Below are 72,089 nucleotides of genomic sequence, written 5' to 3' on the forward strand. Positions count from 1 at the left end.
ATTGACGTTGAAACACAGAAATCACATCGGAATTAAATACAAAAGGCACAATGCCGCCCTAAGTACAAAAATATAGTCTCTTCTCACAGTCGGTGCTACGAGTATTCCCTGTGAGACCAGTATTAGTTTCCGATTCACCACTGGAGGTTCTATGTATTCCTTGGACATTCACATTGGCGATGAAACACTGAAATTACATCGGAATTAAATACAAAAGGCACAATGCCACCATAAGTGCAAGAAGAGTGAGACATCTTAGAGACTGTGTTTTGATATTTTCCTGTGCGACCCGTACTAGTTTCCGATACGCCACTGCAGGATCAATGTATTCCTTTGTCCTTCACATTGACGATTAAACACAGAAATCGCATCGGAATTAAATACAAAAGGCACAATGCCGCCCTAAGTACAAGAATATAGTTTCTTCTCACAGTCGGTGCTTCGAGTATTCCCTGTGAGACCAGTATTAGTTTCCGATACACCACTGCAGGATCAATGTATTCCGTGGACATTCACATTGACTATGAAACACTAAAATTACATCGGAATTAAATACAAAGGGCACAATGCCGCCATAAGTGCAAGAAGAGTGAGATTTCTTACAGTCTGTGATTTGACCCTTTCCTGTGCGACCCGTATTAGTTTCCGATACGCCACTGCAGGTTCTATGTATTCCTTGGACCATCACATTGACGATTAAACACAGAAATCGCATCGGAATTAAATACAAAAGGCACAATGCCTCCTTAAGTACAAGAATAGAGACTCTTCTTACTGTCGGTGCTTTGAGCATTCCCTGTGAGACCAGTATTAGTTTCCGATACACCACTGCAGGTTCAATGTATTCCTTGGGCATACACATTGACGATGAAACACTGGACCTACATCGGAATTAAATACAAAAGGCAAATTGCCGCCATAAGTGCAAGAAGAGTGAGACTTCTTAGAGTCTGTGTTTTGATCCTTTCCTGTGCGACCCGTATTAGTTTTCGATACGCCACTGCAGGTTCAATTTATTCCTTGGACCTTCAAATTGACGATGATACACAGAATTCGCAACGGAATTAAATACAAAAGGCACAATGCCACCTTAAGTACAAGAATAGAGACTCTTCTTATAGTCGGTGCTTTGAGGTTTCCCTGTGAGACCAGTATTAGTTTCCGATACACCTCTGCAGGATCAATGTATTCCTTGGACCTTCACATTGACGATTAAACACAGAAATCGCATCGGAATTAAATACAAAAGGAACAATGTCGCCTTAAGTAGAAGAATAGAGACTCTTCTTACTGTCGGTGCTTTTGAGCATTCCCTGTGGGACCAGTATTAGTTTCCGGAACATCACTGCAGGTTCAGTGTATTCCTTGGACATTCACATTGACGATGAAACACAGAAATGGCATCGGAATTAAATACAAAGTTCACAATGCCGTTTTAAGTACAAGAATAAACACTCGGTGCTTTGAGCAATCCCTGTGTGACCAGTATTAGTTTTCGATACACCACTGCAGGTTCAATGCATTCCTAGGACCTTCAAATTGACGATGAAACACAGAAATCGCATCGGAATTAAATACAAAAGGCACAATACCTCCTTAAATTCAAGAATAGAGACTCTTCTTACAGTCGGTGCTTTGAGCATTCCCTGTGAGAGCTGTATTAGTTTTCGATACGCCACTGCAGGTTCAATGTATTCCTTGAACATTCAAATTGACGATGATACACAGAATTCGTAACGGAATTAAATACAAAAGGCACAATGCCGCCTTAAGTACAAGAATACAGACTCTACTTACAGTCGGTGCTTTGAGCATTCCCTGTGAGACAAGTATTAGTTTCCGATACACCACTGCAGGTTCAATGTATTCCTTGGACCTTCACATTGACGATGAAACACAGAAATCGCATCGGAATCAAATATAAAAGGCACAATGCCGCCTTAAGTACAAGAATAGAGACTCTTCTTACAGTCGGTGCTTTGAGTATTCCCTGTGAGACCAGTAATAGTATCCGATACACCATTGCAGGTTCAATCTATTCCTTGGACATACACATTGACGACGAAACACTGAAATTACATCGGAATTAAATACAAAAGGAACAATGCCGCCTTAAGTACAAGAAAAGAGACTCTTCTTACAGTCAGTGCTTTGAGCATTCCCTGTGAGACCAGTATTAGTTTCCGATACACCACTGCAGGTTCAATGTATCCCTTGGACCTTCACATTGACGATGAAACACAGAAATCGCATCGGAATTAAATACAAAAGGCAAAATGCCGCCTTAAGTACAAGAATAGAGACTATTCTTACAGTCGGTGCTTTGAGCATTCCCTGTGAGACCAGTAATAGTATCCGATACACCACTGCAGGTTCAATCTATTCCTTGGACATACACATTGACGATGAAACACTGAAATACATCGGAATTAAATACAAATGAAACAATGCCGCCTTAAGTACAAGAATACAGACTCTTCTTACAGTCGGTGCTTTAAGCATTCCATGTGAGACCAGTATTAGTTTTCGATACACCACTACAGGTTCAATGTATTCCTTGGACCTTGACATTGACGATGTAACACAGAAATCGCATCGGAATTAAATCCAAAACGCACAATGCCACCTTAAGTACAAGAATACAGACTATACTTACAGTCGGTGCATTGAGCATTCCCTGTGAGACCAGTATTAGATTCCTATACACCACTACAGGTTCAATGTATTCCTTGGACCTTCACATTGACAATTAAACACAGAAATCGCAACGGAATTAAATCCAAAACGCACAATGCCGCCTTAACTACAAGATTACAGACTCTACTTACAGTCGGTGCTTTGAGCATTCCCTGTGAGACCAGTATTAGTTTCCGATACACAACTGCAGGTTCAATGTATTCCTTGGACCTTCACATTGACGATGAAACACAGAAATCACATCGGAATGAAATACTAAAGGCACAATGCCGCCTTATGTACAAGAATAGAGGCTCTTCTTACAGTCGGTGCTTTGAGCATTCCCTGTGAGACCAGTATTAGATTCCGATACACCACTGCCGGTTCAATGTATTCCTTGTACATACACATTGACGATGAAACACTGAAATTACATCGGAATTATATACAAAAGGCACAATGCCGCCATAAGTGCAAGAAGAGTGAGACTTCTTAGAGTCTGTGTTTTGATCCTTTCCTGTGCGACCCGTATTAGTTTTCGATACGCCACTGCAGGTTCAATTTATTCCTTGGACCTTCAAATTGACGATGATACACAGAATTCGCAACGGAATTAAATACAAAAGGCACAATGCCACCTTAAGTACAAGAATAGAGACTCTTCTTATAGTCGGTGCTTTGAGGTTTCCCTGTGAGACCAGTATTAGTTTCCGATACACCTCTGCAGGATCAATGTATTCCTTGGACCTTCACATTGACGATTAAACACAGAAATCGCATCGGAATTAAATACAAAAGGAACAATGTCGCCTTAAGTAGAAGAATAGAGACTCTTCTTACTGTCGGTGCTTTGAGCATTCCCTGTGGGACCAGTATTAGTTTCCGGAACATCACTGCAGGTTCAGTGTATTCCTTGGACATTCACATTGACGATGAAACACAGAAATGGCATCGGAATTAAATACAAAGGTCACAATGCCGTTTTAAGTACAAGAATAAACACTCTTTGCTTTGAGCAATCCCTGTGTGACCAGTATTAGTTTCCGATACACCACTGCAGGTTCAATGCATTCCTAGGACCTTCACATTGACGATGAAACACAGAAATCGCATCGGAATTACATACAAAAGGCACAATGCCGAACTAAGTACAAGAATATAGTCTCTTCTCACAGTCGGTGCTTCGAGTATTCCCTGTGAGACCAGTATTAGTTTCCGATACACCACTGCAGGTTCAATGTATTCATTGGACATACACATTGACTATGAAACACTAAAATTACATCGGAATTAAATACAAATGGCACAATGCCGTCATAAGTGCAAGAAGAGTGAGATTGCTTAGAGTCTGTGATTTGACCCTTTCCTGTGCGACCCGTATTAATTTCCGATACGCCACTGCAGGTTCTATGTATTGCTTGGACCATCACATTGACGATTAAACACAGAAATCGTATCGGAATTAAATACAAAAGGCACAATGCCGCCTTAAGTACAAGAATAGACACTCTTCTTACAGTCGGTGCTTTGAGCATTCCCTGTGAGACCAGTATTAGTTTCCGATTCACCACTGGAGGTTCAATGTATTCCTTGGACATTCACATTGACGATGAAACACTGAAATTACATCGGAATTAAATAAAAAATTCACAATGATGCCATAAGTATAAGAATAGAGACTCTTCTAACAGTCGGTGCTTTGAGCATACCCAGGAAGACCAGTATTAGTTTCCGATACACCACAGCAGGTTCTATGTATTCCTTCGACCTTCACATTGACGATGAAACACAGAAATTGCATCGGAATTAAATACAAAAGCCACAATGCCGCCTTAAGTACAAGAATAGAGACTCTTCTTACTGTCGGTGCTTTGAGCATTCCCTGTGAGACCAGTATTAGTTTCCTATACACCACTGCAGGTTCAATGTATTCCTTAGACATACACATTGACGATGAAACACTGGACCTACATCGGAATTAAATACAAAAGGGAAAATGCCGCCGTAAGTGCAAGAAGAGTGAGACTTCTTAGAGTCTGTGTTTTGATCCTTTCCTGTGCGACCCGTATCAGATTTCGATACGCCACTGCAGCTTCAATGTATACCTTGGACCTTCAAATTGGCGCTGAAACACAGAAATCGCATCGGAATTAAATACAAAAGACACAATACCGCCTTAAATTCAAGAATAGAGACTCTTCTTGCAGTCGGTGCTTTGAGCATTCCCTGTGAGAGCAGTATTAGTTTCCGATACACCACTGCAGGTTCAATGTACTCCTTGGACCTTCACATTGACGATTAAACACAGAAATCACATCGGAATTAAATAGAAAAGGCACAATGCCGCCTTAAGTACAAAAATAGAGACTCTTCTTACAGTCGGTGTTTTGAGCATTCCCTGCGAGACCAGTATTAGTTTCCGATACACCACTGTAGGTTCTGTGTATTCCTTGGACCTTCACATTGACGATGAAACACAGAAATGGCATCGGAATTAAATACAAAAGGCACAATGCCGCATTAAGTACAGGAATAGACACTCTTCTTACAGTCAGTGCTTTGAGCATTCCCTGTGAGACCAGTATTAGTTTCCGATACACCACTGCAGGTTCAATGTATTCCTTGGACCTTCACATTGACGATGAAACACAGAAATCGCATCGGAATAAAATTCAAAAGGAACAATGCCGCCTTAAGTACAAGAATAGAGACTCTTCTTACAGTCGGTGCTTTGAGCAATCCCTGTGAGACCAGTATTAGTTTCCGATACACCACTGCAGGTTCAATGTATTCCTTGGACATACACATTGGCGATGAAACACTGAAATTACATCGGAATTAAATACAAAAGGCACAATGCCGCCATAAGTGCAAGAACAGTGAGACTTCTTAGTGTCGGTGTTTGATCCTTTCCTTTGCGACCCGTATTAGTTTTCGATACGCTACTGCAGGTTAAATGTATTCCTTGGACTTTCAAACTGACGATGAAACACAGAAATCGCATCGGAATTAAATACAAAAGCACAATGCCACCTTAAGTACAAGAACCGAGACTCTTCTTTCAGTCGGTGCTTTGAGCATTCCCTGTGAGACCAGTATAAGTTTCCGATACACCGCTGCAGGTTCAATGTATTCCTTGGACCTTCACATTGACGATTAAACACAGAAATCACATCGGAATGAAATACAAAAAGAACAATGCCGCCTTAAGTACAAGAATAGAGACTCTTCTTACAGTCGGTGCTTTGAGCATTCCCTGTGAGACCAGTATTAGTTTCCGCTACACCACTGCTGGTTCAATATATTCGTTGGACCTTCACATTGACGATAAAGCACAGAAATCGCATCGGAATTAAATACAAAAGGAACAATGCCGCCTTAAGTACAAGAATAGAGACTCTTCTTACGGTCGGTGCTTTGAGCATTCCGTGTGAGACCAGTATTAGTTTCCGATATACCACTGGAGGTTCAATGTATTCCTTGGACATTCACATTGACGATGAAACACTGAAATTACATCGGAATTAAATACAAAAGGCACAATGATGCCTTAAGTACAAGAATAGAGACTCTTCTAACAGTCGGTGTATTCAGCATTCCCTGTAAGACCAGTATTAGTTTCCGATACACCACTGCAGGTTCAATGTATTCCTTCGACATACACATTGACGATGAAACACTGAAATTACATCGGAATTAAATACAAAAGGCACAATGCCGCCATAAGTGCAAGAAGAGTGAGACTTCTTAAAGTCTGTGTTTTGATCCTTACCTGTGCGACTCGTATTAGTTTCCGATACGCCACTGCAGGTTCAATGTATTCCTTGGACCTTCACATTGTCGATGAAATACAGGAATCGCATCGGAATTAAATACAAAAGGCACAATTCCGCCTTAAGTACAAGAATAGAGACTCTTCTTACTGACGGTGTTTTGAGCATTCCCTGTGAGACCAATATTAGTATCCGATACAATACTGCAGGATAATTGTATTCCTTGGACATACACATTGACGATGAAACACTGGACCTACATCGGAATTAAATACAAAAGGCAAATTGCCGCCATAAGTGCAAGAAGAGTGAGACTTCTTAAAGTCTGTGTTTTGATCCTTTCCTGTGCGACCCGTATTAGTTTTCGATACGCCACTGCAGCTTCAATGTATTCCTTGGACCTTCAAATTGACGATGAAACATAGAAATCGCATCGGAATTAAATACAAAAGGCACAATACCTCCTTAAATTCAAGAATAGAGACTCTTCTTACAGTCGGTGCTTTGAGCATTCCCTGTGAGAGCAGTATTAGTTTTCGATACGCCACTGCAAGTTCAATGTATTGCTTGAACCTTCAAATTGACGATGATACACAGAATTCGCAACGGAATTAAATACAAAAGGCACAATGCCGCCTTAAGTACAAGAATACAGATTCTACTTTCAGTCGGTGCTTTGACCATTCCCTGTGAGACAAGTATTAGTTTCCGATACACCACTGCAGGTTCAATGTATTCCTTGGACCTTCACATTGACGATGAAACACAGAAATCCCATCGGAATCAAATACAAAAGGCACAATGCCGCCTTAAGTACAAGAATAGAGACTCTTCTTACAGTCGGTGCTTTGAGTATTCCCAGTGAGACCAGTAATAGTATCCGATACACCATTGCAGGTTCAATCTATTCCTCGGACATACACATTGACGACGAAACACTGAAATTACATCGGAATTAAATACAAAAGGAACAATGCCGCCTTAAGTACAAGAAAAGAGACTCTTCTTACAGTCAGTGCTTTGAGCATTCCCTGTGAGACCAGTATTAATTTCCGATACACCACTGCAGGTTCAATGTATCCCTTGGACCTTCACATTGACGATGAAACACAGAAATCGCATCGGAATTAAATACAAAAGGCACAATGCCGCCTTAAGTACAAGAATAGAGACTATTCTTACAGTCGGTGCTTTGAGCATTCCCTGTGAGACCAGTAATAGTATCCGATACACCACTGCAGGTTCAATCTATCCCTTGGACATACACATTGACGATAAAACACAGAAATGGCATCGGAATTAAATACAAAAGGCACAATGCCGCCTTAAGTACAAGAATAGAGACTCTTCTTACAGTCGGTGCTTTGAGCATTCCCTGTGAGACCAGTATTAGTTTCCGCTACACCTCTGCAGGTTCAGTTTATTCCTTGGACCTTCACATTGACGATGAAACACAGAAATGGCAGCGGAATTAAATTCAAAAGGCACAATGTCGCCTTAAGTACAAGAATAGAGACTCTTCTTACAGTCGGTGCTTTGAGCATTCCCTGTGAGACCAGTATTAGTTTCCGATACACCACTGCAGGTTCAATGTATTCCTTGGACCTTCACATTGACGATGAAACACAGAAATCGCATGGGAATGAAATCCAAAACGCACAATGCCGCCTTAAGTACAAGAATACAGACTCTACTTACAGTCGGTGCTTTGAGCATTCCCTGTGAGACCAGTATTAGTTTCCGATACACCACTGCAGGTTCAATGTATTCCTTGGACCTTCACATTGACGATGAAACACAGAAATCGCATCGGAATCAAATACAAAAGGCACAATGCTGCCTTAAGTACAAGAATAGAGACTCTTCTTACAGTCGGTGCTTTGAGCATTCCCTGTGAGACCAGTATTAGTTTCCGATACACCACTGCAGGTTCAGTGTATTTCTTGGACCTTCACAATGACGATGAAACACAGACATCACATCGGAATCAAATACAAAAGGCAAAATGCCGCCTTAAGTACAAGAATAGAGACTATTCTTACAGTCGGTGCTTTGGGCATTCCCTGTGGGACCAGTATTAGTTTCCGAAACATCACTGGAGGTTCAGTGTATTCCTTGGACTTTCACATAGACGAAGAAACACAGAAATGGCATCGGAATTAAATACAAAGGTCGCAATGCCACCTTAGGTACAAGAATAAACACTCGGTGCTTTGAGCATTCCCTGTGTGACCAGTATTAGTTTCCGATACACCACTGCAGGTTCAATGTATTCCTTGGACATACACATTGACGAAGAAACACTGAAATTACATCGGAATTAAGTACAAAACACACAATGCCATCATAAGTGCAAGAAGAGTGAGACTTCTTAGAGACTGTGTTTTGATATTTTCCTGTGCGACCTGTACTAGTTTCCGATACGCCACTGCAGGATCAATGTATTCCTTTGTCCTTCACATTGACGATGAAACACAGAAATCGCATCGGAATTAAATACAAAAGGAACAATGTCGCCTTAAGTAGAAGAATAGAGACTCTTCTTACTGTCGGTGCTTTGAGCATTCCCTGTGGGACCAGTATTAGTTTCCGGAACATCACTGCAGGTTCAGTGTATTCCTTGGACATTCACATTGACGATGAAACACAGAAATGACATCGGAATTAAATACAAAGGTCACAATGCCGTTTTAAGTACAAGAATAAACACTCGGTGCTTTGAGCAATCCCTGTGTGACCAGTATTAGTTTTCGATACACCACTGCAGGTTCAATGCATTCCTAGGACCTTCAAATTGACGATGAAACACAGAAATCGCATCGGAATTAAATACAAAAGGCACAATACCTCCTTAAATTCAAGAATAGAGACTCTTCTTACAGTCGGTGCTTTGAGCATTCCCTGTGAGAGCAGTATTAGTTTTCGATACGCCACTGCAGGTTCAACGTATTCCTTGAACCTTCAAATTGACGATGATACACAGAATTCGTAACGGAATTAAATACAAAAGGCACAATGCCGCCTTAAGTACAAGAATACAGACTCTACTTACAGTCGGTGCTTTGAGCATTCCCTGTGAGACAAGTATTAGTTTCCGATACACCACTGCAGGTTCATTGTATTCCTTGGACCTTCACATTGACGATGAAACACAGAAATCGCATCGGAATCAAATACAAAAGGCACAATGCCGCCTTAAGTACAAGAATAGAGACCCTTCTTACAGTCGGTGCTTTGAGTATTCCCTGTGAGACCAGTAATAGTATCCGATACACCATTGCAGGTTCAATCTATTCCTTGGACATACACATTGACGACGAAACACTGAAATTACATCGGAATTAAATGCAAAAGGAACAATGCCGCCTTAAGTACAAGAAAAGAGACTCTTCTTACAGTCAGTGCTTTGAGCATTCCCTGTGAGACCAGTATTAGTTTCCGATACACCACTGCAGGTTCAATGTATCCCTTGGACCTTCACATTGACGATGAAACACAGAAATCGCATCGGAATTAAATACAAAAGGCACAATGCCGCCTTAAGTACAAGAATAGAGACGATTCTTACAGTCGGTGCTTTGAGCATTCCCTGTGAGACCAGTAATAGTATCCGATACACCACTGCAGGTTCAATCTATTCCTTGGACATACACATTGACGATGAAACACTGAAATACATCGGAATTAAATACCAATGAAACAATGCCGCCTTAAGTACAAGAATACAGACTCTTCTTACAGTCGGTGCTTTAAGCATTCCATGTGAGACCAGTATTAGTTCTCGATACACCACTACAGGTTCAATGTATTCCTTGGCCCTTGACATTGACGATGTAACACAGAAATCGCATCGGAATTAAATCCAAAACGCACAATGCCACCTTACGTACAAGAATACAGACTATACTTACAGTCGGTGCATTGAGCTTTCCCTGTGAGACCAGTATTAGATTCCTATACACCACTACAGGTTCAATGTATTCCTTGGACCTTCACATTGACAATGAAACACAGAAATCGCAACGGAATTAAATCCAAAACGCACAATGCCGCCTTAACTACAAGATTACAGACTCTACTTACAGTCGGTGCTTTGAGCATTCCCTGTGAGACCAGTATTAGTTTCCGATACACCACTGCAGGTTCAGTGTATTCCTTGGACCTTCACATTGACGATGAAACACAGAAATCACATCGGAATGAAATACTAAAGGCACAATGCCGCCTTATGTACAAGAATAGAGGCTCTTCTTACAGTCAGTGCTTTGAGCATTCCCTGTGAGACCAGTATTAATTTCCGATACACCACTGCAGGTTCAATCTATCCCTTGGACATACACATTGACGATAAAACACAGAAATGGCATCGGAATTAAATACAAAAGGCACAATGCCGCCTTAAGTACAAGAATAGAGACTCTTCTTACAGTCGGTGCTTTGAGCATTCCCTGTGAGACCAGTATTAGTTTCCGCTACACCTCTGCAGGTTCAGTTTATTCCTTGGACCTTCACATTGACGATGAAACACAGAAATGGCAGCGGAATTAAATTCAAAAGGCACAATGTCGCCCTATGTACAAGAATAGAGACTCTTCTTACAGTCGGTGCTTTGAGCATTCCCTGTGAGACCAGTATTAGTTTCCGATACACCACTGCAGGTTCAATGTATTCCTTGGACCTTCACATTGACGATGAAACACAGAAATCGCATGGGAATTAAATCCAAAACGCACAATGCCGCCTTAAGTACAAGAATACAGACTCTACTTACAGTCGGTGCTTTGAGCATTCCCTGTGAGACCAGTATTAGTTTCCGATACACCACTGCAGGTTCAATGTATTCCTTGGACCTTCACATTGACGATGAAACACAGAAATCGCATCGGAATCAAATACAAAAGGCACAATGCTGCCTTAAGTACAAGAATAGAGACTCTTCTTACAGTCGGTGCTTTGAGCATTCCCTGTGAGACCAGTATTAGTTTCCGATACACCACTGCAGGTTCAGTGTATTTCTTGGACCTTCACATTGACGATGAAACACAGACATCACATCGGAATCAAATACAAAAGGCACAATGCCGCCTTAAGTACAAGAATAGAGACTATTCTTACAGTCGGTGCTTTGGGCATTCCCTGTGGGACCAGTATTAGTTTCCGAAACATCACTGGAGGTTCAGTGTATTCCTTGGACTTTCACATAGACGAAGAAACACAGAAATGGCATCGGAATTAAATACAAAGGTCGCAATGCCACCTTAAGTACAAGAATAAACACTCGGTGCTTTGAGCATTCCCTGTGTGACCAGTATTAGTTTCCGATACACCACTGCAGGTTCAATGTATTCCTTGGACATACACATTGACGAAGAGACACTGAAATTACATCGGAATTAAGTACAAAAGGCACAATGCCATCATAAGTGCAAGAAGAGTGAGACTTCTTAGAGACTGTGTTTTGATATTTTCCTGTGCGACCCGTACTAGTTTCCGATACGCCACTGCAGGATAAATGTATTCCTTCACCCTTCACATTGACGATTAAACACAGAAATCGCATCGGAATTAAATACAAAAGGCACAACGCCGCCTTAAGTACAAGAATAGAGTCTCTTCTTACGGTCGGTGTTTGAGCATTCCCTGTAAGACCAGTATCAGTTTCCGATACGCCACTGGAGGTTCAATGTATTCCTTGGACATTCACATTGACGATGAAACACTGAAATTACGTCGGAATGAAGTACAAAAGGCACAATGCCACCATAAATGCAAGAAGAGTGAGACTTCTTAGAGTCTGTGTTTTGATCCTCTCCTGTGCGACCCGTATTAGTTTTCGATACGCCACTGCAGGATCAATGTATTCCTTTGTCCTTCACATTGACGATGAAACACAGAAATCGCATCGGAATTAAATACAAAAGGAACAATGTCGCCTTAAGTAGAAGAATAGAGACTCTTCTTACTGTCGGTGCTTTGAGCATTCCCTGTGGGACCAGTATTAGTTTCCGGAACATCACTGCAGGTTCAGTGTATTCCTTGGACATTCACATTGACGATGAAACACAGAAATGGCATCGGAATTAAATACAAAGGTCACAATGCCGTTTTAAGTACAAGAATAAACACTCGGTGCTTTGAGCAATCCCTGTGTGACCAGTATTAGTTTTCGATACACCACTGCAGGTTCAATGCATTCCTAGGACCTTCAAATTGACGATGAAACACAGAAATCGCATCGGAATTAAATACAAAAGGCACAATACCTCCTTAAATTCAAGAATAGAGACTCTTCTTACAGTCGGTGCTTTGAGCATTCCCTGTGAGAGCAGTATTAGTTTTCGATACGCCACTGCAGGTTCAATGTATTCCTTGAACCTTCAAATTGACGATGATACACAGAATTCGTAACGGAATTAAATACAAAAGGCACAATGCCGCCTTAAGTACAAGAATACAGACTCTGCTTACAGTCGGTGCTTTGAGCATTCCCTGTGAGAGAAGTATTAGTTTCCGATACACCACTGCAGGTTCAATGTATTCCTTGGACCTTCACATTGACGATGAAACACAGAAATCGCATCGGAATCAAATACAAAAGGCACAATGCCGCCTTAAGTACAAGAATAGAGACCCTTCTTACAGTCGGTGCTTTGAGTATTCCCTGTGAGACCAGTAATAGTATCCGATACACCATTGCAGGTTCAATCTATTCTTTGGACATACACATTGACGACGAAACACTGAAATTACATCGGAATTAAATGCAAAAGGAACAATGCCGCCTTAAGTACAAGAAAAGAGACTCTTCTTACAGTCAGTGCTTTGAGCATTCCCTGTGAGACCAGTATTAGTTTCCGATACACCACTGCAGGTTCAATGTATCCCTTGGACCTTCACATTGACGATGAAACACAGAAATCGCATCGGAATTAAATACAAAAGGCACAATGCCGCCTTAAGTACAAGAATAGAGACGATTCTTACAGTCGGTGCTTTGAGCATTCCCTGTGAGACCAGTAATAGTATCCGATACACCACTGCAGGTTCAATCTATTCCTTGGACATACACATTGACGATGAAAAACTGAAATACATCGGAATTGAATACAAATGAAACAATGCCGCCTTAAGTACAAGAATACAGACTCTTCTTACAGTCGGTGCTTTAAGCATTCCATGTGAGACCAGTATTAGTTTTCGATACACCACTACAGGTTCAATGTATTCCTTGGACCTTGACATTGACGATGTAACACAGAAATCGCATCGGAATTAAATCCAAAACGCACAATGCCACCTTACGTACAAGAATACAGACTATACTTACAGTCGGTGCATTGAGCATTCCCTGTGAGACCAGTATTAGATTCCTATACACCACAACAGGTTCAATGTATTCCTTGGACCTTCACATTGACAATGAAACACAGAAATCGCAACGGAATTAAATCCAAAACGCACAATGCCGCCTTAACTACAAGATTACAGACTCTACTTACAGTCGGTGCTTTGAGCATTCCCTGTGAGACCAGTATTAGTTTCCGATACACCACTGCAGGTTCAGTATATTCCTTGGACCTTCACATTGACGATGAAACACAGAAATCACATCGGAATGAAATACTAAAGGCACAATGCCGCCTTATGTACAAGAATAGAGGCTCTTCTTACAGTCAGTGCTTTGAGCATTCCCTGTGAGACCAGTATTAATTTCCGATACACCACTGCAGGTTCAATGTATCCCTTGGACCTTCACATTGACGATGAAACACAGAAATCGCATCGGAATTAAATACAAAAGGCACAATGCCGACTTAAGTACAAGAATAGAGACTATTCTTACAGTCGGTGCTTTGAGCATTCCCTGTGAGACCAGTAATAGTATCCGATACACCACTGCAGGTTCAATCTATCCCTTGGACATACACATTGACGATAAAACACAGAAATGGCATCGGAATTAAATACAAAAGGCACAATGCCGCCTTAAGTACAAGAATAGAGACTCTTCTTACAGTCGGTGCTTTGAGCATTCCCTGTGAGACCAGTATTAGTTTCCGCTACACCTCTGCAGGTTCAGTTTATTCCTTGGACCTTCACATTGACGATGAAACACAGAAATGGCAGCGGAATTAAATTCAAAAGGCACAATGTCGCCTTAAGTACAAGAATAGAGACTCTTCTTACAGTCGGTGCTTTGAGCATTCCCTGTGAGACCAGTATTAGTTTCCAATACACCACTGCAGGTTCAATGTATTCCTTGGACCTTCACATTGACGATGAAACACAGAAATCGCATGGGAATTAAATCCAAAACGCACAATGCCGCCTTAAGTACAAGAATACAGACTCTACTTACAGTCGGTGCTTTGAGCATTCCCTGTGAGACCAGTATTAGTTTCCGATACACCACTGCAGGTTCAATGTATTCCTTGGACATACACATTGACGAAGAAACACTGAAATTACATCGGAATTAAGTACAAAAGGCACAATGCCATCATAAGTGCAAGAAGAGTGAGACTTCTTAGAGACTGTGTTTTGATATTTTCCTGTGCGACCCGTACTAGTTTCCGATACGCCACTGCAGGATAAATGTATTCCTTCACCCTTCACATTGACGATTAAACACAGAAATCGCATCGGAATTAAATACAAAAGGCACAACGCCGCCTTAAGTACAAGAATAGAGTCTCTTCTTACGGTCGGTGCTTTGAGCATTCCCTGTGGGACCAGTATTAGTTTCCGGAACATCACTGCAGGTTCAGTGTATTCCTTGGACATTCACATTGACGATGAAACACAGAAATGGCATCGGAATTAAATACAAAGGTCACAATGCCGTTTTAAGTACAAGAATAAACACTCGGTGCTTTGAGCAATCCCTGTGTGTCCAGTATTAGTTTTCGATACACCACTGCAGGTTCAATGCATTCCTAGGACCTTCAAATTGACGATGAAACACAGAAATCGCATCGGAATTAAATACAAAAGGCACAATACCTCCTTAAATTCAAGAATAGAGACTCTTCTACCAGTCGGTGCTTTGAGCATTCCCTGTGAGAGCAGTATTAGTTTTCGATACGCCACTGCAGGTTCAATGTATTCCTTGAACCTTCAAATTGACGATGATACACAGAATTCGTAACGGAATTAAATACAAAAGGCACAATGCCGCCTTAAGTACAAGAATACAGACTCTACTTACAGTCGGTGCTTTGAGCATTCCCTGTGAGACAAGTATTAGTTTCCGATACACCACTGCAGGTTCAATGTATTCCTAGGACCTTCACATTGACGATGAAACACAGAAATCGCATCGGAATCAAATACAAAAGGCACAATGCCGCCTTAAGTACAAGAATAGAGACTCTTCTTACAGTCGGTGCTTTGAGTATTCCCTGTGAGACCAGTATTAGTTTTCGATACACCACTACAGGTTCAATGTATTCCTTGGACCTTGACATTGACGATGTAACACAGAAATCGCATCGGAATTAAATACAAAAGGCACAATGCCGCCTTAAGTACAAGAATAGAGACGATTCTTACAGTCGGTGCTTTGAGCATTCCCTGTGAGACCAGTAATAGTATCCGATACACCACTGCAGGTTCAATCTATTCCTTGGACATACACATTGACGATGAAACACTGAAATACATCGGAATTAAATACAAATGAAACAATGCCGCCTTAAGTACAAGAATAGACACTCTTCTTACAGTCGGTGCTTTGAGCATTCCCTGTGAAACCAGTATTAGTTTCCGATTCACCACTGGAGGTTCAATGTATTCCTTGGACATTCACATTGACGATGAAACACTGAAATTACATCGGAATGAAATAAAAAAGGCACAATGATGCCATAAGTATAAGAATAGAGACTCTACTAACAGTCGGTGCTTTGAGCATACCCAGGAAGACCAGTATTAGTTTCCGATACACCACAGCAGGTTCTATGTATTCCTTCGACCTTCACATTGACGATGAAACACAGAAATTGCATCGGAATTAAATACAAAAGCCACAATGCCGCCTTAAGTACAAGAATAGAGACTCTTCTTACTGTCGGTGCTTTGAGCATTCCCTGTGAGACCAGTATTAGTTTCCTATACACCACTGCAGGTTCAATGTATTCCTTAGACATACACATTGACGATGAAACACTGGACCTACATCGGAATTAAATACAAAAGGCAAAATGCCGCCATAAGTGCAAGAAGAGTGAGACTTCTTAGGGTCTGTGTTTTGATCCTTTCCTGTGCGACCCGTATCAGATTTCGATACGCCACTGCAGCTTCAATGTATACCTTGGACCTTCAAATTGGCGCTGAAACACAGAAATCGCATCGGAATTAAATACAAAAGACACAATACCGCCTTAAATTCAAGAATAGAGACTCTTCTTGCAGTCGGTGCTTTGAGCATTCCCTGTGAGAGCAGTATTAGTTTCCGATACACCACTGCAGGTTCAATGTACTCCTTGGACCTTCACATTGACGATTAAACACAGAAATCACATCGGAATTAAATAGAAAAGGCACAATGCCGCCTTAAGTACAAAAATAGAGACTCTTCTTACAGTCGGTGCTTTGAGCATTCCCTGCGAGACCAGTATTAGTTTCCGATACACCACTGCAGGTTCTGTGTATTCCTTGGACCTTCACATTGACGATGAAACACAGAAATGGCATCGGAATTAAATACAAAAGGCACAATGCCGCATTAAGTACAGGAATAGACACTCTTCTTACAGTCAGTGCTTTGAGCATTCCCTGTGAGACCAGTATTAGTTTCCGATACACCACTGCAGGTTCAATGTATTCCTTGGACCTTCACATTGACGATGAAACACAGAAATCGCATCGAAATAAAATTCAAAAGGAACAATGCTGCCTTAAGTACAAGAATAGAGACTCTTCTTACAGTCGGTGATTTGAGCAATCCCTGTGAGACCAGTATTAGTTTCCGATACACCACTGCAGGTTCAATGTATTCCTTGGACATACACATTGACGATGAAACACTGAAATTACATCGGAATTAAATACAAAAGGCACAATGCCGCCATAAGTGCAAGAACAGTGAGACTTCTTAGTGTCGGTGTTTGATCCTTTCCTTTGCGACCCGTATTAGTTTTCGATACGCTACTGCAGGTTAAATGTATTCCTTGGACTTTCAAATTGACGATGAAACACAGAAATCGCATCGGAATTAAATACAAAAGGCACAATGCCACCTTAAGTACAAGAACCGAGACTCTTCTTTCAGTCGGTGCTTTGAGCATTCCCTGTGAGACCAGTATAAGTTTCCGATACACCGCTGCAGGTTCAATGTATTCCTTGGACCTTCACATTGACGATTAAACACAGAAATCACATCGGAATGAAATACAAAAAGAACAATGCCGCCTTAAGTACAAGAATAGAGACTCTTCTTACAGTCGGTGCTTTGAGCATTCCCTGTGAGACCAGTATTAGTTTCCGCTACACCACTGCTGGTTCAATATATTCGTTGGACCTTCACATTGACGATGAAGCACAGAAATCGCATCGGAATTAAATACAAAAGGAACAATGCCGCCTTAAGTACAAGAATAGAGACTCTTCTTACGGTCGGTGCTTTGAGCATTCCGTGTGAGACCAGTATTAGTTTCCGATATACCACTGGAGGTTCAATGTATTCCTTGGACATTCACATTGACGATGAAACACTGAAATTACATCGGAATTAAATACAAAAGGCACAATGATGCCTTAAGTACAAGAATAGAGACTCTTCTAACAGTCGGTGTATTCAGCATTCCCTGTAAGACCAGTATTAGTTTCCGATACACCACTGCAGGTTCAATGTATTCCTTCGACATACACATTGACGATGAAACACTGAAATTACATCGGAATTAAATACAAAAGGCACAATGCCGCCATAAGTGCAAGAAGAGTGAGACTTCTTAAAGTCTGTGTTTTGATCCTTACCTGTGCGACTCGTATTAGTTTCCGATACGCCACTGCAGGTTCAATGTATTCCTTGGACCTTCACATTGTCGATGAAATACAGGAATCGCATCGGAATTAAATACAAAAGGCACAATTCCGCCATAAGTACAAGAATAGAGACTCTTCTTACTGTCGGTGTTTTGAGCATTCCCTGTGAGACCAATATTAGTATCCGATACAATACTGCAGGATAATTGTATTCCTTGGACATACACATTGACGATGAAACACTGAAATTACTACGGAATTAAATACAAAAGGAACGATATCGCCTTAAGTACAAGAATAGAGACTCTTCTTACTGTCGGTGTTTTGAGCATTCCCTGTGAGACCAGTATTATTTCCGATACAATACTGCAGGTTCAATGTATTCCTTGGACATACACCTTGACGATGAAAAACTGAAATTACATCGGAATTAAATACATAGGGCACAATGACACCTTAAGTACAAGAACAGAGACTCTTCTTTCAGTCGGAGCTTTGAGCATTCCCTGTGAGACCAGTATTAGTTTCCGATACACCACTGCAGGGTCAATGTATTCCTTGGACCATCACATCGACGATTAAACACAGAAATCACATCGGTATTAAATACAAAAAGAACAATGCCGCCTTAAGTACAAGAATAGAGACTCTTCTTACAGTCGGTGCTTTGAGCATTCCCTGTGAGACCAGTATTAGTTTCCGATACACCACTGCAGGTTCTGTGTATTCCTTGGACCTTCACATTGACGATGAAACACAGAAATGGCATCGGAATTAAATACAAAAGGCACAATGCCGCATTAAGTACAGGAATAGACACTCTTCTTACAGTCAGTGCTTTGAGCGTTCCCTGTGAGACCAGTATTAGTTTCCGATACGCCACTGGAGGTTCAATGTATTCCTTGGACCTTCACATTGACGATGACACACAGAAATTGCATCGCAATTATATACAAAAGCCACAATGCCGCCTTTAGTAGAAGAATAGAGACTCATCTTACAATCGGTGCTTTGAGCATTCCCTGTGAGACCAGTATTAGCTTCAGATACACCACTGCAGGTTCAATGCATTCCTTGGACATACCCATTGACGATGAAACACTGAAATTACATCGGAATTAAATACAAAAGGCACAATGCCGCCATAAGTGCAAGTACAGTGAGACTTCTTAGAGTCTGTGTTTTGATCCTTTCCTGTGCGACCCGTATTAGTTTTCGATACGCCACTGCAGGTTAAATGTATTCCTTGGACCTTCAAATTGACGATGAAACACAGAAATCGCATCGGAAATAAATACAAAAGACACAATGCCGCCTTAGGTACATGAACAGATGCTCTTCTTTCAGTCGGTGCTTTGAGCGTTCCCTGTGAGACCAGTATTAGTTTCCGATACACCACTGCAGGTTCAATGTATTCCTTGGACCTTCACATTAAACGATTACACACAGAAATCACATCGGAATTAAATCCAAAAATAACAATGCCGCCTTAAGTACAAGAATAGACACTCTTCATACAGACGTTGTTTGAGCATTCCCTGTGAGACTAGTATTAGTTTCCGATACACCACTGCAGGTTCAATGTATTCCTTGGACCTTCACATTGACGATGAAACACAGAAATCGCATTGGAATTAAATACAAAAGGCACAATGCCGCTTTAAGTACAAGAATAGAGACAATTCTTACAGTCTGTGCTTTGAGCGTTCCCTGTGAGACCAGTATTAGTTTCCGATACGCCACTGCAGGTTCAATGTATTCCATGGACCTTCACATTGACGATGAAACACAGGAATCGCATCGGAATTAAATACAAAATGCACAATTCCGCCTTAAGTACAAGAATAGAGACTCTTCTTACTGTCGGTGTTTTGAGCATTCCCAGTGAGACCAATATTAGTATCCGATACAATACTGCAGGTTAATTGTATTCCTTGGACATACACATTGACGATGAAACACTGAAATTACATCGGAATTAAATACAAAAGGAACGATATCGCCTTAAGTACAAGAATAGAGACTCTTCTTACTGTCGGTGTTTTGAGCATTCCCTGTGAGACCAGTATTATTTCCGATACAATACTGCAGGTTCAATGTATTCCTTGGACATGCACCTTGACGATGAAAAACTGAAATTACATCGGAATTAAATACATAGGGCACAATGACACCTTAAGTACAAGAACAGAGACTCTTCTTTCAGTCGGAGCTTTGAGCATTCCCTGTGAGACCAGTATTAGTTTCCGATACACCACTGCAGGTTCAATGTATTCCTTGGACCATCACATCGACGATTAAACACAGAAATCACATCGGTATTAAATACAAAAAGAACAATGCCGCCTTAAGTTCAAGAATAGAGACTCTTCTTACAGTCGGTGCTTTGAGCATTCCCTGTGAGACCAGAATTAGTTTCCGATACACCACTGCAGGTTCAGTGTATTCCTTGGACCTTCACATTGACGATGAAACACAGAAATGGCATCGGAATTAAATACAAAAGGCACAATGCCGCATTAAGTACAGGAATAGACACTCTTCTTACAGTCAGTGCTTTGAGCATTCCCTGTGAGACCAGTATTAGTTTCCGATACACCACTGCAGATTCAATGTATTCCTTGGACATACACATTGACGATGAAACACTGAAATTAAATCGGAATTAAATACAAAAGGAAAAATGCCGCCTTAAGTACAAGAGTAGAGACTCTTCTTACTGTCGGTGCTTTGAGCATTCCCTGTGAGACCAGTATTAGTTTCCGATACACCACTGCAAGTTCAATGTATTCCTTGGAAATACACATTGACGATGAAACACTGAAATTACGTAGGAATTAAATACAAAGGGCACAATGACGCCTTAAGTACATGCAGAGTGAGACTTCTTAGAGTCTGTGCTTTGATCCTTTCCTGTGCGACCCGTATTAGTTTTCGTTACGGCACTGCAGGTTAAATGTATTCCTTGGACTTTCAAATTGACGATGAAACACAGAAATCGCATCGGAATTAAATACAAAAGGCACAATGCCACCTTAAGTACAAGAACAGAGACTCTTCTTTCAGTCGGTGCTTTGAGCATTCCCTGTGAGACCAGTATTAGTTTCCGATACACCACTGCAGGTTCAGTGAATTCGTTGGGCCTTCACATTGACGATGAAACACAGAAATGGCAACGGAATTAAATACAAAAGACACAATGCCGCCTTAAGTACAAGAATAGAGACTCTTCTTAGAGTCGGTACTTTGAGCATTCCCTGTGAGACCAATATTAGTATCCGATACACCACTGCAGATTCAATGTATTCCCTGGACCTTCACATTGACGATTAAAGACAGAAATCACATCGGAATTAAATACAAGAAGAACAATGCCGCCTTAAGTACAAGAATAGGGACTCTTCTTACAGACGGTGTTTGAGCATTCCCTGTGAGACTAGTATTAGTTTCCGATACACCACTGCAGGTTCAATGTATTCCTTGGACCTTCACATTGACGATGAAACACAGAAATCGTATCGGAATTAAATACAAGAGGCACAATGCCGACTTATGTACAAGAATACACACTCTACTTACAGTCGGTGTTTTGAGCATTCCCTGTGAGACCAGTATTAGTTTCCGATACACCACTGCCGGGAATTAAATACATAAGACACAATGCCGCTTTAAGTACAAGAATAGAGACTATTCTTACAGTCTGTGCTTTGAGCGTTCCCTGTGAGACCAGTATTAGTATCCGATACACCACTGCAGATTCAATGTATACTTTGGATATACACATTGACGATGAATCACTGCAATTACATCGGAATTAAATACAAAAGGAACAATGCCACCTTAAGTAGAAGAATAGAGACTCCTCTTACTGTCGGTGCTTTGAGCATTCCCTGTGAGACCAGTATTAGATTCCGATACACCACTGCATGTTCAATGTATTCCTTGGACTTTCACATTGTCGATGAAACACAGAAATCGCATTGGAATTAAATACAAAAGGCTCAATGCCGCCTTAAGTACAAGAATAGAGACTCTTCTTACAGTTGTGCTTTGAGCATTCCCTATGAGACCACTATTAGTATCCGCTTCACCACTGCAAATTCAATGTATTCCTTGGACCTACACATTGACGATTAAACACAGAAATCACATCGGAATTAAATTCAAGAAGAACAATGCCGCCTTAAGTACAAGAATAGGGATTCTTCTTACAGACGGTTTTTGAGCATTCCCTGTGAGACTAGTATTAGTTTCCGATACGCCACTGCAGGTTCAATGTATTCCATGGACCTTCACATTGACGGTGAAACACAGAAATCGCATCGGAATTAAATACAAAAGGCACAATGCCGCCTTAAGTACAAGAATAGATACTCTTCTTAGAGTCGGTGCATTGAGCATTCCCTGTGAGACCAATATTAGTATGCGATACACCACTGCAGGTTCAATGTATTCCTTGGACATACACATTGACGATGAAACACTGAAATTACATCGGAATTAAATACAAAAGGAACAATATCGCCTTAAGTACAAGAATAGAGACTCTTCTTACTGTCGGTGTTTTGAGCATTCCCTGAGGGACCAGTATTATATTCCGATACAATACTGCAGGTTCAGTGTATTCCATGGACATACACATTGACAATGAAACACTGAAATTACATCGGAATTAAATACAAAGGGCACAATGACGCCTTAAGTACAAGCAGAGTGGGACTTCTTAGAGTCTGTGCTTTGATCCTTTCCTGTGAGACCAGTATTGGTTTCCGATATACCACTGCAGGTTCAATGTATGCCTTGGACCTTCACATAGACGAAGAAACACATATATCACATCGGAATTAAATACCAAAGGCACAATGCCGCCTTAAGTTCAAGAATAGAGACTCTTCTTACAGTCGGTGCTTTGAGCATTCCCTGTAAGACAAGTATTAGCTTCCGATACACCACTGCAGGTTCAATGTATTCTTTGGACCTTCACATTGATGATTATACACAGAAATCGCATCGGAATTAAATACAAAAGGCACAATGCCGCCTTAAGTACAAGAATAGAGACTCTTCTTACAGTCGGTGCTTTGAGCATTCCCTGTGAGACCAGTATTAGTTTCCGATACGCCACTGCAAGTTCAGTGTATTCCTTGGACTTTCACATCGACGATGAACCACAGAAATGGCATCGGAATTAAATACAAAGGGCACAATGCCGCCTTAAGCACATGAATAGACACTCTTCTCACAGTCGGTGCTTTGAGCATTCCCTGTGAGACCAGTATTAGTTTCCGCTACACCACTGCTGGTTCAATATATTCCTTGGACCTTCACAATGACGATGAAGCACAGAAATCGCATCGGAATTAGATACAAAAGGCACAATGCCGCCTTAAGTACAAGTATAGAGACTCTTCTTACGGTCGGTGCTTTGAGCATTCCCTGTGAGACCAGTATTAGTTTCCGATACACCATTGGAGGCTCAATGTATTCCTTGGACATTCACATTGACGATGAAACACTGAAATTACATCGGAATTAAATACAAAAGGCACAATGATGCCTTAAGTACAAAAATAGACACTCTTCTAACAGTCGGTGCTTTGAGCATTCCCTGTTAGAACAGTATTAGTTTCCGATACACCACTGCAGGTTCAATGTATTCCTTGGACCTTCATATTGACGATGAAACACAGAAATTGCATCGGAATTAAATACAAAAGACACAATGCCGCCATAAGTGCAAGAACAGTGAGACTTCTTAGAGTCTGTGTTTTGATCCTTTCCTGTGTGACCCGGATTAGTTTTCGATACGCCACTGCAGGTTAAATGTATTCCTTGGACCTTCAAATTGACGATGAATCACAGAAATCGCATCGGAATTAAATACGAAAGGCACAATTCCGCCTTAAGTACAAGAACAGAGACTCTTCTTTCAGTCGGTGCTTTGAGCATTCCCTGTGAGACCAGTATTAGTTTCCGATACACCAATGCAGGAACAATGTATTCCTTGGACCTTTCATATTGACTATTAAACACAGAAATTACATCGGAATTAAATACAAAAAGAACAATGCCGCCTTAAGTACAAGAATAGGGACTCTTCTTACCGTCGGTGCTTTGAGCATTCCCTGTGAGACCAGTATTAGTTTCCCATACACCAATGCTGGTTCAGTGTATTCCTAGGACCTTCACATTGACGATGAAACACAGAAATGGCATCGGAATTAAATACAAAAGGCACAATGCCGCATTAAGTTCAGGAATAGACATTCTTCTTACAGTCAGTGATTTGAGCATTCCCTGTGAGACCAGTATTAGTTTCCGATACACCACCGCAAGTTCAATGTATTCCTTGGACTTTCACATTGACGATGAAACACAGAAATCGCATCGGAATTAAACACAAAAGGCACAATGCCGCCTTAAGTACAAGAATACAGGCTCTACTTACAGTCGGTGCTTTGAGCATTCCCTGTGAGACCAGTATTAGTTTTCGATACACCACTGCAGGTTCAATGTATTCCTTGACCTTCACATTGACGATTAAACACAGAAATCACATCGGAATTAAATACAAAAGGCACAATTCCGCCTTAAGTACAAGAATAGAGACTCTTCTTACAGTCGGTGCTTTGAGCATTCCCTGTGAGACCAGTATTAGTTTCCGATACGCCACTGCAGGTTCAGTGTATTCCTTGGACTTTCACATCGACGATGAACCACAGAAATGGCATCGGAATTAAATACAAAGGGCACAATGCCGCCTTAAACACATGAATAGACACTCTTCTTACAGTCGGTGCTTTGAGCATTCCCTGTGAGACCAGTATTAGTTTCCGCTACACCACTGCTGGTTCAATATATTCCTTGGACCTTCACATTGACGATGAAGCAGAGAAATCGCATCGGAATTAAATACAAAAGGCACAATGCCGCCTTAAGTACAAGTATAGAGACTCTTCTTACGGTCGGTGCTTTGAGCATTCCCTGTGAGACCAGTATTAGTTTCCGATACACCATTGGAGGCTCAATGTATTCCTTGGACATTCACATTGACGATGAAACACTGAAATTACATCGGAATTAAATACAAAAGGCACAATGATGCCTTAAGTACAAAAATAGAGACTCTTCTAACAGTCGGTGCTTTGAGCATTCCCTGTAAGACCAGTATTAGTTTTTGATACACCACTGCAGGTTCAATGTATTCCTTGGACCTTCACATTGACGATGAAACACAGAAATTGCATCGGAATTAAATACAAAAGCCACAATGCCGCCTTAAGCACAAGAATAGAGACTCTTCTTACTGTCGGTGCTTTGAGCATTCTCTGTGAGACCAGTATTAGTTTCCGATACACCTCAGCAGGTTCAATGAATTCCTTCGACATACACATTGACGATGAAACACTAAAATTACATCGGAATTAAATACAAATGACACAATGCCGCCATAAGTGCAAGAACAGTGAGACTTCTTAGAGTCTGGGTTTTGATCCTTTCCTGTGCGACCCGTATTAGTTTTCGATACGCCACTGCTGGTTAAATGTATTCCTTGGACCTTAAAATTGACGATGAAACACATAAATCGCATCTGAATTAAATACGAAAGGCACAATGCCGCCTTAAGTACAAGAACAGAGACTCTTCTTTCAGTCGGTGCTTTGAGCATTCCCTGTGAGACCAGTATTAGTTTCCGATACACCACTGCAGGTACAATGTATTCCTTGGACCTTCACATTGACGATTAAAAACAGAAAACACATCGGAATTAAATACAAAAAGAACAATGCCGCCTTAAGTAAAAGAATATAGACTCTTCTTACAGTCGGTGCTTTGAGCATTCCCTGTGAGACCAGTATTAGTTTCCCATACACCACTGCAGGTTCAGTGTATTCCTAGGACCTTCACATTGACGATGAAACACAGAAATGGCATCGGAATTAAATACAAAAGGCACAATGCCGCAATAAGTACAGGAATAGACATTCTTCTTACAGACAGTGCTTTGAGCATTCCCTGTGAGACCAGTATTAGTTTCCGATACACCACTGCAAATTCAATGTATTCCTTGGACTTTCACATTGACGATGAAACACAGAAATCGGATCGGAATTAAACACAAACGGCACAATGCCGCCTTAAGTACAAGAATACAGACTCTACTTACAGTGGGTGCTTTGAGCAATCCCTGTGAGACCAGTAATAGTATCCGATACACCACCTCAGGTTCAATCTATTCCTTGGACATACACATTGACGATGAAACACAGAAATTACATCGGAATTAAATACAAAGGGAACAATGCCGCCTTAAGACAAGAATAGAGACTCTTCCTACAGTCGGTGCTTTGAGCATTCCCTGTGAGACCAGTATTAGTTCCCGATACACCACTGCAGGTTCAATGTATTCCTTGGACCTTCACATTGACGATTAAACACAGGAATCACATCGGAATTAAATACAAAAGGCACAATGCCGCCTTAAGTACAAGAATACAGACTCTTCTTACAGTCGGTGCCTTGAGCATTCCCTGTGAGACCAATATTAGTGTCCGATACACCACTGGAGGTTCAATGTATTCCTTGGACCTTCACATTGACGATGACACACAGAAATTGCATCGTAAATATATACAATACCCGCAATGCCGCCTTAAGTACAAGAATAGAGACTCTTCTTAGAGTCGGTGCTTTGAGCATTCATTGTGAGACCAGTATTAGTTTCCGATACACCACTGCAGGTTCAATGTATTCCTTGGACATATACATTGACGATGAAACACTGAAATTGCATCGGAATTAAATACAAAAGGCACAATGCCGCCGTATGTGCAAGAACAGTGAGACTACTTAGAGTCTGTGTTTTGATCCATTCCTGTGCGATCCGTATTAGTTTTCGTTACGCCACTGCAGGTTAAATGTATTCCTCGAACCTTCAAATTGACGATGAAACCCAGAAATCGCATCGGAATAAAATACAAAAGGCACAATGCCGCCTTAAGTACAAGAATACAGACTCTCCTTACAGTCGGTGATTTGAGCATTTCCTGTGAGACCAGTATTAGTATCCGATACACCACAGCAGGTTCAATGTATTCCTTGGAGCTTCACATTGACGATATAACACAGAAATCGCATTGGAAATAAACTCAAAAGGCACAATGCCGCCTTAAGTACAAGGATAGAGACTCTTCTTACAGTCTGTGCTTTCAGCATTCCCTGTGAGACCAGTATTAGTATCCGATACACCACTGCAGATTCAATGTATTCCTTGGACATACACATTGACGATGAAACACTGAGATTACATCGGAATTAAATACAAAAGGAACAATGCCGCTTTAAGTACAAGAATAGAGACTCTTCTTACTGTCGGTGCTTTGAGCATTCCCTGTGAGACCAGTATTAGTTTCCGATACACCACTGCAAGTTCAATGTATTCCTTGGAAATACACATTGACGATGAAACACTGAAATTATATCGGAATTAAATACAAAGGGCACAATGACGCCTTAAGTACTGGCAGAGTGAGACTTCTTAGAGTCTGTGCTTTGATCCTTTCCTTTGAGACCAGTATTAGTTTCCGATACACCACTGCAGATTCAATGTATTCTTTGGACATACACATTGACGATGAAACACTGCAATTACATCGGAATTAAATACAAAGGGAACAATGCCACCTTAAGTACAAGAATAGAGACTCCTCTTACTGTCGGTGCTTTCAGCATTCCCTGTGAGACCAGTATTAGTTTCCGATACACCACTGCATGTTCAATGTATTCCTTGGAATTTCACATTGACGATGAAACACAGAAATCGCATTGGAATCAAATACAAAAGGCTCAATGCCGCCTTAAGTACAAGAATAGAGACTCTTCTTACAGTCTATGCTTTGAGCATTCCCTATGAGACCAGTATTAGTATCCGCTTCACCACTGCAAATTCAATGTATTCCTTGGACATACACATTGACGATGAAAGACTGAAATTACATCGGAATAAAATACAAAAGGCACAATGCCGCCATAAGTGCAAGAAGAGTGAGACTTCTTAAAATCTGTGTTTTGATCCTTTCCTGTGCGACCCGTATTAGTTTCCGATACGCCACTGCAGGTTCAATGTATTCCTTGGACCTTCACATTGACGATGAAACACAGAAATCGCATCGGAATTAAATACCAAAGGCACAATGCCGCCTTAATTACAAGAATAGAGACTCTTCTCACAGTCGGTGCTACGAGTATTCCCTGTCCGAGCAGTATTAGTTTCCGATACACCCCTGCAGGTTCAATGTATTCCTTGGACATACACATTGACGATGAAAATCTGAAATTACTTCGGAATTAAGTACAAAAGGCCCAATGCCGCCATTAGTGCAAGAAGAGTGAGACTTCTTAGAGTCTGTGTTTTGATCCTTTCCTGTGCGACCCGTATTAGTTTTCGATACCCCACTGCAGGTTAAATGTATTCCTTTGACTTTCAAATTGACGATGAAACACAGAAATCGCTTTGGAATTAAATGCAAAAGGCACAATGCCACCTTAAGTACAAGAACAGAGACTCTTCTTTCAGTTGGTGCTTTGAGCATTCCCTGTGAGACCAGAATTAGTTTCCGATACACCACTGCAGGTTCATTGCATTCCTTGGGCCTTCACATTGACGATGAAACACAGAAATGGCAACGGAATTAAATACAAAAGGCACAATGCCGCCTTAAGTACAAGAATAGAGACTCTTCTTAGAGTCGGTGCTTTGAGCATTCCCTGTGAGACCAATATTAGTATCCGATACACCACTGCAGGTTCAATGTATTCCTTGGACCTTCACATTGACGATTATAAACAGAAACCACATCGGAATTAAATACAAAAAGAACAATGCCGGCTTAAGTACAAGAATAGGGACTCTTCTTACAGACGGTGTTTGAGCATTCCCTGTGAGACTAGTATTAGTTTCCGATACACCACTGCAGGGTCAATGTATTCCTTGGACCTTCACATTGACGATGAAACACAGAAATCGCATCGGAATTAAATACAAAAGGCACAATGCCGCCTTAAGTACAAGAATACAGACTCTACTTACAGTCGGTGTTTTGAGCATTCCCTGTGAGAACAGTATTAGTTTCCGATACACCACTGCAGGTTCAATGTATTCCTTGGACTTTCAAATTGACGATGAAACACAGGAGTCGCATTGGAATTAAATACATAAGACACAATGCCGCTTTAAGTACAAGAATAGAGACTATTCTTACAGTCTGTGTTTTGAACGTTCCCTGTGAGACCAGTACTAGTATCCGATAGACCACTGCAAATTCAATGTATTCTTTGGACATACACATTGACGATGAAACACTGCAATTACATCGGAATTAAATACAAAAGGAACAATGCCACCTTAAGTACAAGATTAGAGACTCCTCTGACTGTCGGTGCCTTGAGCGTTCCCTGTGAGACCAGTATTAGTTTCCGATACACAACTGCATGTTCAATGTATTCCTTGGACTTTCACATTGACGATGAAACACAGAAATCGCATTGGAATTAAATACAAAAGGCTCAATACCGCCTTAAGTACAAGAATAGAGACTCTTCTTACAGTCTGTGCTTTGAGCATTCCCTATGAGACCAGTATTAGTATCCGCTTCACCACTGCAAATTCAATGTATTCCTTGGATATACACATTGACGATGAAAGACTGAAATTACATCGGAATAAAATACAAAAGGCACAATGCCGCCATAAGTGCAAGAAGAGTGAGACTTCTTAAAATCTGTGTTTTGATCCTTTCCTGTGCGACCCGTATTAGTTTCCGATACGCCACTGCAGGTTCAATGTATTCCTTGGACCTTCACATTGACGATGAAACACAGAAATCGCATCGGAATTAAATACCAAAGGCACAATGCCGCCTTAATTACAAGAATAGAGACTCTTCTCACAGTCGGTGCTACGAGTATTCCCTGTCCGAGCAGTATTAGTTTCCGATACACCCCTGCAGGTTCAATGTATTCCTTGGACATACACATTGACGATGAAAAACTGAAATTACTTCGGAATTAAGTACAAAAGGCCCAATGCCGCCATTAGTGCAAGAAGAGTGAGACTTCTTAGAGTCTGTGTTTGTGATCCTTTCCTGTGCGACCCGTATTAGTTTTCGATACCCCACTGCAGGTTAAATGTATTCCTTTGAGTTTCAAATTGACGATGAAACACAGAAATCGCTTTGGAATTAAATGCAAAATGCACAATGCCACCTTAAGTACAAGAACAGAGACTCTTCTTTCAGTTGGTGCTTTGAGCATTCCCTGTGAGACCAGAATTAGTTTCCGATACACCACTGCAGGTTCATTGCATTCCTTGGGCCTTCACATTGACGATGAAACACAGAAATGGCAACGGAATTAAATACAAAAGGCACAATGCCGCCTTAAGTACAAGAATAGAGACTCTTCTTAGAGTCGGTGCTTTGAGCATTCCCTGTGAGACCAATATTAGTATCCGATACACCACTGCAGGTTCAATGTATTCCTTGGACCTTCACATTGACGATTATAAACAGAAACCACATCGGAATTAAATACAAAAAGAACAATGCCGGCTTAAGTACAAGAATAGGGACTCTTCTTACAGACGGTGTTTGAGCATTCCCTGTGAGACTAGTATTAGTTTCCGATACACCACTGCAGGGTCAATGTATTCCTTGGACCTTCACATTGACGATGAAACACAGAAATCGCATCGGAATTAAATACAAAAGGCACAATGCCGCCTTAAGTACAAGAATACAGACTCTACTTACAGTCGGTGTTTTGAGCATTCCCTGTGAGAGCAGTATTAGTTTCCGATACACCACTGCAGGTTCAATGTATTCCTTGGACTTTCAAATTGACGATGAAACACAGGAGTCGCATTGGAATTAAATACATAAGACACAATGCCGCTTTAAGTACAAGAATAGAGACTATTCTTACAGTCTGTGTTTTGAACGTTCCCTGTGAGACCAGTATTAGTATCCGATAGACCACTGCAAATTCAATGTATTCTTTGGACATACACATTGACGATGAAACACTGCAATTACATCGGAATTAAATACAAAAGGAACAATGCCACCTTAAGTACAAGATTAGAGACTCCTCTGACTGTCGGCGCCTTGAGCGTTCCCTGTGAGACCAGTATTAGTTTCCGATACACCACTGCATGTTCAATGTATTCCTTGGACTTTCACATTGACGATGAAACACAGAAATCGCATTGGAATTAAATACAAAAGGCTCAATACCGCCTTAAGTACAAGAATTGAGACTCTTCTTACAGTCTGTGCTTTGAGCATTCCCTATGAGACCAGTATTAGTATCCGCTTCACCACTGCAAATTCAATGTAATCCTTGGACATACACATTGACGATGAAACACTGAAATTACATCGGAATTAAATACAAAAGGAACAATATCGCCTTAAGTACAAGAATAGAGACTCTTCTTACTGTCGGTGTTTTGAGCATTCCCTTTGAGACCAGTATTATTTTCCGATACAATACTGCAGGTTCAGTGTATTCCGTGGACATACACATTGACGATGAAACACTGAAATTACATCGGAATTAAATACAAAGGGCACAATGACGCCTTAAGTACAAGCAGAGTGAGACTTCTTAGAGTCTGTGCTTTGATCCTTTCCTGTGAGACCAGTATTTGTTTCCGATATACCACTGCAGGTTCAATGTATTCCTTGGACTTTCACATTGACGAAGAAACACATAAATCACATCGGAATTAAATACCAAAGGCACAATGCCGCCTTAAGTTCAATAATAGAGACACTTCTTACAGTCGGTGCTTTGAGCATTCCCTGTGAGACCAGTATTAGTTTCCGATACGCCACTGCAGGTTCAGTGTATTCCTTGGACTTTCACATCGACGATGAACCACAGAAATGGCATCGGAATTAAATACAAAGGGCACAATTCCGCCTTAAGCACATGAATAGACACTCTTCTTACAGTCGGTGCTTTGAGCATTCCTTGTGAGACCAGTATTAGTTTCCGCTACACCACTGCTGGTTCAATATATTCCTTGGACCTTCACATTGACGATGAAGCACAGAAATCGCATCGGAATTAAATACAAAAGGCACAATGCCGCCTTAAGTACAAGTATAGAGACTCTTCTTACGGTCGGTGCTTTAAGCATTCCCTGTGAGACCAGTATTAGTTTCCGATACACCATTGGAGGCTCAATGTATTCCTTGGACATTCACATTGACGATGAAACACTGAAATTACATCGGAATTAAATACAAAAGGCACAATGATGCCTTAAGTACAAAAATAGAGACTCTTCTAACAGTCGGTGCTTTGAGCATTCCCTGTAAGACCAGTATTAGTTTCCGATACACAACTGCAGGTTCAATGTATTCCTTGGACCTTCACATTGACGAAGAAACACAGAAATTGCATCGGAATTAAATACAAAAGCCACAATGCCGCCTTAAGCACAAGAATAGAGACTCTTCTTACTGTCGGTGCTTTGATCATTCTCTGTGAGACCAGTATTAGTTTCCGATACACCTCAGCAGGTTCAATGTATTCCTTCGACATACACATTGACGATGAAACACTAAAATTACATCGGAATTAAATACAAAAGACACAATGCCGCCATAAGTGCAAGAACAGTGAGACTTCTTAGAGTCTGGGTTTTGATCCTTTCCTGTGCGACCCCTATTAGTTTTCGATACGCCACTGCAGGTTAAATGTATTCCTTGGACCTTCAAATTGACGACGAAACACAGATATCTCATCGGAATAAAATACAAAAGGCACAATGCCGCCTTAAGTACAAGAATACAGACTCTCCTTACAGTCGGTGATTTGAGCATTCCCTTTGAGACCAGTATTATTTTCCGATACAATACTGCAGGTTCAGTGTATTCCGTGGACATACACATTGACGATGAAACACTAAAATTACATCGGAATTAAATACAAAAGACACAATGCCGCCATAAGTGCAAGAACAGTGAGACATCTTAGAGTCTGGGTTTTGATCCTTTCCTGTGCGACCCGTATTAGTTTCCGATACACCACTGCAGGTACAATGTATTCCTTTGACCTTCACATTGACGATTAAACACAGAAATCACATCGGAATTAAATACAAAAAGAACAATGCCGCCTTAAGTAAAAGAATATAGACTCTTCTTACAGTCGGTGCTTTGAGCAATCCCTGTGAGACCAGTAATAGTATCCGATACACCACCTCAGGTTCAATCTATTCCTTGGACATACACATTGACGATGAAACACAGAAATTACATCGGAATTAAATACAAAGGGAACAATGCCGCCTTAAGTACAAGAATAGAGACTCTTCTTACAGTCGGTGCTTTGAGCATTCCCTGTGAGACCAGTATTAGTTCCCGATACACCACTGCAGGTTCAATGTATTCCTTGGACCTTCACATTGACGATTAAACACAGAAATCACATCGGAATTAAATACAAAAGGCACAATGCCGTATTAAGTACAAGAATACAGACTCTTCTTACAGTCGGTGCTTTGAGCAGTCCCTGTGAGACCAATATTAGTGTCCGATACACCACTGGAGGTTCAATGTATTCCTTGGACCTTCACATTGACGATGACACACAGAAATTGCATCGTAATTATATACAAATCCCGCAATGCCGCCTTAAGTACAAGAATAGAGACTCTTCTTAGAGTCGGTGCTTTGAGCATTCATTGTGAGACCAGTATTAGTTTCCGATACACCACTGCCGGTTCAATGTGTTCCTTGGACATACACATTGACGATGAAACACTGAAATTACATCGGAATTAAATACAAAAGGCACAATGCCGCCGTATGTGCAAGAACAGTGAGACTTCTTAGAGTCTGTAATTTGATCCATTCCTGTGCGATCCGTATTAGTTTTCGTTACGCCACTGCAGGTTAAATGTATTCCTCGAACCTTCAAATTGACGAAGAAACACAGAAATCGCATCGGAATAAAATACAAAAGGCACAATGCCGCCTTAAGTACAAGAATACAGACTCTCCTTACAGTCGGTGATTTGAGCATTTCCTGTGAGACCAGTATTAGTATCCGATACACCACAGCAGGTTCAATGTATTCCTTGGAGCTTCATATTGACGATATAACACAGAAATCGCGTTGGAATTAAACTCAAAAGGCACAATGCCGCCTTAAGTACAAGGATAGAGACTCTTCTTACTGTCTGTGCTTTCAGCATTCCCTGTGAGACCAGTATTAGTATCCGATACACCACTGCAGATTCAATGTATTCCTTGGACATACACATTGACGATGAAACACTGAAGTTACATCGGAATTAAATACAAAAGGAACAATGCCGCCTTAAGTACAAGAATAGAGACTCTTCTTACTGTCGGTGCTTTGAGCATTCCCTGTGAGACCAGTATTAGTTTCCGATACACCACTGCAAGTTCAATGTATTCCTTGGAAATACACATTGACGATGAAACACTGAAATTACATCGGAATTAAATACAAAGGGCACAATGACGCCTTAAGTACTGGCAGAGTGAGACTTCTTAGAGTCTGTGCTTTGATCCTTTCCTTTGAGACCAGTATTAGTTTCCGATACACCACTGCAGATTCAATGTATTCTTTGGACATACACATTGACCATGAAACACTGCAATTACATCGGAATTAAATACAAAGGGAACAATGCCACCCTAAGTACAAGAATAGAGACTCCTCTTACTGTCGGTGCTTTCAGCATTCCCTGTGAGACCAGTATTACTTTCCGATACACCACTGCATGTTCAATGTATTCCTTGGAATTTCACATTGACGATGAAACACAGAAATCGCATTGGAATCAAATACAAAAGGCTCAATGCCGCCTTAAGTACAAGAATAGAGACTCTTCTTACAGTCTATGCTTTGAGCATTCCCTATGAGACCAGTATTAGTATCCGCTTCACCACTGCAAATTCAATGTATTCCTTGGACATACACATTGACGATGAAAGACTGAAATTACATCGGAATAAAATACAAAAGGCACAATGCCGCCATAAGTGCAAGAAGAGTGAGACTTCTTAAAATCTGTGTTTTGATCCTTTCCTGTGCGACCCGTATTAGTTTCCGATACGCCACTGCAGGTTCAATGTATTCCTTGGACCTTCACATTGACGATTAAACACAGAAATCACATCGGAATTAAATACAAAAAGAACAATGCCGCCTTAAGTAAAAGAATATAGACTCTTCTTACAGTCGGTGCTTTGAGCAATCCCTGTGAGACCAGTAATAGTATCCGATACACCACCTCAGGTTCAATCTATTCCTTGGACATACACATTGACGATGAAACACAGAAATTACATCGGAATTAAATACAAAGGGAACAATGCCGCCTTAAGTACAAGAATAGAGACTCTTCTTACAGTCGGTGCTTTGAGCATTCCCTGTGAGACCAGTATTAGTTCCCGATACACCACTGCAGGTTCAATGTATTCCTTGGACCTTCACATTGACGATTAAACACAGAAATCACATCGGAATTAAATACAAAAGGCACAATGCCGTATTAAGTACAAGAATACAGACTCTTCTTACAGTCGGTGCTTTGAGCAGTCCCTGTGAGACCAATATTAGTGTCCGATACACCACTGGAGGTTCAATGTATTCCTTGGACCTTCACATTGACGATGACACACAGAAATTGCATCGTAATTATATACAAATCCCGCAATGCCGCCTTAAGTACAAGAATAGAGACTCTTCTTAGAGTCGGTGCTTTGAGCATTCATTGTGAGACCAGTATTAGTTTCCGATACACCACTGCCGGTTCAATGTATTCCTTGGACATACACATTGACGATGAAACACTGAAATTACATCGGAATTAAATACAAAAGGCACAATGCCGCCGTATGTGCAAGAACAGTGAGACTTCTTAGAGTCTGTGTTTTGATCCATTCCTGTGCGATCCGTATTAGTTTTCGTTACGCCACTGCAGGTTAAATGTATTCCTCGAACCTTCAAATTGACGAAGAAACACAGAAATCGCATCGGAATAAAATACAAAAGGCACAATGCCGCCTTAAGTACAAGAATACAGACTCTCCTTACAGTCGGTGATTTGAGCATTTCCTGTGAGACCAGTATTAGTATCCGATACACCACAGCAGGTTCAATGTATTCCTTGGAGCTTCATATTGACGATATAACACAGAAATCGCATTGGAATTAAACTCAAAAGGCACAATGCCGCCTTAAGTACAAGGATAGAGACTCTTCTTACTGTCTGTGCTTTCAGCATTCCCTGTGAGACCAGTATTAGTATCCGATACACCACTGCAGATTCAATGTATTCCTTGGACATACACATTGACGATGAAACACTGAAGTTACATCGGAATTAAATACAAAAGGAACAATGCCGCCTTAAGTACAAGAATAGAGACTCTTCTTACTGTCGGTGCTTTGAGCATTCCCTGTGAGACCAGTATTAGTTTCCGATACACCACTGCAAGTTCAATGTATTCCTTGGAAATACACATTGACGATGAAACACTGAAATTACATCGGAATTAAATACAAAGGGCACAATGACGCCTTAAGTACTGGCAGAGTGAGACTTCTTAGAGTCTGTGCTTTGATCCTTTCCTTTGAGACCAGTATTAGTTTCCGATACACCACTGCAGATTCAATGTATTCTTTGGACATACACATTGACCATGAAACACTGCAATTACATCGGAATTAAATACAAAGGGAACAATGCCACCCTAAGTACAAGAATAGAGACTCCTCTTACTGTCGGTGCTTTCAGCATTCCCTGTGAGACCAGTATTACTTTCCGATACACCACTGCATGTTCAATGTATTCCTTGGAATTTCACATTGACGATGAAACACAGAAATCGCATTGGAATCAAATACAAAAGGCTCAATGCCGCCTTAAGTACAAGAATAGAGACTCTTCTTACAGTCTATGCTTTGAGCATTCCCTATGAGACCAGTATTAGTATCCGCTTCACCACTGCAAATTCAATGTATTCCTTGGACATACACATTGACGATGAAAGACTGAAATTACATCGGAATAAAATACAAAAGGCACAATGCCGCCATAAGTGCAAGAAGACTGAGACTTCTTAAAATCTGTGTTTTGATCCTTTCCTGTGCGACCCGTATTAGTTTCCGATACGCCACTGCAGGTTCAATGTATTCCTTGGACCTTCACATTGACGATGAAACACAGAAATCGCATCGGAATTAAATACCAAAGGCACAATGCCGCCTTAATTACAAGAATAGAGACTCTTCTCACAGTCGGTGCTACGAGTATTCCCTGTCCGAGCAGTATTAGTTTCCGATACACCCCTGCAGGTTCAATGTATTCCTTGGACATACACATTGACGATGAAAAACTGAAATTGCTTCGGAATTAAGTACAAAAGGCCCAATGCCGCCATTAGTGCAAGAAGAGTGAGTCTTCTTAGAGTCTGTGTTTAATCCTTTCCTGTGCGACCCGTATTAGTTTTCGATACGCCACTGCAGGTTAAATGTATTCCTTTGACTTTCAAATTGACGATGAAACACAGAAGTCGCATTGGAATTAAATACATAAGACACAATGCCGCTTTAAGTACAAGAATAGAGACTATTCTTACAGTCTGTGCTTTGAACGTTCCCTGTGAGACCAGTATTAGTATCCGATACACCACTGCAGATTCAATGTATTCTTTGGACATACACATTGACGATGAAACACTGCAATTACATCGGAATTAAATACAAAAGGAACAATGCCACCTTAAGTACAAGATTAGAGACTCCTCTGACTGTCGGTGCCTTGAGCATTCCCTGTGAGACCAGTATTAGTTTCCGATACACCACTGCATGTTCAATGTATTCCTTGGACTTTCACATTGACGATGAAACACAGAAATCGCATTGGAATTAAATACAAAAGGTTCAATACCGCCTTAAGTACATGAATAGAGACTCTTCTTACAGTCTGTGCTTTGAGCATTCCCTATGAGACCAGTATTAGTATCCGCTTCACCACTGCAAATTCAATGTATTCTTTGGACCTTGACATTGACGATTATACACAGAAATCGCATCGGAATTAAATACAAAAGGCACAATGCCGCCTTAAGTACAAGAATAGACACTCTTCTTACAGTCGGTGCTTTGGGCATTCCCTGTGAGACCAGTATTAGTTTCCGCTACACCACTGCTGGTTCAATATATTCCGTGGACCTTCACATTGACGATGAAGCACAGAAATCGCATCGGAATTAAATACAAAAGGCACAATGCCGCCTTAAGTACAAGAATAGAGACTCTTCTTACGGTCGGTGTTTTGAGCATTCCCTGTGAGACCAGTATTAGTTTCCGATACACCATTGGAGGCTCAATGTATTCCTTGGACATTCACATTGACGATGAAACACTGAAATTACATCGGAATTAAATACAAAAGGCACAATGAAGCCTTACGTACAAGAATAGGGACTCTTCTAACAGTCGGTGCTTTGAGCATTCCCTGTAAGACCAGTATTAGTTTCCGATACACCACTGCAGGTTCAATGTATTCCTTGGACCTTCCCATTGACGATGAAACACAGAAATTGCATCGGAATTAAATACAAAAGCCACAATGCCGCCTTAAGCACAAGAATAGAGACTCTTCTTACTGTCGGTGCTTTGAGCATTCCCTGTGAGACCAGTATTAGTTTCCGATACACCACTGCAGGTTCAATGTATTCCTTCGACATACACATTGACGATGAAACACTAAAATTACATCGGAATTAAATACAAAAGGCACAATGCCGCCATAAGTGCAAGAACAGTGAGACTTCTTAGAGTCTGTGTTTTGATCCTTTCCTGTGCGACCCGTATTAGTTTTCGATACGCTACTGCAGGTTAAATGTATTCCTTGGATCTTCAAATTGACGATGAAACACAGAAATCGCATCGGAAATAAATACGAAAGGCACAATACCGCCTTAAGTACAAGAACAGAGACTCTTCTTTCAGTCGGTGCTTGGATCATTCCCTGTGAGACCAGTATTAGTTTCCGATACACCACTGCAGGTACAATGTATTCCTTGGACCTTCGCATTGACGATTAAACACAGAAATCACATCGGAATTAAATACAAAAAGAACAATGCCGCCCTAAGTACAAGAATAGAGACTCTTCCTACAGTCGGTGCTTTGAGCATTCCCTGTGAGACCAGTATTAGTTTCCCATACACCACTGCAGGTTCAATGTATTCCTTGGATCTTCAAATTGACGATGAAACACAGATATCGCATCGGAAATAAATACGAAAGGCACAATGCCGCCTTAAGTACAAGAACAGAGACTCTTCTTTCAGTCGGTGCTTGGATCACTCCCTGTGAGACCAGTATTAGTTTCCGATACACCACTGCAGGTACAATGTATTCCTTGGACCTTCGCATTGACGATTAAACACAGAAATCACATCGGAATTAAATACAAAAAGAACAATGCCGCCGTAAGTACAAGAATAGAGACTCTTCCTACAGTCGGTGCTTTGAGCATTCCCTGTGAGACCAGTATTAGTTTCCCATACACCACCCCAGGTTCAATGTATTCCTTGGACCTTCACATTGACGATGAAACACAGAAATCGCATCGGAATTAAATACAAATCGCACAATGCCGCCTTAAGTACAAGAATTGTGACTTATCTTACAGTCGGTGCTTTGAGCATTCCCTGTGAGACCAGTATTAGTTTCCGATACACCACTGCCGGTTCAATGTATTCCTTCGACCTTCACATTGACGATGAAACACAGAAATCGCATCTGAATTAAATACAAAAGGAACAATGCCACCTAAAGTACAAGAATAGAAACTCTTCTTACAGTCGGTGCTTTGAGCATTCCCTGTGAGACCAGTATTAGTTTCCGACACACCACTGCCGGTTCAATGTATTCCTAGGTCCTTTACATTGACGAAGAAACACAGAAATCCCATCGGAGTTAAATACAAAAGGCACAATGCCGTCTTAAGTACAAGAATAGAGTCTCTTCTTACAGTCGGTGCTATGAGCATTCCCTGTGAGACAAGTATTAGTTTCCGATACACCACTGCAGGTTCAATGTATTCCTTGGACCTTCACATTGACGATGAAACACAGAAAACGCATCGGAATTAAATACAAAAGGCCCAATGCCGCCTTAAGTACAAGAATAGAGACTCTTCTTACAGTCGGTGTTTTGAGCATTCCCTGTGAGACCAGTGTTAGTTTCCGATACACCACTGCAGGTTCAATGTATCCCTTGGACCTACACATTGACGATGAAACACTGAGTTCGCATCGAAATTATATTCAAAAGGCACTATGCCATCTTAAGTACAAGAATAGAGACTCTTCTTACAGTCGGTGCTTTCAGCATTCCCTGTGAGTCCAGTATTAGTTTCCGATACACCTCAGCAGGTTCAATGTATTCCTAGGACCTTCACATTGACGATGAAACACAGAAATCGCATCGGAATTAAATACAAAAGGCACAATGTCGCCTTAAGTACAAGAATAGAGACTCTTCTTATACTCGGTGCTTTGAGCATTCCCTGTGAGACCAGTATTAGTCTCCGATCCACCACTGCAGGTTCAATGTATTCCTTGGACCTTCACATTGACGATGAAACACAGAAATCGTATCGCAATGAAAGACAAAAGGCAAACTGCCGCGTAAGTACAAGAATAGAGACTCTTTTTACAGTCGGTGCTTTCAGCAATCCCTGTGAGACCAGTATTAGTTTCCGATACACCTCAGCAGGTTCAATGTATTCATAGGACCTTCACATTGTCGATGAAACACAGAAATCGCATCGGAATTAAATACAAATCGCACAATGCCGCCTTAAGTACAAGAATTGTGACTTATCTTACAGTCGGTGCTTTGAGCATTCCCTGTGAGACCAGTATTAGTTTCCGATACACCACTGCAGGTTCAATGTATTCCTTGGACCTTCACATTGACGATGAAACACAGAAATCGTAACGCAATGAAATACAAAAGGCAAACTGCCGCGTAAGTACAAGAATAGAGACTCATTTTACAGTCGGTGCTTTCAGCAATCCCTGTGAGACCAGTATTAGTTTCCGATACACCACTCCAGGTTCAATGTATTCCTTGGACATTCACATTGACGATGAAACACAGAAATCGCATCGGAATGAAATACAAAAGGCAAACTGCCGCGTAAGTACAAGAATAGAGACTCTTCTTACAGTCGGTGCTTTCAGCATTCCCTGTGAGACCAGTATTAGTTTCCGATACACCTCAGCAGGTTCAATGTATTCCTAGGACCTTTACATTGACGATGAAACACAGAAATCGCATCGGAATTAAATACAAAAGGCACAATGACGCCTTAAGTACAAGAATAGAGACTCTTCTTACAGTCGGTGCTTTGAGCATTCCCTGTGAGACCAGTATTAGTTTCCGATACACCACTCCAGGTTCAATGTAATCCTTGGACATTCACATTGACGATGAAACACAGAAATCGCATCGGAATGAAATACAAAAGGCGAACTGCCGCGTAAGTACAAGAAAAGAGACTCTTCTTACAGTCGGTGCTTTCAGCATTCCCTGTGAGACCAGTATTAGTTTCCGATACACCTCAGCAGGTTCAATGTATTCCTAGGACCTTCACATTGACGATGAAACACAGAAATCGCATGGGAATTAAATACAAAAGGCACAATGTCGCCTTAAGTACAAGAATAGAGACTCTTCTTACACTTGGTGCATTGAGCATTCCCTGTGAGACCAGTATTAGTTTCCGATACACCTCAGCAGGTTAAATGTAATCCTAGGACTTTCACATTGACGATGAAACACTGAAATCGCATCGGATTTAAATACAAAAAACACAATGTCGCCTTAAGTACAAGAATAGAGACTCTTCTTACAGTCGGTGCTTTGAGCATTCCCTGTGAGACCAGTATTAGTTTCCGATACACCTCAGCAGGTTCAATGTATTCCTAGGACCTTCACATTGACGATGAAACACAGAAATCGCATCGGAATTAAATACAAAAGGCACAATATCGCCTTATGTACAAGAATAGAGACTCTTCTTACAGTCGGTGCTTTGAGCATTCCCTGTGAGACCAGTATTAGTTTCCGATACACCACTCCAGGTCAATGTATTCCTTGGACATTCACATTGACGATGAAACACAGAAATCGCATAGGAATGACAAACAAAAGGCAAACTGCCGCGTAAGTACAAGAATAGAGACTCTTCTTACAGTCGGTGCTTTCAGCAATCCCTGTGAGACCAGTATTAGTTTCCGATACACCTCAGCAGGTTCAATGTATTCCTAGGACCTTCATATTGACGATGAAACACAGAAATCGCATCGGAATTAAATACAAAAGGCACAACGACGCCTTAAGTACAAGAATTGAGACTCTTCTTACTGTCGGTGCTTTGAGCATTCCCTGTGAGACCAGTATTAGTTTCCGATACACCACTCCAGGTTCAATGTAATCCTTGGACATTCACATTGACGATGAAACACAGAAATCGCATCGGAATTAAATTCAAAAGGCACTATGCCATCTTAAGTACAAGAATAGAGACTCTTCTTACTGTCGGTGCTCTGAGCATTCCCTGTGAGACCAGTATTAGTTTCCGATACACCACTCAAGGTTCAATGTATTCCTTGGACCTTGACATTGACGATAAAACACAGAAATCCCATCGGAGTTAAATACAGAAGGCACAATGCCGCCTTAAGTACAAGAACAGAGACTCTTCTTACTGTCGGTGCCTTGAGCATTCCCTATGAGACCAGTATTAGTTTCCGATACACCACTGCAGGTTCAATGTATTCCTTGGACCTTCACATTGACGATGAAACACAGAAATCGCATCGGAATTAAATACAAAACGCGCAATGCCGCCTTAAGTACAAGAATAGAGACTCTTCTTACAGTCGGTGCTTTGAGCATTCCCTGTGAGACCAGTATTACTTTCTTATACACCACTGCAGGTTCAATGAATTACTTGGACCTTCACATTGACGATGAAACACAGAAATCGCATCGGAATTAAGAACAAAAGGCACAATGCCGTCATCAGTACTAGAATATAGACTCTTCTTACAGTCGGTGCTTTGAGCATTCCCTGTGAGACCAGTATTGGTTTCCGATACACCACTGCAGGTTCAATGTATTCCTTGGACATTCACATGGACGATGAAATCCAGAAATCGCATCGGAAGTAAACACAAAAGGCGCAATGCCACCTTAAGTACAAGAATAGAAACTCTTCTTACAGTCGGTGCTTTGAGCATTCCCTGTGAGACCAGTATTACTTTCTGATACACCACTGCATGTTGAATGTATTCCTTGGACCTTCACATTGACGATGAAACACAGAAAACGCATCGGAATTAAATACAATAGGCACAATGCCGTCTTAAGTACAAGAATAGAGACTCTTCTTACAGTCGGTGCTTTCAGCATTCCCTGTGAGACCAGTATTAGTTTCCGATACACCTCAGCAGGTTCAATATATTCCTAGGACCTTCACATTGCCGATGAAACACAGAAATCGAATCGGAATTAAATACAAAAGGCACAATGTGGCCTTAAGTACAAGAATAGACACTCTTCTTACAGTCGGTGACTTGAGCATTCCCTGTGAGACCAGTATTAGTTTCCGATACACCTCAGCAGGTTCAATGTATTCCTAGGACCTTTACATTGACGATGAAACACAGAAATCGCATCGGAATTAAATACAAAAGGCACAATGACGCCTTAAGTACAAGAATAGAGACTCTTCTTACAGTCGGTGCTTTGAGCATTCCCAGTGAGACCAGTATTAGTTTCCGATACACCACTCCAGGTTCAATGTAATCCTTGGACATTCACATTGACGATGAAACACAGAAATCGCATCGGAATGAAATACAAAAGGCGAACTGCCGCGTAAGTGCAAGAAAAGAGACTCTTCTTACAGTCGGTGCTTTCAGCATTCCCTGTGAGACCAGTATTAGTTTCCGATACACCTCAGCAGGTTCAATGTATTCCTAGGACCTTCACATTGACGATGAAACACAGAAATCGCATGGGAATTAAATACAAAAGGCACAATGTCGCCTTAAGTACAAGAATAGAGACTCTTCTTACACTTGGTGCATTGAGCATTCCCTGTGAGACCAGTATTAGTTTCCGATACACCTCAGCAGGTTAAATGTAATCCTAGGACTTTCACATTGACGATGAAACACTGAAATCGCATCGGATTTAAATACAAAAAACACAATGTCGCCTTAAGTACAAGAATAGAGACTCTTCTTACAGTCGGTGCTTTGAGCATTCCCTGTGAGACCAGTATTAGTTTCCGATACACCTCAGCAGGTTCAATGTATTCCTAGGACCTTCACATTGACGATGAAACACAGAAATCGCATCGGAATTAAATACAAAAGGCACAATATCGCCTTATGTACAAGAATAGAGACTCTTCTTACAGTCGGTGCTTTGAGCATTCCCTGTGAGACCAGTATTAGTTTCCGATACTCCACTCCAGGTCAATGTATTCCTTGGACATTCACATTGACGATGAAACACAGAAATCGCATAGGAATGACAAACAAAAGGCAAACTGCCGCGTAAGTACAAGAATAGAGACTCTTCTTACAGTCGGTGCTTTCAGCAATCCCTGTGAGACCAGTATTAGTTTCCGATACACCTCAGCAGGTTCAATGTATTCCTAGGACCTTCATATTGACGATGAAACACAGAAATCGCATCGGAATTAAATATAAAAGGCACAACGACGCCTTAAGTACAAGAATTGAGACTCTTCTTACTGTCGGTGCTTTGAGCATTCCCTGTGAGACCAGTATTAGTTTCCGATACACCACTCCAGGTTCAATGTAATCCTTGGACATTCACATTGACGATGAAACACAGAAATCGCATCGGAATTAAATTCAAAAGGCACTATGCCATCTTAAGTACAAGAATAGAGACTCTTCTTACTGTCGGTGCTCTGAGCATTCCCTGTGAGACCAGTATTAGTTTCCGATACACCACCCAAGGTTCAATGTATTCCTTGGACCTTGACATTGACGATAAAACACAGAAATCCCATCGGAGGTAAATACAGAAGGCACAATGCCGCCTTAAGTACAAGAACAGAGACTCTTCTTACTGTCGGTGCCTTGAGCATTCCCTATGAGACCAGTATTAGTTTCCGATACACCACTGCAGGTTCAATGTATTCCTTGGACCTTCACATTGACGATGAAACACAGAAATCGCATCGGAATTAAATACAAAACGCGCAATGCCGCCTTAAGTACAAGAATAGAGACTCTTCTTACAGTCGGTGCTTTGAGCATTCCCTGTGAGACCAGTATTACTTTCTTATACACCACTGCAGGTTCAATGAATTACTTGGACCTTCACATTGACGATGAAACACAGAAATCGCATCGGAATTAAGAACAAAAGGCACAATGCCGTCATCAGTACTAGAATATAGACTCTTCTTACAGTCGGTGCTTTGAGCATTCCCTGTGAGACCAGTACTGGTTTCCGATACACCACTGCAGGTTCAATGTATTCCTTGGACATTCACATGGACGATGAAATCCAGAAATCGCATCGGAAGTAAACACAAAAGGCGCAATGCCACCTTAAGTACAAGAATAGAAACTCTTCTTACAGTCGGTGCTTTGAGCATTCCCTGTGAGACCAGTATTACTTTCTGATACACCACTGCATGTTGAATGTATTCCTTGGACCTTCACATTGACGATGAAACACAGAAAACGCATCGGAATTAAATACAATAGGCACAATGCCGTCTTAAGTACAAGAATAGAGACTCTTCTTACAGTCGGTGCTTTCAGCATTCCCTGTGAGACCAGTATTAGTTTCCGATACACCTCAGCAGGTTCAATATATTCCTAGGACCTTCACATTGACGATGAAACACAGAAATCGAATCGGAATTAAATACAAAAGGCACAATGTGGCCTTAAGTACAAGAATAGACACTCTTCTTACAGTCGGTGCTTTGAGCATTCCCTGTGAGACCAGAATTAGTTTCCGATACACCACTCCAGGTTCAATGTATTCCTTGGCCCTTCACATTGACGATGAAACACTGAAATCGCATCGGAATGAAATACAAAAGGCAAACTGCCGCGTAAGTACAAGAATAGAGACTCTTCTTACAGTCGGTGCTTTGAGCATTCCCTGTGAGACCAGTATTAGTTTCCGATACACCTCAGCAGGTTCAATGTATTCCTAGGACCTTCACATTGACGATGAAACACAGAAATCGCATCGGAATTAAATACAAAAGGCACAATGTCGCCTTAAGTACAAGAATAGAGACTCCTCTCACAGTCGGTGCTTTGAGCATTCCCTGTGAGACCAGAATTAGCTTCCGATACACCTCAGCAGGTTCAATGTATTCCTAGGACCTTCACGTTGACGATGAAACACAGAAATCGCATCGGAATTAAATACAAAAGGCACAATGTGGCCTTAAGTACAAGAATAGACACTCTTCTTACAGTCGGAGCTTTGAGCATTCCCTGTGAGACCAGTATTAGTTTCCGATACACCACTGCAGGTTCAATATATTTCTTGGACCTTCACATTGACGATGAAACACATAAATCGCAACGGAATTAAATACAATAGGCACAATGCCGCATTAAGTACAAGAATAGAGACTCTTATTACAGTCGGTGCTTTGAGCATTCCCTGTGAGACCAGAATTAGTTTCCGATACACCACTCCAGGTTCAATGTATTCCTTGGACCTTCACATTGACGATGAAACACAGAAATCGCATCGGAATGAAATACAAAAGGCAAACTGCCGAGTAAGTACAAGAATTGAGACTCTTCTTACAGTCGGTGCTTTCAGCATTCCCTGTGAGACCAGTATTAGTTTCCGATACACCTCAGCAGGTTCAATGAATTCCTAGGAGCTTCACATTGACGATGAAACGCAGAAATCGCATTGGAATTAATTGCAAAAGGCGCAATGCCGCCTTAAGTACAAGAATAGAGACTCTTCTTACAGTCGGTGCTTTCAGCATTCCCTGTGAGACCAGTATTAGTTTCCGATACACCTCAGCAGGATCAATGTATTCCTAGGACCTTCACATTGACGATGAAACACAGAAATCGCATCGGAATTAAATACAAAAGGCACAATGTGGCCTTAAGTACAAGAATAGACACTCTTCTTACAGTCGGTGCTTTGAGCATTCCTTGTGAGACCAGTATTAGTTTCCGATACACCACTGCAGGTTCAATATATTCCTTGCACCCTCACATTGACGATGAAACACATAAATCGCATCGGAATTAAATACAAAAGGCACAATGACGTCTTAAGTACAAGAATAGAGACTCTTCTTACAGTCGGTGCTTTCAGCATTCCCTGTGAGACCAGTATTAGTTTCCGATACACCTCAGCAGGATCAATGTATTCCTAGGACCTTCACATTGACGATGAAACACAGAAATCGCATCGGAATTAAATACAGAAGGCACAATGTGGCCTTAAGTACAAGAATAGACACTCTTCTTACAGTCGGTGCTTTGAGCATTCCTTGTGAGACCAGTATTAGTTTCCGATACACCACTGCAGGTTCAATATATTCCTTGCACCCTCACATTGACGATGAAACACATAAATCGCATCGGAATTAAATACGAAAGGCACAATGCCGCATTAAGTACAAGAATAGCGACTCTTCTTACAGTCGGTGCTTTGAGCATTCCCTGTGAGACCAGAATTAGTATCCGATACACCACTCCAGGTTCAATGTATTCCTTGGACCTTCACACTGACGATGAAACACAGAAATCGCATCGGGATGAAATACAAAATGCAAACTGCCGCGTAAGTAGAAGAATAGAGACTCTTCTTACAGTCGGTGCTTCGAGCATTCGCGGTGAGACCAGTATTAGTTTCCGATACACCTCAGCAGGTTCAATGTATTCCTAGGACCTTCACATTGACGATGAAACACAGAAATCGCATCGGAATTAAATACAAAAGGCACAATGTCGCCTTAAGTACAAGAATAGAGACTCTTCTTACACTCGGTGCTTTGAGCATTCCCTGTGAGACCAGTATTAGTTTCTGATACACCACTGCAGGTTCAATGTATTCCTTGGACCTTCACATTGACGATGAAACACAGATATCGCATCGGAATTAAATACAAAAGGCGCAATGCCGCCTTAAGTGCAAGTATAGAGACTCTTCTTACAGTCGGTGATTTGAGCATTCCCTGTGAGACCAGTATTAGTTTCTGATACACCACTGCAAGTTCAATGTATTGCTTGGACCTTCACATTGACGATGAAACACAGAAATCGCATCCGAGTTAAATAGAAAAGGCACAATGCCACCTTAAGTGCAAGAATAGAGACTCTTCTTACTGTCGGTGCTTTAAGAATTCCCTGTGAGACCAGTAATAGTTTCCGATACACCACTGCAAGTTCAATGTATTCCTTGGACCTTCACATTGACGTTGAAACACAGAAATCGCATCGGAATTAAATACAAAAGGCGCAATGCCGCCTTAAGTAAAAGAATAGAGACTCTTCTTACGGTCGGTGCTTTGAGCATTCCCTGTGAGACCAGTATTAGTTTCTGATACACCACTGCAGGTTCAATGTATTCCTTGGACCTTCACATTAAGGATGAAACACAGAAATCGCATCGGAATTAATTACAAAAGGCACAATGCCATCATAAGTACAAGAATAGAGACTCGTCTTACAGTCTGTGCTTTGAGCATTTCCTGTGAGACCAGTATTAGTTTCCGATACACCACTGCAGGTTCAATGTATTCCTTGGACCATCACATTGACGATGAAACACAGAAATCGCATCGGAATTAAGTACAAAAGGTGCAATGCCGCATTAAGTACAAGAATAGAGACTCTTCTTACAGTCGGTGCTTTGAGCATTCCCTGTGAGACCAGTATTAGTTTCCGATACAGCACTGCACGTTCAATGCATTCCTAGGACCTTCACATTGACGATGAAACACAGAAATCGCATCGGAATTAAATACAAAAGGCACAATGTCGCCATAAGTACAAGAATAGACACTCTTCTTACAGCCGGTGCTTTGAGCATTCCCTGTGAGACCAGTATTAGTTTCCGATACATCACTGCAGGTTCAATGTATTCCTTGGACCTTCACATTGACGATGAAACACAGAAATCGCATCGGAATTAAATACAAAAGGCACAATGCCGCATTAAGTTCAAGAATAGAGACTCTTCTTACAGTCGGTGCTTTGATCATTTCCTGTGAGACCAGAATTAGTTTCCGATACACCACTGCAGGTTCAATGTAATCCTTGGACCTTCACATTGACGATGAAACACAGAAATCGCATCGGAATGAAAAACAAAAGGCAAACTGCCGCGTACGTGCAAGAATAGGGACTCTTCTTACAGTCGGTGCTTTCAGCATTCCCTGTGAGACCAGTATTAGTTTCCGATACACCTTAGCAGGTTCAATGTTTTCCTAGGACCTTCACATTGACGATGAAACACAGAAACCGCATCGGAATTAAATACAAAAGGCACAATGTCGCCTTAAGTACAAGAATAGAGACTCTTCTTACACTCGGTGATTTGAGCACTCCCCGTGAGACCAGTATTAGTTTCTGATACACCACTGCAGGTTCAATGTATTCCTTGGACCTTCACATTGACGATGAAACACAGATATCGCATCGGAATTAAATACAAAAGGCGCAATGCAGCCTTAAGTACAAGTATAGAGACTCTTCTTACAGTCGGTGATTTGAGCATTCCCTGTGAGACCAGTATTAGTTTCTGATACACCACTGCAAGTTCAATGTATTGCTTGGACCTTCACATTGACGATGAAACACAGAAATCGCATCGGAGTTAAATACAAAAGGCACAATGCCACCTTAAGTGCAAGAATAGAGACTCATCTTACTGTCGGTGCTTTAAGAACTCCCTGTGAGACCAGTAATAGTTTCCGATACACCACTGCAGGTTCAATGTATTCCTTGGACCTTCACATTGACGTTGAAACACAGAAATCGCATCCTAATTAAATACAAAAGGCGCAATGCCGACTTAAGTAAAAGAATAGAGACTCTTCTTACGGTCGGTGCTTTGAGCATTCCCTGTGAGACCAGTATTAGTTTCTGATACACCACTGCAGGTTCAATGTATTCCTTGGACCTTCACATTGACGATTAAACACAGAAATCGCATCGGAATTAATTACAAAAGGCACAATGCCATCATAAGTACAAGAATAGAGACTCTTCTTACAGTCTGTGCTTTGAGCATTCCCTGTGAGACCAGTATTAGTTTCCGATACACCACTGCAGGTTCAATGTATTCCTTGGACCATCACATTGACGATGAAACACAGAAATCGCATCGGAATTAAGTACAAAAGGTGCAATGCCGCCTTAAGTACAAGAATACAGACTCTTCTTACAGTCGGTGCTTTGAGCATTCCCTGTGAGACCAGTATTAGTTTCCGATACACCACTGCAGGTTCAATGTATTCCTTGGACCTTCACATTGACGATGAAACACAGAAATCGCATCGGAATTAAATACAAAAGGCACAATGCCGCATTAAGTACAAGAATAGAGACTCTTCTTACAGTTGGTGCTTTGATCATTTCCTGTGAGACCAGAATTAGTTTCCGATACACCACTGCAGGTTCAATGTATTCCTTGGACCTTCACATTGACGATGAAAGACAGAAATCGCATCGGAATGAAATACAAAAGGCAGACTGCCGCGTACGTACAAGAATAGAGACTCTTCTTACAGTCGCTGCTTTCAGCATTCACTGTGAGACCAGTATTAGTTTCCGATACACCTCAGCAGGTTCAATGTATTCGTAGGACCTGCACATTGACGATGAAACACAGAAATCGCATCGGAATTAAATACAAAAGGCACAATGTCGCCTTAAGTACAAGAATAGACACTCTTGTTACAGTCGGTGCTTTGAGCATTCCCTGTGAGACCAGTATTAGTTTCTGATACACCACTGAATGTTCAATGTATTCCTTGGACCTTGACATTGACGATGAAACACAGAAATCGCATCGGAATTAAATACAAAAGGCACAATGTGGCCTTAAGTACAAGAATAGACACTCTTCTTACAGTCGGTGCTTTGAGCATTCCCTGTGAGACCAGTATTAGTTTCCGATACAACACTGCAGGTTCAATATATTCCTTGGACCTCCACATTGACGATGAAACACATAAATCGCATCGGAATTAAATACAAAAGGCACAATGCCGCATTAAGTACAAGAATAGAGACTCTTATTACTGTCGGTGCTTTGAGAATTCCCTGTGAGACCAGTATTAGTTTCCGATACACCACTGCAGGTTCAATGTATTCCGTGGACCTTCACATTGACGACGAAACACAGAAATCGCATTGGAATTAAATACAAAAGGCGCAATGCCGCCTTAAGTACAAGAATAGAGACTCTTCTTATAGTCGGTGCTTTGAGCATTCCCTGTGAGACCAGTATTAGTTTCTGATACACCACTGAATGTTCAATGTATTCCTTGGACCTTGACATTGACGATGAAACACAGAAATCGCATCGGAATTAAATACAAAAGGCACAATGTGGCCTTAAGTACAAGAATAGACACTCTTCTTACAGTCGGTGCTTTGAGCATTCCCTGTGAGACCAGTATTAGTTTCCGATACAACACTGCAGGTTCAATATATTCCTTGGACCTCCACATTGACGATGAAACACATAAATCGCATCGGAATTAAATACAAAAGGCACAATGCCGCATTAAGTACAAGAATAGAGACTCTTATTACTGTCGGTGCTTTGAGAATTCCCTGTGAGACCAGTATTAGTTTCCGATACACCACTGCAGGTTCAATGTATTCCGTGGACCTTCACATTGACGATGAAACACAGAAATCGCATTGGAATTAAATACAAAAGGCGCAATGCCGCCTTAAGTACAAGAATAGAGACTCTTCTTATAGTCGGTGCTTTGAGCATTCCCTGTGAGACCAGTATTATATTCCGATACACCTCAGCAGGTTCAATGTATTCCTAGGACCTTCACATTGACGATGAAACGCAGAAATCACATCGGAATTAAATACAAAAGGCACAATGTCGCCTTAAGTACAAGAATAGACACTCTTCTTACAGCCGGTGCTTTGAGCATTCCCTGTGAGACCAGTATTAGTTTCCGATTCACCACTGCAGGTTCAATGTATTCCTTGGACCTTCACATTGACGATGAAACACAGAAATCGCATCGGAATTAAATACAAAAGGCACAATGCCGCATTAAGTACAAGAATAGAGACTCTTCTTACAGTCTGTGCTTTGATCATTTCCTGTGAGACCAGAATTAGTTTCCCATACACCACTGCAGGTTCAATGTATTCCTTGGACCTTCACATTGACGATGAAACACAGAAATCGCATCGGAATGAAATACAAAAGGCAAACTGCCGCGTACGTACAAGAATAGAGACTCTTCTTACAGTCGGTGCTTTCAGCATTTCCTTTGAGTCCAGTATTAGTTTCCGATACACCTCAGCAGGTTCAATGTATTCCTAGGACCTTCACATTGACGATGAAACACAGAAATCGCATCGGAATTAAATACAAAAGACACAATGTCGCCTTAAGTACAAGAATAGAGACTCTTCTTACACTCGGTGCTTTGAGCATTCCCTGTGAGACCAGTATCAGTTTCTGATACACCACTGCAGGTTCAATGTATTCCTTGGACCTTCACATTGACGATGAAACACAGATATCGCATCGGAATTAAATACAAAAGGCGCAATGCCGCCTTAAGTACAAGTATAGAGACTCTTCTTACAGTCGGTGATTTGAGCATTCCCTGTGAGACCAGTATTAGTTTCTGATACACCACTGCAGGTTCAATGTATTGCTTGGACCTTCACATTGACGATGAAACACAGAAATCGCATCCGAGTTAAATACAAAAGGCACAATGCCACCTTAAGTGCAAGAATAGAGACTCTTCTTACTGTCGGTGCTTTAAGAATTCCCTGTGAGACCAGTAATAGTTTCCGATACACCACTGCAAGTTCAATGTATTCCTTGGAGCTTCACATTGACGTTGAAACACAGAAATCGCATCGGAATTAAATACAAAAGGCGCAATGCCGCCTTAAGTAAAAGAATAGAGACTCTTCTTACGGTCGGTGCTTTGAGCATTCCCTGTGAGACCAGTATTAGTTTCTGATACACCACTGCAGGTTCAATGTATTCCTTGGACCTTCACATTGACGATGAAACACAGAAATCGCATCGGAATTGATTACAAAACGCACAATGCCATCATAAGTACAAGAATAGAGACTCTTCTTACAGTCTGTGCTTTGAGCATTTCCTGTGAGACCAGTATTAGTTTCCGATACACCACTGCAGGTTCAATGTATTCCTTGGACCATCACATTGACGATGAAACACAGAAATCGCATCGGAATTAAGTACAAAAGGTGCAATGCCGCCTTAAGTACAAGAATAGAGACTCTTCTTACAGTCGGTGCTTTGAGCATTCCCTGTGAGACCAGTAATAGTTTCCGATACACCACTGCAAGTTCAATGTATTCCTAGGACCTTCACATTGACGATGAAACACAGAAATCGCATCGGAATTAAATACAAAAGGCACAATGTCGCCTTAAGTACAAGAATAGACACTCTTCTTACAGCCGGTGCCTTGAGCATTCCCTGTGAGACCAGTATTACTTTCCGATACACCACTGCAGGTTCAATGTATTCCTTGGACCTTCACATTGACGATGAAACACAGAAATCGCATCGGAATTAAGTACAAAAGGTGCAATGCCGCCTTAAGTACAAGAATAGAGACTCTTCTTACAGTCGGTGCTTTGAGCATTCCCTGTGACACCAGTAATAGTTTCCGATACACCACTGCAGGTTCAATGTATTCCTTGGTCCTTCACATTGACGATGAAACACAGAAATCGCATCGGAATGAAATACAAAAGGCAAACTGCCGCTTACGTACAAGAATAGAGACTCTTCTTACAGTAGGTACTTTCAGCGTTTCCTTTGAGTCCAGTATTAGTTTCCCATACACCTCAGCAGGTTCAATGTTTTCCTAGGACCTTCACATTGACGATGAAACACAGAAACCGCATCGGAATTAAATACAAAAGGCACAATGTCGCCTTAAGTACAAGAATAGAGACTCTTCTTGCACTCGGTGCTATGAGCACTCCCTGTGAGACCAGTATTAGTTTCTGATACACCACTGCAGGTTCAATGTATTCCTTGGACCTTCACATTGACGATGAAACACAGATATCGCATCGGAATTAAATACAAAATTCGCAATGCCGCCTTAAGTACAAGTATAGAGACTCTTCTTACAGTCGGTGATTTGAGCATTCCCTGTGAGACCAGTATTAGTTTCTGATACACCACTGCAGGTTCAATGTATTGCTTGGACCTTCACATTGACGATGAAACACAGAAATCGCATCGGAGTTAAATACAAAAGGCACAATGACTCCTTAAGTGCAAGAATAGAGACTCTTCTTACTGTCGGTGCTTTAAGAATTCCCTGTGAGACCAGTAATAGTTTCCGATACACCACTGCAGGTTCAATGTATTCCTTGGACCTTCGCATTGACGTTGAAACACAGAAATCGCATCGCAATTAAATACAAAAGGCGCAATGCCGACTTAAGTAAAAGAATAGAGACTCTTCTTACGGTCGGTGCTTTGAGCATTCCCTGTGAGACCAGTATTAGTTTCTGATACACCACTGCAGGTTCAATGTATTCCTTGGACCTTCACATTGACGATTAAACACAGAAATCGCATCGGAATTAATTACAAAATGCACAATGCCATCATAAGTACAAGAATAGAGACTCTTCTTACAGTCTGTGCTTTGAGCATTATCTGTGAGACCAGTATTAGTTTCCGATACCCCACTGCAGGTTCAATGTATTCCTTGGACCATCACATTGACCATGAAACACAGAAATCGCATCGGAATTAAGTACAAAAGGTGCAATGCCGCCTTAAGTACAAGAATAGAGACTCTTCTTACAGTCGGTGCTTTGAGCATTCCCTGTGAGACCAGTATTAGTTTCCGATACACCACTGCAGGTTCAATGTATTCCTTGGACCTTCACATTGACGATGAAACACAGAAATCGCGTCGGAATTAAATACAAAAGGCACAATGCCGCATTAAGTACAAGAATAGAGACTCCTATTACAGTCGGTGCTTTGATCATTTCCTGTGAGACCAGAATTAGTTTCCGATACACCACTGCAGGTTCAATGTATTCCTTGGACCTTCACATTGACGATGAAACACAGAAATCGCATCGGAATGAAATCCAAAAGGCAAACTGCCGCGTACGTACAAGAATAGAGACTCTTCTTACAGTCGGTGCTTTCAGCATTCCCTGTGAGACCAGTATTAGTTTCCGATACACCTCAGCAGGTTCAATGTATTCCTAGGACCTTCACATTCACGATGAAACACAGAAATCGCATCGGAATTAAATACAAAAGGCACAATGTCGCCTTAAGTACAAGAATAGAGACTCTTCTTACACTCGGTGCTTTGAGCACTCCCTGTGAGACCAGTATTAGTTTCTGATACACCACTGCAGGTTCAATGTATTTCTTGGACCTTCACATTGACGATGAAACACAGATATCGCATCGGAATTAAATATAAAAGGCGCAATGCCGCCTTAAGTACAAGTATAGAGACTCTTCTTACAGTCGGTGATTTGAGCATTCCCTGTGAGACCAGTATTAGCTTCTGATACACCACTGCAGGTTCAATGTATTGCTTGGACCTTCACATTGACGATGAAACACAGAAATCGCATAGGAGTTAAATACAAAAGGCACAATGCCACCTTAAGTGCAAGAATAGAGACTCTTCTTACTGTCGGTGCTTTAAGAATTCCCTGTGAGACCAGTAATAGTTTCCGATACACCACTGCAGGTTCAATGTATTCCTTGGACCTTCACATTGACGTTGAAACACAGAAATCGCATCGGAATTAAATACAAAAGGCGCAATGCCGCCTTAAGTAAAAGAATAGAGACTCTTCTTACGGTCGGTGCTTTGAGCATTCCCTGTGAGACCAGTATTAGTTTCTGACACACCACTGCAGGTTCAATGTATTCCTTGGACCTTCACATTGACGATGAAACACAGAAATTGCATCGGAATTAATTACAAAAGGCACAATGACATCATAAGTTCAAGAATAGAGACTCTTCTTACTGTCTGTGCTTTGAGCATTCCCTGTGAGACCAGTATTAGTTTCCGATACACCACTGCAGGTTCAATGTATGCCTTGGACCATCACATTGACGATGAAACACAGAAATCGCATCGGAATTAAGTACAAAAGGTGCAATGCCGCCTTAAGTACAAGAATAGAGACTCTTCTTACAGTCGGTGCTTTGAGCATTCCCTGTGAGACCAGTATTAGTTTCCGATACACCACTCCAGGTTCAATGTATTCCTAGGACCTTCACATTGACGATGAAACACAGAAATCACATCGGAATTAAATACAAAAGGCACAATGTCGCCTTAAGTACAAGAATAGACACTCTTCTTACAGCCGGTGCTTTGAGCATTCCCTGTGAGACCAGTATTAGTTTCCGATACACCACTGCAGGTTCAATGTATTCCTTGGACCTTCACATTGACGATGATACACAGAAATCGCATCGTAATTAAATACAAAAGGCACAATGCCGCATTAAGTACAAGAATAGAGACTCTTCTTACAGTCGGTGCTTTGAACATTTCCTGTGAGACCAGAATTAGTTTCCGATACACCACTGCAGGTTCAATGTATTCTTTGGACCTTCACATTGACGATGAAACACAGAAATCGCATCGGCATGAAATACAAAAGGCAAACTGCCGCGTACGTACAAGAATTGGGACTCTTCTTACAGTCGGTGCTTTCAGCATTCCCTGTGAGACCAGTATTAGTTTCCGATCCACCTCAGCAGGTTCAATGTATTCCTAGGACCTTCACATTGACGATGAAACACAGAAATTGCCTCGGAATTAAATACAAAAGGCACAATGTCGCCTTAAGTGCAAGAATAGAGACTCTTCTTACACTCGGTGCTTTGAGCACTCCCTGTGAGACCAGTATTAGTTTCTGATACACCACTGCAGGTTCAATGTGTTCCTTGGACCTTTACATTGACGATGAAACACAGATATCGCATCGGAATTAAATACAAAAGGCGCAATGCCGCCTTAAGTACAAGTATAGAGACTCTTCTTACAGTCGGTGATTTGAGCATTCCCTGTGAGACCAGTATTAGTTTCTTATACACCAGTGCAGGTTCAATGTATTGGTTGGACCTTCACATTGACGATGATACACAGAATTCGCATCGGAGTTAAATACAAAAGGCACAATGCCACCTTAAGTGCAAGAATAGAGACTCTTCTTACAGTCGGTGCTTTGCGCACTCCCTGTGAGACCAGTATTACTTTCTGATACACAACTGCAGGTTCAATGTGATCTTTGGACCTTCACATTGACGATGAAACACAGAAATCGCATCGCAATTAAGTACAAAAGGCACAATGCCGTCATCAGTACAAGAATAGAGACTCTTCTTACAGTCGATGCTTTGAGCATTCCCTGTGAGACCAGTATTAGTTTCCGATACACCACTGCAGGTTCAATGTATTCCTTGGACCTTCACATTGACGATGAAACACAGAAATCGCATCCGAATTAAATACAATTGGCACAATGCCGTCTTAGGTACAAGAATAGAGACTCTTCTTACAGTCGGTGCTATGAGCATTCCCTGTGAGACCTGTATTAGTTTCCGATACACCACTGCAGGTTCAATGTATTCCTTGGACCATCACATTGACGATGAAACACAGATATCGCATCGGAATTAAATACAAAAGGTGCAATGCCGCCTTAAGTACAGGAATAGAGACTCTTCTTACAGTCGGTGCTTTGAGCATTCCCTGTGAGACCAGTATTAGTTTCCGATACACCACTCCAGGTTCAATGTATTCCTAGGACCTTCACATTGACGATGAAACACAGAAATCACATCGGAATTAAATACAAAAGGCACAATGTCGCCTTAAGTACTAGAATAGACACTCTTCTTACAGCCGGTGCTTTGAGCATTCCCTGTGAGACCAGTATTAGTTTCCGATACACCACTGCAGATCCAATGTATTCCTTGGACCTTCACATTGACGATGAAACACAGAAATCGCATCGGAATTAAATACAAAAGGCACAATGCCGCATTAAGTACAAGAATAGAGGCCCTTCTTACAGTCGGTGCTTTTGAGCATTCCCTGTGAGACCAGTATTAGTTTAAGATACACCACTGCAGGTTCAATGTATTCCTTGGACCTTCACATTGACGATGAAACACAGAAATCGCATCGGCATGAAATACAAAAGGCAAACTGCCGCGTACGTACAAGAATTGGGACTCTTCTTACAGTCGGTGCTTTCAGCATTCCCTGTGAGACCAGTTTTAGTTTCCGATACACCTCAGCAGGTTCAATGTAATCCTAGGACCTTCACATTGACGATGAAACACAGAAATCGCCTCGGAATTAAATACAAAAGGCACAATGTCGCCTTAAGTGCAAGAATAGAGACTCTTCTCACACTCGGTACTTTGAGCACTCCCTGTGAGACCAGTATTAGTTTCTGATACACCACTGCAGGTTCAATGTATTCCTTGGACCTTCACATTGACGATGAAACACAGATATCGCATCGGAATTAAATACAAAAGGCGCAATGCCGCCTTAAGTACAAGTATAGAGACTCTTCTTACAGTCGGTGATTTGAGGATTCCCTGTGAGACCAGTATTAGTTTCTGATACACCACTGCAGGTTCAATGTATTGCTTGGACCTTCACATTGACGATGAAACACAGAAATGGCATCGGAATTAAATTCAAAAGGCACTATGCCATCTTAAGTACAAGAATAGAAACTCTTCTTACAGTCGGTGCTTTGAGCATTCCCTGTGAGACCAGTAATAGTTTCTGATACACCACTGCAGGTTCATTGTATTCCTTGCACCTTTAGATTGACGATGAAACACAGAAATCGCATCGGAGTTAAATACAGAAGGCACAATGCCGCCATAAGTACAAGAACAGAGACTCTTCTTACAGTCGGTGCCTTGAGCATTCCCTATGAGACCAGTATTAGTTTCCGATACACCACTGCCGGTTCAATGTGTTCCTTGGACCTTCACATTGACGATGAAACACAGAAATCGCATTGGAATTAAATACAAAAGGCGCAATGCCGCCTTAACTACAAGAATAGAGACTCTTCTTACAGTCGGTGCTTTGAGCATTCCCTGTGAGAAAAGTATTAATTTCCGATACACCACTGCAGGTTCAATGTATTCCTTGGACCTTCATATTGACAATGAAACACAGAAATCGCATCGGAATTAAATTGAAAAGGCGCAATGCCGCCTTAAGAACAAGAATAGAGACTCTTCTTACAGTCGGTGCTTTGCGCACTCCCTGTGAGACCAGTATTACTTTCTGATACACAACTGCAGGTTCAATGTGATCTTTGGACCTTCACATTGACGATGAAACACAGAAATCGCATCGGAATTAAGTACAAAAGGCACAATGCCGTCATCAGTACAAGAATAGAGACTCTTCTTACAGTCGGTGCTTTGAGCATTCCCTGTGAGACCAGAATTAGTTTCCGATACACCACTGCAGGTTCTATGTATTCCTTGGATATTCACATTGACGATGAAACCCAGAAATCGCATCGGAATTAAATACAAAAGGCGCAATGCCACCTTAAGTACAAGCATAGAGACTCTTCTTACAGTCGATGCTTTGAGCATTCCCTGTGAGACCAGTATTAGTTTCCGATACACCACTGCAGGTTCAATGTATTCCTTGGACCTTCACATTGACGATGAAACACAGAAATCGCATCCGAATTAAATACAATTGGCACAATGCCGTCTTAAGTAGAAGAATAGAGACTCTTCTTACAGTCGGTGCTATAAGCATTCCCTGTGAGACCTGTATTAGTTTCCGATACACCACTGCAGGTTCAATGTATTCCTTGCACCTTCACATTGACGATGAAACACAGAAATCGCATCGGAATTAAATAAAAATCGCACAATGCCGCCTTAAGTACAAGAATTGTGACTCTTCTTACAGTCGGTGCTTTGAGCATTCCCTGTGAGACCAGTATTAGTTTCCGATACACAACTGCAGGTTCAATGTATTCGTTGCACCTTCACATTGACGATGAAACACAGAAATCGCATCGGAATTAAATAAAAATCGCACAATGCCGCCTTAAGTACAAGAATAGAGACTCTTCTTACACTCGGTGCTTTGAGCATTCCCTGTGAGACCAGTATTAGTTTCTGATACACCACTGCAGGTTCAATGTATTCCTTGGACCTTCACATTGACGATGAAACACAGATATCGCATCGGAATTAAATACAAAAGGCGCAATGCCGCCTTAAGTGCAAGTATAGAGACTCTTCTTACAGTCGGTGATTTGAGCATTCCCTGTGAGACCAGTATTAGTTTCTGATACACCACTGCAAGTTCAATGTATTGCTTGGACCTTCACATTGACGATGAAACACAGAAATCGCATCCGAGTTAAATAGAAAAGGCACAATGCCACCTTAAGTGCAAGAATAGAGACTCTTCTTACTGTCGGTGCTTTAAGAATTCCCTGTGAGACCAGTAATAGTTTCCGATACACCACTGCAAGTTCAATGTATTCCTTGGACCTTCACATTGACGTTGAAACACAGAAATCGCATCGGAATTAAATACAAAAGGCGCAATGCCGCCTTAAGTAAAAGAATAGAGACTCTTCTTACGGTCGGTGCTTTGAGCATTCCCTGTGAGACCAGTATTAGTTTCTTATACACCAGTGCAGGTTCAATGTATTGGTTGGACCTTCACATTGACGATGATACACAGAATTCGCATCGGAGTTAAATACAAAAGGCACAATGCCACCTTAAGTGCAAGAATAGAGACTCTTCTTACAGTCGGTGCTTTGCGCACTCCCTGTGAGACCAGTATTACTTTCTGATACACAACTGCAGGTTCAATGTGATCTTTGGACCTTCACATTGACGATGAAACACAGAAATCGCATCGCAATTAAGTACAAAAGGCACAATGCCGTCATCAGTACAAGAATAGAGACTCTTCTTACAGTCGGTGCTTTGAGCATTCCCTGTGAGACTAGAATTAGTTTCCGATACACCACTGCAGGTTCTATGTATTCCTTGGACATTCACATTGACGATGAAACCCAGAAATCGCATCGGAATTAAATACAAAAGGCGCAATGCCACCTTAAGTACAAGCATAGAGACTCTTCTTACAGTCGATGCTTTGAGCATTCCCTGTGAGACCAGTATTAGTTTCCGATACACCACTGCAGGTTCAATGTATTCCTTGGACCTTCACATTGACGATGAAACACAGAAATCGCATCCGAATTAAATACAATTGGCACAATGCCGTCTTAGGTACAAGAATAGAGACTCTTCTTACAGTCGGTGCTATGAGCATTCCCTGTGAGACCTGTATTAGTTTCCGATACACCACTGCAGGTTCAATGTATTCCTTGGACCATCACATTGACGATGAAACACAGATATCGCATCGGAATTAAATACAAAAGGTGCAATGCCGCCTTAAGTACAGGAATAGAGACTCTTCTTACAGTCGGTGCTTTGAGCATTCCCTGTGAGACCAGTATTAGTTTCCGATACACCACTCCAGGTTCAATGTATTCCTAGGACCTTCACATTGACGATGAAACACAGAAATCACATCGGAATTAAATACAAAAGGCACAATGTCGCCTTAAGTACTAGAATAGACACTCTTCTTACAGCCGGTGCTTTGAGCATTCCCTGTGAGACCAGTATTAGTTTCCGATACACCACTGCAGATCCAATGTATTCCTTGGACCTTCACATTGACGATGAAACACAGAAATCGCATCGGAATTAAATACAAAAGGCACAATGCAGCATTAAGTACAAGAATAGAGGCCCTTCTTACAGTCGGTGCTTTTGAGCATTCCCTGTGAGACCAGTATTAGTTTAAGATACACCACTGCAGGTTCAATGTATTCCTTGGACCTTCACATTGACGATGAAACACAGAAATCGCATCGGCATGAAATACAAAAGGCAAACTGCCGCGTACGTACAAGAATTGGGACTCTTCTTACAGTCGGTGCTTTCAGCATTCCCTGTGAGACCAGTTTTAGTTTCCGATACACCTCAGCAGGTTCAATGTAATCCTAGGACCTTCACATTGACGATGAAACACAGAAATCGCCTCGGAATTAAATACAAAAGGCACAATGTCGCCTTAAGTGCAAGAATAGAGACTCTTCTCACACTCGGTACTTTGAGCACTCCCTGTGAGACCAGTATTAGTTTCTGATACACCACTGCAGGTTCAATGTATTCCTTGGACCTTCACATTGACGATGAAACACAGATATCGCATCGGAATTAAATACAAAAGGCGCAATGCCGCCTTAAGTACAAGTATAGAGACTCTTCTTACAGTCGGTGATTTGAGGATTCCCTGTGAGACCAGTATTAGTTTCTGATACACCACTGCAGGTTCAATGTATTGCTTGGACCTTCACATTGACGATGAAACACAGAAATGGCATCGGAATTAAATTCAAAAGGCACTATGCCATCTTAAGTACAAGAATAGAAACTCTTCTTACAGTCGGTGCTTTGAGCATTCCCTGTGAGACCAGTAATAGTTTCTGATACACCACTGCAGGTTCATTGTATTCCTTGCACCTTTAGATTGACGATGAAACACAGAAATCGCATCGGAGTTAAATACAGAAGGCACAATGCCGCCATAAGTACAAGAACAGAGACTCTTCTTACAGTCGGTGCCTTGAGCATTCCCTATGAGACCAGTATTAGTTTCCGATACACCACTGCCGGTTCAATGTGTTCCTTGGACCTTCACATTGACGATGAAACACAGAAATCGCATTGGAATTAAATACAAAAGGCGCAATGCCGCCTTAACTACAAGAATAGAGACTCTTCTTACAGTCGGTGCTTTGAGCATTCCCTGTGAGAAAAGTATTAATTTCCGATACACCACTGCAGGTTCAATGTATTCCTTGGACCTTCATATTGACAATGAAACACAGAAATCGCATCGGAATTAAATTGAAAAGGCGCAATGCCGCCTTAAGAACAAGAATAGAGACTCTTCTTACAGTCGGTGCTTTGCGCACTCCCTGTGAGACCAGTATTACTTTCTGATACACAACTGCAGGTTCAATGTGATCTTTGGACCTTCACATTGACGATGAAACACAGAAATCGCATCGGAATTAAGTACAAAAGGCACAATGCCGTCATCAGTACAAGAATAGAGACTCTTCTTACAGTCGGTGCTTTGAGCATTCCCTGTGAGACCAGAATTAGTTTCCGATACACCACTGCAGGTTCTATGTATTCCTTGGATATTCACATTGACGATGAAACCCAGAAATCGCATCGGAATTAAATACAAAAGGCGCAATGCCACCTTAAGTACAAGCATAGAGACTCTTCTTACAGTCGATGCTTTGAGCATTCCCTGTGAGACCAGTATTAGTTTCCGATACACCACTGCAGGTTCAATGTATTCCTTGGACCTTCACATTGACGATGAAACACAGAAATCGCATCCGAATTAAATACAATTGGCACAATGCCGTCTTAAGTAGAAGAATAGAGACTCTTCTTACAGTCGGTGCTATAAGCATTCCCTGTGAGACCTGTATTAGTTTCCGATACACCACTGCAGGTTCAATGTATTCCTTGCACCTTCACATTGACGATGAAACACAGAAATCGCATCGGAATTAAATAAAAATCGCACAATGCCGCCTTAAGTACAAGAATTGTGACTCTTCTTACAGTCGGTGCTTTGAGCATTCCCTGTGAGACCAGTATTAGTTTCCGATACACAACTGCAGGTTCAATGTATTCGTTGCACCTTCACATTGACGATGAAACACAGAAATCGCATCGGAATTAAATAAAAATCGCACAATGCCGCCTTAAGTACAAGAATAGAGACTCTTCTTACACTCGGTGCTTTCAGCATTCCCTGTGAGACCAGTATTAGTTTCTGATACACCACTGCAGGTTCAATGTATTCCTTGGACCTTCACATTGACGATGAAACACAGATATCGCATCGGAATTAAATACAAAAGGCGCAATGCCGCCTTAAGTGCAAGTATAGAGACTCTTCTTACAGTCGGTGATTTGAGCATTCCCTGTGAGACCAGTATTAGTTTCTGATACACCACTGCAAGTTCAATGTATTGCTTGGACCTTCACATTGACGATGAAACACAGAAACCGCATCCGAGTTAAATAGAAAAGGCACAATGCCACCTTAAGTGCAAGAATAGAGACTCTTCTTACTGTCGGTGCTTTAAGAATTCCCTGTGAGACCAGTAATAGTTTCCGATACACCACTGCAAGTTCAATGTATTCCTTGGACCTTCACATTGACGTTGAAACACAGAAATCGCATCGGAATTAAATACAAAAGGCGCAATGCCGCCTTAAGTAAAAGAATAGAGACTCTTCTTACGGTCGGTGCTTTGAGCTTTCCCTGTGAGACCAGTATTAGTTTCTGATACACCACTGCAGGTTCAATGTATTCCTTGGACCTTCACATTAAGGATGAAACACAGAAATCGCATCGGAATTAATTACAAAAGGCACAATGCCATCATAAGTACAAGAATAGAGACTCGTCTTACAGTCTGTGCTTTGAGCATTTCCTGTGAGACCAGTATTAGTTTCCGATACACCACTGCAGGTTCAATGTATTCCTTGGACCATCACATTGACGATGAAACACAGAAATCGCATCGGAATTAAGTACAAAAGGTGCAATGCCGCATTAAGTACAAGAATAGAGACTCTTCTTACAGTCGGTGCTTTGAGCATTCCCTGTGAGACCAGTATTAGTTTCCGATACAGCACTGCACGTTCAATGTATTCCTAGGACCTTCACATTGACGATGAAACACAGAAATCGCATCGGAATTAAATACAAAAGGCACAATGTCACCATAAGTACAAGAATAGACACTCTTCTTACAGCCGGTGCTTTGAGCATTCCCTGTGAGACCAGTATTAGTTTCCGATACATCACTGCAGGTTCAATGTATTCCTTGGACCTTCACATTGACGATGAAACACAGAAATCGCATCGGAATTAAATACAAAAGGCGCAATGCCGCATTAAGTTCAAGAATAGAGACTCTTCTTACAGTCGGTGCTTTGATCATTTCCTGTGAGACCAGAATTAGTTTCCGATACACCACTGCAGGTTCAATGTAATCCTTGGACCTTCACATTGACGATGAAACACAGAAATCGCATCGGAATGAAAAACAAAAGGCAAACTGCCGCGTACGTGCAAGAATAGGGACTCTTCTTACAGTCGGTGCTTTCAGCATTCCCTGTGAGACCAGTATTAGTTTCCGATACACCTTAGCAGGTTCAATGTTTTCCTAGGACCTTCACATTGACGATGAAACACAGAAACCGCATCGGAATTAAATACAAAAGGCACAATGTCGCCTTAAGTACAAGAATAGAGACTCTTCTTACACTCGGTGATTTGAGCACTCCCCGTGAGACCAGTATTAGTTTCTGATACACCACTGCAGGTTCAATGTATTCCTTGGACCTTCACATTGACGATGAAACACAGATATCGCATCGGAATTAAATACAAAAGGCGCAATGCAGCCTTAAGTACAAGTATAGAGACTCTTCTTACAGTCGGTGATTTGAGCATTCCCTGTGAGACCAGTATTAGTTTCTGATACACCACTGCAAGTTCAATGTATTGCTTGGACCTTCACATTGACGATGAAACACAGAAATCGCATCGGAGTTAAATACAAAAGGCACAATGCCACCTTAAGTGCAAGAATAGAGACTCTTCTTACTGTCGGTGCTTTAAGAACTCCCTGTGAGACCAGTAATAGTTTCCGATACACCACTGCAGGTTCAATGTATTCCTTGGACCTTCACATTGACGTTGAAACACAGAAATCGCATCCTAATTAAATACAAAAGGCGCAATGCCGACTTAAGTAAAAGAATAGAGACTCTTCTTACGGTCGGTGCTTTGAGCATTCCCTGTGAGACCAGTATTAGTTTCTGATACACCACTGCAGGTTCAATGTATTCCTTGGACCTTCACATTGACGATTAAACACAGAAATCGCATCGGAATTAATTACAAAAGGCACAATGCCATCATAAGTACAAGAATAGAGACTCTTCTTACAGTCTGTGCTTTGAGCATTCCCTGTGAGACCAGTATTAGTTTCCGATACACCACTGCAGGTTCAATGTATTCCTTGGACCATCACATTGACGATGAAACACAGAAATCGCATCGGAATTAAGTACAAAAGGTGCAATGCCGCCTTAAGTACAAGAATACAGACTCTTCTTACAGTCGGTGCTTTGAGCATTCCCTGTGAGACCAGTATTAGTTTCCGATACACCACTGCAGGTTCAATGTATTCCTTGGACCTTCACATTGACGATGAAACACAGAAATCGCATCGGAATTAAATACAAAAGGCACAATGCCGCATTAAGTACAAGAATAGAGACTCTTCTTACAGTTGGTGCTTTGATCATTTCCTGTGAGACCAGAATTAGTTTCCGATACACCACTGCAGGTTCAATGTATTCCTTGGACCTTCACATTGACGATGAAAGACAGAAATCGCATCGGAATGAAATACAAAAGGCAGACTGCCGCGTACGTACAAGAATAGAGACTCTTCTTACAGTCGCTGCTTTCAGCATTCACTGTGAGACCAGTATTAGTTTCCGATACACCTCAGCAGGTTCAATGTATTCCTAGGACCTGCACATTGACGATGAAACACAGAAATCGCATCGGAATTAAATACAAAAGGCACAATGTCGCCTTAAGTACAAGAATAGACACTCTTGTTACAGTCGGTGCTTTGAGCATTCCCTGTGAGACCAGTATTAGTTTCTGATACACCACTGAATGTTCAATGTATTCCTTGGACCTTGACATTGACGATGAAACACAGAAATCGCATCGGAATTAAATACAAAAGGCACAATGTGGCCTTAAGTACAAGAATAGACACTCTTCCTACAGTCGGTGCTTTGAGCATTCCCTGTGAGACCAGTATTAGTTTCCGATACAACACTGCAGGTTCAATATATTCCTTGGACCTCCACATTGACGATGAAACACATAAATCGCATCGGAATTAAATACAAAAGGCACAATGCCGCATTAAGTACAAGAATAGAGACTCTTATTACTGTCGGTGCTTTGAGAATTCCCTGTGAGACCAGTATTAGTTTCCGATACACCACTGCAGGTTCAATGTATTCCGTGGACCTTCACATTGACGATGAAACACAGAAATCGCATTGGAATTAAATACAAAAGGCGCAATGCCGCCTTAAGTACAAGAATAGAGACTCTTCTTATAGTCGGTGCTTTGAGCATTCCCTGTGAGACCAGTATTAGTTTCTGATACACCACTGAATGTTCAATGTATTCCTTGGACCTTGACATTGACGATGAAACACAGAAATCGCATCGGAATTAAATACAAAAGGCACAATGTGGCCTTAAGTACAAGAATAGACACTCTTCTTACAGTCGGTGCTTTGAGCATTCCCTGTGAGACCAGTATTAGTTTCCGATACAACACTGCAGGTTCAATATAATCCTTGGACCTCCACATTGACGATGAAACACATAAATCGCATCGGAATTAAATACAAAAGGCACAATGCCGCATTAAGTACAAGAATAGAGACTCTTATTACTGTCGGTGCTTTGAGAATTCCCTGTGAGACCAGTATTAGTTTCCGATACACCACTGCAGGTTCAATGTATTCCGTGGACCTTCACATTGACGATGAAACACAGAAATCGCATTGGAATTAAATACAAAAGGCGCAATGCCGCCTTAAGTACAAGAATAGAGACTCTTCTTATAGTCGGTGCTTTGAGCATTCCCTGTGAGACCAGTATTATATTCCGATACACCTCAGCAGGTTCAATGTATTCCTAGGACCTTCACATTGACGATGAAACGCAGAAATCACATCGGAATTAAATACAAAAGGCACAATGTCGCCTTAAGTACAAGAATAGACACTCTTCTTACAGCCGGTGCTTTGAGCATTCCCTGTGAGACCAGTATTAGTTTCCGATTCACCACTGCAGGTTCAATGTATTCCTTGGACCTTCACATTGACGATGAAACACAGAAATCGCATCGGAATTAAATACAAAAGGCACAATGCCGCATTAAGTACAAGAATAGAGACTCTTCTTACAGTCTGTGCTTTGATCATTTCCTGTGAGACCAGAATTAGTTTCCGATACACCACTGCAGGTTCAATGTATTCCTTGGACCTTCACATTGACGATGAAACACAGAAATCGCATCGGAATGAAATACAAAAGGCAAACTGCCGCGTACGTACAAGAATAGAGACTCTTCTTACAGTCGGTGCTTTCAGCATTTCCTTTGAGTCCAGTATTAGTTTCCGATACACCTCAGCAGGTTCAATGTATTCCTAGGACCTTCACATTGACGATGAAACACAGAAATCGCATCGGAATTAAATACAAAAGGCACAATGTCGCCTTAAGTACAAGAATAGAGACTCTTCTTACACTCGGTGCTTTGAGCATTCCCTGTGAGACCAGTATTAGTTTCTGATACACCACTGCAGGTTCAATGTATTCCTTGGACCTTCACATTGACGATGAAACACAGATATCGCATCGGAATTAAATACAAAAGGCGCAATGCCGCCTTAAGTACAAGTATAGAGACTCTTCTTACAGTCGGTGATTTGAGCATTCCCTGTGAGACCAGTATTAGTTTCTGATACACCACTGCAGGTTCAATGTATTGCTTGGACCTTCACATTGACGATGAAACACAGAAATCGCATCCGAGTTAAATACAAAAGGCACAATGCCACCTTAAGTGCAAGAATAGAGACTCTTCTTACTGTCGGTGCTTTAAGAATTCCCTGTGAGACCAGTAATAGTTTCCGATACACCACTGCAAGTTCAATGTATTCCTTGGAGCTTCACATTGACGTTGAAACACAGAAATCGCATCGGAATTAAATACAAAAGGCGCAATGCCGCCTTAAGTAAAAGAATAGAGACTCTTCTTACGGTCGGTGCTTTGAGCATTCCCTGTGAGACCAGTATTAGTTTCTGATACACCACTGCAGGTTCAATGTATTCCTTGGACCTTCACATTGACGATGAAACACAGAAATCGCATCGGAATTGATTACAAAAGGCACAATGCCATCATAAGTACAAGAATAGAGACTCTTCTTACAGTCTGTGCTTTGAGCATTTCCTGTGAGACCAGTATTAGTTTCCGATACACCACTGCAGGTTCAATGTATTCCTTGGACCATCACATTGACGATGAAACACAGAAATCGCATCGGAATTAAGTACAAAAGGTGCAATGCCGCCTTAAGTACAAGAATAGAGACTCTTCTTACAGTCGGTGCTTTGAGCATTCCCTGTGAGACCAGTAATAGTTTCCGATACACCACTGCAAGTTCAATGTATTCCTAGGACCTTCACATTGACGATGAAACACAGAAATCGCATCGGAATTAAATACAAAAGGCACAATGTCGCCTTAAGTACAAGAATAGACACTCTTCTTACAGCCGGTGCCTTGAGCATTCCCTGTGAGACCAGTATTACTTTCCGATACACCACTGCAGGTTCAATGTATTCCTTGGACCTTCACATTGACGATGAAACACAGAAATCGCATCGGAATTAAGTACAAAAGGTGCAATGCCGCCTTAAGTACAAGAATAGAGACTCTTCTTACAGTCGGTGCTTTGAGCATTCCCTGTGACACCAGTAATAGTTTCCGATACACCACTGCAGGTTCAATGTATTCCTTGGTCCTTCACATTGACGATGAAACACAGAAATCGCATCGGAATGAAATACAAAAGGCAAACTGCCGCTTACGTACAAGAATAGAGACTCTTCTTACAGTCGGTACTTTCAGCGTTTCCTTTGAGTCCAGTATTAGTTTCCCATACACCTCAGCAGGTTCAATGTTTTCCTAGGACCTTCACATTGACGATGAAACACAGAAACCGCATCGGAATTAAATACAAAAGGCACAATGTCGCCTTAAGTACAAGAATAGAGACTCTTCTTGCACTCGGTGCTATGAGCACTCCCTGTGAGACCAGTATTAGTTTCTGATACACCACTGCTGGTTCAATGTATTCCTTGGACCTTCACATTGACGATGAAACACAGATATCGCATCGGAATTAAATACAAAATTCGCAATGCCGCCTTAAGTACAAGTATAGAGACTCTTCTTACAGTCGGTGATTTGAGCATTCCCTGTGAGACCAGTATTAGTTTCTGATACACCACTGCAGGTTCAATGTATGCCTTGGACCATCACATTGACGATGAAACACAGAAATCGCATCGGAATTATGTACAAAAGGTGCAATGCCGCCTTAAGTACAAGAATAGAGACTCTTCTTACAGTCGGTGCTTTGAGCATTCCCTGTGAGACCAGTATTAGTTTCCGATACACCACTCCAGGTTCAATGTATTCCTAGGACCTTCACATTGACGATGAAACACAGAAATCACATCGGAATTAAATACAAAAGGCACAATGTCGCCTTAAGTACAAGAATAGACACTCTTCTTACAGCCGGTGCTTTGAGCATTCCCTGTGAGACCAGTATTAGTTTCCGATACACCACTGCAGGTTCAATGTATTCCTTGGACCTTCACATTGACGATGAAACACAGAAATCGCATCGGAATTAAATACAAAAGGCACAATGCCGCATTAAGTACAAGAATAGAGACTCTTCTTACAGTCGGTGCTTTGAACATTTCCTGTGAGACCAGAATTAGTTTCCGATACACCACTGCAGGTTCAATGTATTCCTTGGACCTTCACATTGACGATGAAACACAGAAATCGCATCGGCATGAAATACAAAAGGCAAACTGCCGCGTACGTACAAGAATTGGGACTCTTCTTACAGTCGGTGCTTTCAGCATTCCCTGTGAGACCAGTATTAGTTTCCGATCCACCTCAGCAGGTTCAATGTATTCCTAGGACCTTCACATTGACGATGAAACACAGAAATTGCCTCGGAATTAAATACAAAAGGCACAATGTCGCCTTAAGTGCAAGAATAGAGACTCTTCTTACACTCGGTGCTTTGAGCACTCCCTGTGAGACCAGTATTAGTTTCTGATACACCACTGCAGGTTCAATGTGTTCCTTGGACCTTTACATTGACGATGAAACACAG

The sequence above is a fragment of the Schistocerca americana genome, unplaced genomic scaffold (genome assembly GCF_021461395.2).
Source record: "Schistocerca americana isolate TAMUIC-IGC-003095 unplaced genomic scaffold, iqSchAmer2.1 HiC_scaffold_13, whole genome shotgun sequence".
Classification (NCBI taxonomy): domain Eukaryota; kingdom Metazoa; phylum Arthropoda; class Insecta; order Orthoptera; family Acrididae; genus Schistocerca; species Schistocerca americana.